This window comes from Pinus tabuliformis, chromosome 5_2, assembly GCF_031772625.1.
Source record: "Pinus tabuliformis cultivar Carrire ecotype Pingquan chromosome 5_2, CPIR1, whole genome shotgun sequence".
Lineage (NCBI taxonomy): Eukaryota > Viridiplantae > Streptophyta > Pinopsida > Pinales > Pinaceae > Pinus > Pinus tabuliformis.
In genome coordinates, this window is record NC_142306.1 from 1,043,864,628 (window position 1) to 1,043,936,716 (window position 72,089).

The 72,089-nt window shown below is 35.8% G+C and overlaps 1 pseudogene across 1 annotated transcript; it reads right to left on the reverse strand.

The window, feature by feature from the left end:
• Positions 1-29,320: 29,320 nt before the first annotated feature.
• LOC149162811 (protein NRT1/ PTR FAMILY 5.2-like) lies at positions 29,321-39,629 on the reverse strand (annotated as a pseudogene). The gene is made up of 5 exons (XR_016261592.1): positions 39,497-39,629; positions 39,031-39,248; positions 37,059-37,604; positions 35,743-36,001; positions 29,321-30,164 (listed from the first exon to the last, which is right to left on the reverse strand). The product of XR_016261592.1 is annotated as a protein NRT1/ PTR FAMILY 5.2-like (transcript).
• Between the last annotated feature and the right edge of the window lie 32,460 nt (positions 39,630-72,089).

Below are 72,089 nucleotides of genomic sequence, written 5' to 3' on the forward strand. Positions count from 1 at the left end.
CAGTAATCATTTTACCCTTTGTTCTGCCTCTCCTGTATTCCTCTTTGATTATCCTGCTAAGCTGCTCCATGATCAGTAGAAACAATAGTGGTGAGAGTGGACAGCCCTACCTCAGCCCTCTTGCCGAGAAGAAGAATGGAGATGCACTTCCATTAACCAAGACACTAAATAGGATATTAGTGATGCATCCCATAATCCATTTAATAAAATTGAAGGGGAACCCAAGATGGGTTAGAAGCATTCTTAAGTACAACCAATTCATTCTGTCAAAAGCTTTAGATAAATCTACCTTCATAATCATACCTTTATTTTTTTTTAATGTGGAGCGAGTATAAACTTCCTGTGCCGTGCCAATCGCCTCATGGATCTACCTATCCTGAAGGAAGGTGAATTTTTCAGGCGAGATGTGCTTCGATAAGATGTGTTTCAATTTGTTTGCTATAATTTTGGCTATAATCTTATACAAACAGTTACAGAGAGAAATAGGTCGGTATTCATCAAAGGAAGACGGATTATCAGATTTCGGGATGAGAGCTATAAAAGTGGAGGTTATGGCAGTCTCTAGACGTCTGATAGCCCTGGATTCTTCAACGAATCGAAGGAGATCAGCTCCTATTAAATCAAAAAAGGCCAGATAGAACTCGATGGTCCAACCATCAAGTCCCAGGATTTTGTCCTTGTTGAACCATTTTAAAGTGGCCTCTAGCTCCTCTACATATACTTCTTGCATCAGTTCATTGCCTTCATCTTGATCCACATATCTGGGGAAAAGTTGGGTGACTCTGATGATTTCTGCCAAGTTTGCTTCCTTGGGGTCACTGTAAGTTTTCTTGAAATGTGAGTTGGCTAATGATGTGAGTTGGGGGAATGTGTTGGCAATCTCTCCCTGTTCATCCTGTAGCTGCCAAATGGTGTTTATTGCTTTCCTACCATTAGCAAACGTTTGATAAAATTTAGTATTTGCATCCCCTTATTGCACCCAAATAGCCCTACTCCTCAACCTTCAAACATCTTCCGTATCCTTAAGGATTTTTCTACGAGCCGTGTGGAGGGAAGTGATATTTTCCTTATGCTCATCTGAGCTATATAGTCCCCCCAACTCATTTTCAAAATCAGCCAACTCAAGCTCAACCTGTCTCAGAGTTTAATCATCCTGTAATCTCTTTTGGTGTGCCCAAAGTTTGGTCATCTTCTTCAGCTCTGTGAGGTTATTAATAACTCCCACTGTAACATTTCCCCTCTCCCCTGGCGGGTTTTCTTTCTAGAATTCAGTCACCAAGCTGATAAACGAGACTTCCTTAAGCCAGGTAGAGCAGAATTTAAATGGAACCTTCAGCCTAGCTCTGCCTCCTCCTATTTCCATGTAGATAGGCAAATGGTCTGAGAGTCCACCTGAGCCAACCCATTGCATTATGTTGAGTCCCAGCTCTAGAACATGTTCTTTGACTAAAAACCGGTCCAGTCGCCTAGCCAATCCATTTTCACCAACTCGGTTGTTTCCCCATGTGGCTTGGATCTTTGCCGAGTGAATGTTTATCAAGTGATGATCATCCAGAGTGGCCGAGAAGTAACCCAAGAGGGTGTCTCTCTGAGCATGATGACCCCAGGACTCTGAATGTCCTACGGAGAATTAAAGTCCCCTCCAAGAATCAAATTATCAGCTGATAATAAATCCGTTCACAGAAGATGTTCCTAGAAATCTGGTCGGTTATGAAAAAGCCCGTAAATGTTGATGATTCTAAAAGGCATTCCCAGATCTGCCGAATGTACATCTGCCCCTATAAAACCAACCCCTCCCCAACAATTTATAGTCTTGATAGAACAAGAATTGATGCCCAAAGCGAGCTCTCCTGATCGGCCATGTCCATCTAGACTCGAGAAATGCCTTCTCGGGAGGGTACACTCAAGAGTGCGAGTGATTTCTACTACAGGGTCTAGGGTTTCCTGTTAGAAGGTAATATCCAGTGAGTCGGAAGTGAATAATCGACGAAGAGCTAGTTTTTTTCAGGCCTAGCTAGCCCTTTACAATTGTAGGATAAAATATTCATGGAGGGGGTTCAGAGGGGGTTTCTCTAGCTCTAAGAACCCTAAGAATAGTGGATTGTTTGCCCAACGCAATATCATCATCCGCTTGTGATTGAGCATGCTTAATTTGAGAGGGACAGCCGTGGAGAGACTTAGGAGGGGGGGCGGGAATGAATGAAGTCAAGGTTGACTTGATCCTGCTCCTGTTTCTTTGAATTTGAACGAGTATTGTATCATGGAACAGAAAGAGCAGTTAAGGAGGCTGAGGTCACCGCGGGGGGGTACATAAAAGGGAAGGGGGTGTTAGGGGAAAAAATGTGCGGGGGGAGCAATATCACATGAAATCTGAGCTGAGGCCACCATAGAATATACAATGCCTAGTCCCAAAGACAACCCAGATAAAGAATTTTCATTAATATCAGTAAAGCAATGAGATGGGATCAAGTGAATGGAGTTCATACCTAAAGTATTGGAGTCACCCGAGGCTGCCATGGCTGGTGCTGGGACTGGAGGTGGAGGATGATGCAGCGGCCTGCCCTACTTCCTCGGAATGTTCTGTGATGGAACAGAGGTCTTAAGTCCTGAGCCAGATAAAGCAATCGTTCCTTCTGAGAACGGTGTGGTGTTCTTAGGCATATCTTTAGAAACCCTAGGCTATTCCTCCCTTACCAGTTCACCCTGTGACTGTGCCTCTTGCTCTTGTGAATCCTGTGGAGCCTGTCTAGCAGCCTTCCTATATTTCCACCCATTCAAAGGGAAATATTTGAATAGATGCCCTACTTTATGACAGCGCCTACACCTGAAGGATACCCATTCATAATCCAAAATCTATCGCCTCGTAGCATTCCTCCTTTGTAAACGGCTAAGGTGAGAGGTTAAGGTAGCCACGGTACGGAACTGTTATGGGGCTTTCATCTATGGCGAACTCCCTCCCAGCAGCCTATGAACGGGTCTGCTTCAAACCCTAACCCCAATCACTAGTTCGAAGCTCCCGATACATCCTTACTTAGCCCCTCCTTGTGTAGATGGCGTATCAAAAAAAAAACCAAAATTATTCTAGGTTATTATTAATGTTTAATAGTTTACCTAGATGAATTTTTACTAATGAATTACCAAATGTTTCCATAGAATGTACAACTAATTTAAATTGCCAAGATGAGAAATATTCAATATTGCATTGATCTTGAAAACTTTGATCTTGTTCACAATATGAAGAAGAGTCATTATTATTCATCATATTTATTAGTTGGTATTCTTCATCAATTTGTGAAATAGTAAATATAGATTGAATATTTTCAAATCCTTCATCATCATCATCCTCAATCCAAACTTCACTTTCTATTTTAATTATTGTTTTTGCGCATGGATATAATGTCAATTTCTCAATGGAACTTTGATCATAAATATACATATGAGCAAATATACAACTTATAAATGCATCAACTATAGCTAGCCAAGGTCTAACAAGGAGCAATGAAGTGGATGGTAATATAAGTGGTTGACTTCAAGTCAATTGATGCTGGAATTGTGGTTGACTAGGTTGTGAAGGTTGTGGAGGAGAATAATATTGAGGCTGGTATTGAGGATATGGTTGTTGAAAAGTTTGGAGATACTAAGGGTTCCTACCATTATAAACCTTGTGACCAATATGGGTCTTTTGGTTGTGGTGCCTAGGTTTTCCATGGCATAGGTGCTTTCCAATTTCTTTGTGGTTATGTGTATGAGCGATATTATATATTGGTATCTTGTTCCATGCCTATTTTAGGACACTGACAAGGCCTTATGGGAGCAACATAGAAAAGTGATTCAACTTGACTTGTTCCAATTTCTTCTTGGAAAATCGTGGTAAGTCCAAGTATTAATGGGTACTCCTTTGTAGCATGATTTTCTACACAAATAGCACATATTTCAACATTGTCAAGAGGAAATTATGGTAAAGCATTCTTTTTCCTACATCTAGGACAAAAAATAGACAATGCAACATTCTCAGCTTTTTTCTTGTTTTATATCCATAAGGTATCTAGTTTTTCACTAATATTTCCAAGGATATGAATTTTAAAATTATCAAGCATGTTTCCTAATTATGCTCTAGTTACTATTCCAAATGTAGATTTACTTACTCTTGACATGACTAGATCTCTTAGATTCTTACAATATTTTTCTTTTCCTCTTGTAATATGTTTGCATAATTCACAAATTTCTTGGAATGAAAATTGAGAGACATGTCCCTTGCCCATTAAATTGAGAAGATCAATCCATTCATCCCTTATGGTTTTCAGTAAGAGAGTTTTCAATGCATCTTCATCTAAATTATGCAATTTAGCTCTTTTGATATTGTAGGAAAATATTTCCACCAGATCTTCAAGATTTTCATCCTCTTTTGTACTATGTTAAATAATTCATCCTTAAGGTCACAATGTACACAATAATCTTTATATTTATCTAGTATTATTATTTTCATATCATCCCACGTTCTAATGGAATGTGTTCCTAGACCCATGAACCACTTAAGAGCTCCATCCTTTAGAGTGGTAGGAAATAATTTCAATTTTTGAGTATCGAGTAAATAATCATATGATTTGCATAATACTTCAAACTCAAAAAGAAATTTTTATGGATCCTCAGTTATTAACCCTGAAAATTAGGAAGGATATATGGTGATATACTTTTCATGGTTGGAGTAGTATCAATATCTAAGTTAGGAAATAAAAAATATTCATCTTCTCCACGAAAACCTCCACCACCCTTTCCTCCTCTACCACCATATTTGTCACCTCCTTGTCCTCCAATTCTTGCCCCTTTCCCATTATCAACCTCTCCTTCATCTTCCATTTTAGACTGCTCAAAACTTATGTATGGTTTTATAATAGGATTATCTTCAACAAATTCCTCCTCTTTGGTTCTTCTACCAATGGTTGATTTAATTTAGTTTCCTCTTCTACTTCTTCTTCCTCACTAGGTACTTCAAACTCCTATCCTAAGAGTTGCTCATTCATTGAAGAAAGAAATATGACTCCTTTAGTTGGGGATATAGGCTCTTCAACTACAACTTTTGTAGATGACGTTGGTGAATCCCTTGGATGAATTTCGTATTTAATAACATGAGGGAGTCTATGTCTATTTTCCATGGATAGAATGTAAGTGTTTTTGTAAGGTGTGGCACTACGTGTTCTAGCGGAGGTGGTTGATGATGTTCATATTTAAATATGTCCTCTTACTATACTTACAAATCTACCCCTAGAATCTCACTCTCTATACATGCATCCTAAATGATTTCAATATTATTTTTAACTATGCATCTAGAAAATGAATGCATCTATTAAGATATGCAAATCTAAATAAAAAGTAAAGTCCTATATACATTTTCTCAACAACGACGCCAAAAATGTTGGGTAATCTAATTGTTGATTAAATTACTTCATCAATTTCTCGACTAGGGCTTATTAACTTGTGAATTATATGTGCACTATATATGCTAGGAGATTTATTTATTTATTAAGAATTAGTTCTAAATATAAAATGTAAACTTAACCTATTCAAGACTAATTCTCATCAAGTGTACGCACATGTTATTTTTGTAAGACCTATTTAAGCTAAGATCAACTTCAAAGAAAAACTATGTTAGAGTGCAAGAAATTAAAGCACACTATTCTAAGAACTAAAATTTAAAGTCACTCAGTGAAATAGAAAGCCTATTCTACTGGAGCAGAATTAAAAGTTTAATCTATTGAACTGAAATTTGAAATCCATTCTACTTGAACAAAAGTAAATATTTAATCTATTAACTTGAAAAATAAATCTAAACTATCTATTCTATTTGACTTGAAATGAGTTTATTCCAAGGAATTTTTGAAATCAATTATATTCTAAAAGCACATAAGGAAATGTAATTATTCAAAGTAGAACTGAAACTTGGAAAGCAATGATTGAAAGTCTTTACAGATTACTAGTGTGTGCATTCTTAATTAGAACCAATCTAAACATTAATAATAAATATGGGACTAGGTAAGAAATTTAAATGAGCAAGCTAATGAAATAAATATTTTTGGTGTTTTTATTTTAATGTCAAGTTCTCAAACCCTTTGTAATCAAAACAAAAATTAGTAGACTGTACTTGGAAACAAAGTATTAAACAAAGAATGAATTTCTAACTAGTTAAAAACTAGATTGAAATGATTGCAAAGGAAAGAATGAAATTAAACAAAATTATGCTATCTCTCGACTCCACCAAGGGGTCCTTGTGAGCATGAGCAAACAGGAACTTAAATCAACAAGTTAAGTCACAAACACATTTTCAATTATTCCAGTTACAGAGTAATTTTATTCATTGAAAACAATGTCTTCAGAGAGTAACAATAATTACAAACTTAAAAACTTGATGTCTTTTCTTTCAGATAGAAGAAATTTATGTTATTTCTAAACTAATAGTTTCTAGAAATGTTGAGAAGCAAGTTCTTCAATGAACAACTAGGTTTTCAAATTGAAATAAGAAATCTACTTCTCATGATTTTCTATGATAACAATAAATCATGAGGATTTTCGATTAACATGTCATCCACATTAAATTCTAAATCTCTCTTGCTTGATTCCACACTCACCTGATGATGAAACTGTCTCTCTTGAAATTATATGTGAAAACAGACTTCTATAACTAGGTTTGACTTTTACTTTAACCAGTCAGATTCTCAAATTCTATGATCTTCAAGGTAAGTAGGATAGGTGGATACACTTACACTTGACATTTGGTACTTATCCATGTATATTATTCATCTTCAAACTATCTGGAACCTATTCAACCTTGGACTTAGCTACAGAGATTCTGATTAGCTATGGATTATGCACATTTCAGTAGCCATAGAAATATTCGAATCAATTTCACAAAGAAATTATAGATTACAAGTTATGAATGAATGATACCTTATGTTATAGTTGAGGATGACTTGGATGACCTTATAACTTGTAAATGTAGCAAAAAAATGTATGAAATAGGTGAAAAGAAAGGGAAAAAGGTGTCAAAATGAGGACAATTTAGGGATTCAACAATGTTCATGGATTGTAATGGTATATGTTTGTCATTTATTATTTTCTCAAATTTCTTCTAGGTTGGTGCCTCATTTATTTGACCTCTTATCAATTAAAAAATATCCATCTAGGGTTTGATCTCTAAAAATCTCTTTCATGCTTGATTAGATCTGGGTGGTTGTGGAAACTATCCTTCCTTCATTATTATAGCCTATTGTGGATTTACCATTAATGGTCGTGATCTTTGTCTTGCAAATTTCCTTTGATTGTCGACACCCATCATGTCCTTGCTACTCTAGTAGCTGTTTTTTCCCATTTAGCTGAAATGGATTTTAATAGACTTGAATCCCTAGACTCGGAGGCATTAATTCAAGGTACCATGAGCATATGAGCTAGAATTTACCAAGACAAATTTCCTCTCTTGTTTCCCAACCGTTTTTTCTTGCCGATGTAGGGTATGCATTTCTCATTCACGATGGTCATAGTAGAATTCAAAAAAACAAAAAAAAAATCACAAAGTTCTCTCTTGATGTCAAGATGCTCAAATTCAGACATGATGTCTTTTAGGACCACACCATTAGCTTGAAGAAGAGGGTGTTTGTTGGTTACTAACAATTTTCAAACATGGATGACCTAAACATGAAGGAGTGGTTACAGAAAATTGGAAGCCCATCCTCAAATACCAGCTCAAAATCAGTGTCCTCATGAATCAATGGTTTGGAATCCAGTTATTGCACGCAGATGATGCTAAAACAGGTCTTAAATATCCATGAGTATGGGGTCGAATGTTTTTACAACTCTATCATTGGTACATTAGATTTCAATCCTCTTTCACAAGTCTCTGAAAGATGCTTCATCAAGGAAAAACTTCCAAGATTTCTGCTTGAAATCTAGACTAAGCCAACCATTATGGCAATCATAAACATGATTGGGAGATTCATCTACATGGATGTCTAAATCTTATGGGCTATGGACAAGTAGGTGATGTGGGTTCTTGTTGAAATCAAATTTCCAGGTGGATTATTGATAGAAATATATCTTATATGGGGTTCCACTCAGTTCCAATAGTGCATAAAATACTAGGGTGTGCCCTTTCAGTGCTTGAAATGTCATCACATGCCACACCTGATGGCTCAGATGGAGATGTTTTACTCTTTATCAAGATACATCAAAGTTAAATAATCAAAGATCTTTTAATTCAATTACCAGCTATGAAAAGGATTTATCAACCTCTCCAGGTAACCCCTTGTCCTCCCATATTACATCTCCTTATATTTTCAGGGCATCCCTTGCCTCTATTCATGCCTCTCCCTCTATAAAATATTTTGCGGGCCGAAATGATCCCATTTCTGACCTCCTCGCTTACCCCTTTCACCCATCTTCGATATGTTCTTGTCCATCATCTCCCTTGATCTGTGAACCATCTCCCTCTATCTTGGTTGGGCCCCTATCTTCCTCGGTGGAGGTCCCAGATCCTGTGTTACCATCTATGGGAAAGCATATCACATTCAATCTTCATGATGATGTAGGAACTTTCATCCATGCGAATCATCCCATTGATCCCTCTCAATTCCATCCTTCTATTCCCTCCCCTATCAATTCGATATGGAGAAATATCGAATTTCTCATGCATAATTCGATGAATGGCCTCACATCTCTCACCATTCATAAACTCTCTTCCCCTCCTACCCACCCTAGGTTAGTCCTTCCTCTGTTATGAATGTCACCACAAGGAGACCTAGGAGGGGACAACATAGGGATTGAAGCGAGATGGTTGTTCTATTGTGAAGACGATGTCTTTCATTAATAAGAAGAATCTCCATGAAGTTTTCATTTTAGAATCTAATTCTATTCAAACCCTTAGAGCTACCTTGCTCGAGTTCTTTGGTCATCCATGAAAATCGTATCTCTTAATATACAATGCCTAGGGGATGCCTCCAAGAGATTATACCTCCTTAGATCTGTTAGGCCACTGTTTATTCTTATCCAGGAAATAATTATTGTTGCAGAAAGGGATTGATCATTCTTATTATCCATTTTCCCTAGTTGGAGGATTGTCACTATTGACTCAAATGGTTTATCCAACGAACTTGTTGCCATCTGGGACTCGCAATGGGTTGATTTTTTAGCCTTTAAGTTCTTTTCTTGCATTCTTCTCTCTGGACACATTCAAGGATCCCCTCACTCACCTTATCAATACATATGCTCCATACCAAACCCATATAGACTTTTGTAATCATTTGGACCTCTATGGAATTTTATAAATTGGATATGTCATCACTACAGGTGATATGAATCTCACCTTTTCTGGTGAGGAATGATTGGGGTAGCGTAGCGAATTGGATTTGATGCGCTCCTATTTCAAAAATTTCTTTGAGGAGAAATCCATGGTGTATATTCATCCTTTGCCCCTTGCCCCAACTTGGAGGAATGGATGAAACAATGTAAACTTTGAAACGAGAGCTGATACGGTTACCCGTTTCATTGAGGTAGCAAAAAAGTCAACCAATTTTGAAAAGTGGTGATGCATAATACACTCCTTTTTTTTCGAAGCATAATTTTAGCACTTCAAATTTTCTTATGTATCAAATCTAAATATCTGTTTTTAAATGTTAATGATTTTCATGATGATTTTGTAACGTGTTGATGCAGCATCAACCCCTTTTTTTAGAGGGCTCATTTTTGACACTTCATATTTTTTAATGTATTAAGTGTGGATATTTTTTTTTAAATGTTACATTTTTTAACACTTCAAATTTTTTATGTCAAATTGTTTTTTAAATCATGATTACTTAACAAATTTGCTAGTTGTTTTATTTTGTTTTTTAAATGTTGATTACTTAAAAAAATGAATATAAACATATATAAAAAAAGACAAAAAAATAAAAAAATGGAAAAAAATAAACAATAAAATAAAATAAAATAAAATATCTAGTAAACACTAAAAAATTTGGAAAAAAAAACAAAAAGAAAAACAAAAAAACAAAATTTAAAAAAACTATAAAATTAAGTAAATAAAAATACAAAAAATTTAAAAACCATTAACAAAAAACTAAAAAATAAATAAAATAAATAAATTAATTAAAAAAACAATATATATATATATATATATATATATATATATATATATATATATATATATATATATATATATATATAATTAACAAAGCCGATGAATTTTTGGTGGAGTTCGGGAAACGAAGGAGAGATGGAGGCGTTTCTTGGACTTAGGGTTTCAGAAGACATTCTCAGCGCCGCCGCGGACCCAAAAGATCTGATCTGCCCCGGATCGGCTAGAGGTCTGGCCGATGGATACTCTGAGCTCGGAGCCCCCTTTGGGTCCTGGATCGAATCTGCGGATGGAAAGGATTTTCACGCATCGAACCATAGCAAACTGCGCTTCCCCTCCTTCAGGGTGCAGATAGACTACTCCACGGCGGCATCAGAAACTTTTTGTCCGATGTTTTATACCCCAAAACAAATGGTCTTCATCCTGTCACGTCTTGATACGCCATCGTACGAGAATTTTTGGCACAGGAATGGAAGATCTGTTTGCGACTATGAAGGGAAGAGGCATCTGCTAGCTTTCATGGCCCATTTAGGCACCCTGTGGTTTCGATCTGCCGATCGAGGAAGATTCTTAAAAGGTAAAGCCGTAGATCAAGTTGGGGGTGGGAGTAGGGCCCTGGTTCCACGGCGTTTTGAGATTTCTATGCCCTCTGCAGCGCAGATCTGGGCTTATACCACTTCGACGCAGCTGTTCATGCTCTGGTATGGAAAATTTGTTTGTGACTATGGAGAAAAGAGGAGCAGGCCAGCTCCTAAGCCTCGTCTTGGTACGCCGCGATCTCGATCTGCAGATCTAGGGCGGATTTTAAAATGGCAAAGCCGTAGATTAAGTATGGGGAGGAGTAGGGACCTGTCTTCGCGATGCTCTGAGACCCCTATGATCTCTACAGTGCAGATCCAGGCCTTTATCACCTCGACGCAGCTTTTCAACAGAGGTTCTGAAGACTTTGTCATGCAAATGAGCGGAAGCCCAAATAGTAGTCCCGATTTGGGAAGCGGCACACTAGATCGGGCCAGACCTTGCAGAACTGGGGTGGATCTATTAGTTTCTGCCAGATCCAGGCAGAAGCAAAATGGGTTTCCACCAGATTCAGAAAACAATTTCGAAAACCGGGTTTTGATCAAGGCAGACACAGCGGATCTGAAGCAAATTTTCATCAGATCAATAGAGGGAAGACATGTTTGTATGCAGATCTAGGAGCAGATGAGTATTCTGGAACTGAAAAAAGAGATCCAGGACAAACTCGGAATCCCAGCTGTATTACAAAACCTTTTATTTTCAGGGTTTTGCATGCAGGATCAATACACCCTTCAACACTATAGGGTTACGAAGGACTCAACAATCATACTTAATCACCGATTGCGAGGTGGATCTAAGGGATCTACCTCAAAACCTACAAGCTCATACCGCGATGCAGCCAAAGGGAAAAAGCTTCCAAAGGGGAAAGAATCAACAGCTGTAAATGCACCTCCAGGACAGTATATCGTGGACCAAATGCCAGAAAGCCCCTCTATCTCTTTGGATCTACCAGAGGTAAAGTACATTTTCTCTGATTTACAGAAAAATGCTGTTATATGTAGATTTAACGGTTTCTGGCCTAGAACCGATGCATTGCACCAGTGGATTCACACTGCCTGGACAAAAAATTGCCAAATTCAGCTATGCTCAAAGGGTTTCTTCATAGTAACTTTCCTCGAAGCAGAAGAAAAGGAAAAAGTTCTCAATGAAGGGCCATGGTTTTGGGGCAATGCGGGGCTGTTTGTTACTCCATGGTTCCTGGAGTTCGATGCAAACACTATGGTGGTATCAAGGATGCCTGTATGGGTAAGGTTGCATAATCTTCCGATACATTTCTGGCACTCCAAGGCCTTACTAGTTATAGGGAATACCCTTGGAAGAACGTTAAAGATTGACACAGAGAGACACATAAAAGGAATCTTTACTTTTGCTAGAATATGTGTCGAGGTAGATCTTAGCCAAGGTTTACCTGAAAGCATCATTCTGAACTTTAACAACTCACAGTGGAAACAACCGTTGGACTATGAGAATACAGCCTTCAGATGCAGGGGATGTCAACAAACAGGTCATCTGTTCAATGCATGCAAAAGCCTCAACAAGAGCAAGCCACAACAAAGGAAGCCAAAAGGTTGGCAAAACATAGATGAGGTTGTAAAGAAGAGAGCTGCGGAAAGAAAAGCCTCTTCGACACCAGAAGCTGAAGAATCAGAAATAGATGAGGATGACACCACTATAGCGGAAGCGGAAACAGGGAATCAAAAGGAAAACATATCAGAAACCAAGGCTCCACAACAGGTAGAGATCCACCAAAGTCAGGCAGAGACGAATAGCATGGATCAAAGCATGGGAGGCAACAAATGGCAACACCACTCAGATACTTCAGACTCAGACAAAGAAACAGGCACACAGAATGCAGGAACACAGCTAGTCATTGCATCGACCGAGCCCACTCTGGGAGAGTGTCGTAAGGTCGAAAAGAAAAAGGGGCGAAAAACCTGATTTTTCAGTTTTTCCCCCTTTTTTCTTGCTCTTTCCTCTTCTCTTTTCCTTTTTTGTGCACATTAGTCTTCTAACGCTGTGTAACCAAGGAGCCCAAGTGGCAGATTGTGAAATGCTCCACTGCAGCTACTAGTGTAACTTTTCATTAATTTCTTTAATAAAAGGTTACCGTTTTTTCCTTTGGAAAAAATATATATAATTAACAGAAAAAAATTAAATGTCTTAAATAATTATATATATATATATATATATATATAGATATATATAGATATAATTAACAAAAAAAAAATTAAATGTCTTAAATAATTTTTAAACAAAATTTACAAAATACTAAAATTAAATGAAAAACATTTAAAAAACACAAAAATTATAATAAACCTAAAAAAAAAAAAAAAAAACTCAAATTAACAAAAAAAAAAACAATTAAAATTAAAAAAAAAAATTACGCCCCCACGGATATTAAGAATATAATTTAAAAATTGAATAGTATTTAATTTTTCTGTAGAAATTTCAAGTGAAGGAACAAGCAACCATATTTTGAAAATACCTCATACTCCTAGTTCATTTGAGAGAGTGAGTGAATATCGGTGGCAATGGTATCAATAGAATAAAGATGCAATGAATGCACGAAGAAGAGCTACATATCAGCAAATTGAAAATAACTTCAATAAATCGTTAGAACGATGAACTCATTAACCGTAAGTATCGAAACTTGGGTGATATCATGGGAAGAACATTTCCTTCAAATGTTCATTTCTCTGGATGTTGTGCATCTTCAAATTTTTCCATTATTCCAAATTTTCCTAACAATAGTCTTGTTTGGAACGTTGTGCTTACAAAGAGAACCTACATAGAAGCAAGAACCATGAGTCCTCTACAAATGATGGAAGAGATGCAACAATGGAATATTTTCACAATGATGGCATTCAACAATTAGTAACATATGATCTTTTTGTTGATAGTAATATGCTTGATGCGATGTTTGACAATTTGCAACATTATATTGCCAATGTGGGATCTAGCATTCCTCAGTGTAACTCTATAGACAATATCACCAATCCTACAAGATCTATGCATGCTTTCTCTTTTGGAACAACACAAGTACTTCAAGTATATTTCTTTTCATAGGCTCTATACATTTGAGTGTATTATATTTTATTATTTTATGCATCTTTTATTTTGTCCTTTTTTGCACAACAATATTCCAATGAATATTTCTCAAGAACTAAATTCACAACAAAGACAACCTTTATCCCTTCCTTAAGTTGAACTTGGACCATCTAAGTGGCAAGAAAATGTATATGTTTTCTCTCTTTAATTTACTATTCACTTCAACAATTTAACTTGTCATTTTTTGCATGCGTCATTTTAACATTATCATTTATATTTTCCTATAAGCAGAACATAGTCAGGTGAAAGCAATATACAAGAATGCATTCCCATCATTTTATGGAAACAAATGTTCAAATTAATGCTCCCATTAGATGATTTGCTTCACATCATGCTCAACCTAGAGTGCTGATTGATAGAGAAAATGAAAGTACTTCCATTGATTTTATCAGAAAGATGATTGAACTTCATAAAAAAAATTGGTCCAAGATTGATAACTTGCATATTGTGCAAATGCGCCAAGTATGTAATGAATGTTATCCTAGTATAAAAGTTTTTATATGGAAGGAAAGACCTATTTGTAAAAGATGTAAGAGTAGGAGAGGCTTCCATTGTTTCTCTTGTTTCATCAACATGGATCTTCATGAAAAACCTGATGTTCTAAGAGTCCTAACCCAAGTTGAAGAGGTGCTAATAGCACGAGTTAATCTAATATTGCAAGTGGAACATGGTCTTGGTGGGAAATATAAATATAGTGGGCACACAATTAGTGTCCACAAGATATATATTTGATTACAAAGAAGATTACACAACATGTTCAACAACTTGATTTCATAATTGTGAGGAGACATGATGTCCACTCCAAATATTATGATTTTTATGTCAAAAGACAGTAGGTGATGGATTCATTTATTTACAAAATTTAAATGGATATATATTACAGGGATTTTGAAATTGAATATGCTAATTGTGATCTTGATGAAACAGGGAGAATTGATGAAGAGATTTAAAGCATCGGCCCTAATTTTTTTCACTCGCATCCATCATCTTCTATTGCTTGGTTACCCAATTAATGGAGGGAAGTGGATCAAATAAGAAGATTAATTGAAAACACAGATTCTACACCTAATGAACCATTCGATTGGCCAAATATTGGTTTGTCTCCCATCAATGAATATAATATTAAAGGGTTGTTAGACATGGAATTACCCACTCTATTACCCATTGGTGATGTTTATTGGTTGCATCCATGTATTTGTAATGTTCAAATGCATGAATATGGTTTACATCTACTCAGATATTTTAACAAAAGATATGGAAGCCATCCTCTATTTCAATATTTCTTGTTGAACATGATTATGTTTCATCATAGCTAAATAAAAACTTCCCTCGTTTCGAAAAATAATATTCATGAAAATGAACCTAATTCAAGAGTTGCATCAACAATTCAACTATTTACATAACAATCAATTAGTTGAGAAATTAATGCATTTTGGTTCTTCTCTTAAGGGTACAAGGGCCTATTGGAAAAAGTGTTGTATTGAACTCACTAACATGATTACCTAGTTGGGTTTCCTAACTCTTTTTTTTTTTTTTTTTACTTTAATTTTTTCTGACATAAAGTGGCCTAAGTTACATAGTCTTGTGCCTTCAAACACACATTGTAATCCACAAAATCAATAGGAAAAAAAATTTGAAAATGTTATTCAATATCCACATATAGTCATCATTTATATGAACAATAGATTCAATGCATTCCGCGAATTAGTTCTTCATAAATATCTCGGAGCTACAAACTTTTGGTATATGTTCATCTTCGTTCCTTTTCTCCCATTCTTTATGATTTTGGAATTTTTTCTGTTGTTTTGATTGATTTATTTATGTTACCTATATCTTCATTTTTGTTAGGCATGAATGGAAACATAGAGGTTTAGCGCACATCCACAGTTTCTTGTGGTTTCTAGGTGCTCCAAATATGGAAACATCGGATTGGTTAAACCCTTCAAATGTCCATATAAAAAAGAGCTCCTTTGACAAATATGTAACAACCTAGAATCCATGTGACATCCATCATAGAAACGTGATTATTCCTCAAATATTGAATGATGATCCATGCCTTTTGACTAATTCATAGAATTTTTTCTTGCAATCCTCATGAAGATCATGAGAATTTGGTGAATTGAGTCCAAAAACATACAAAATGTAGTGTTGATTCTTGTTTTAAAAAAAATGGGTATACCATTTCATGTTGCTAAAATTCTCCATGGAAGGTTTGTGATGAGTCTATATTGTTCATAAATGAAAAAGGGAAAATTAAATATGAACCAACATGTAACGATTATTGATCGAATTTTCACAATGTTGATCTCCTGACAATGTGGCGAGGAAATGTTGATTATGAACCTATTGTTTCTTGACATGCAGTTTTGAAATATATTGCAAAATATGCTTCAAAATGAGAAAAAAGATTTGAGAGTTATCATGAAATGTTGATAAGGGTTTCTAATGCATGTGGATGTAAAGCTCCTTCATTGATTGCATACAGAAGGTTCCTTCTAGAAACGCTTGTTGATTGTGACATTGGAGCACAAGAAACCTGACATATGTTACTAAAGCTAACTCTTGTTGTATGTACAATTTTTTTCCATTGAATGTTGGGAACAAATTATTGCAAAAACTATCAATGCATTCTAATGAAATTTCCTACCAAAATAGTTTTGTTCCTATTTATCAAACCCAACCCCATTTTCTAGAACATTTTTGTTTCATAGAAATAGCAAGATTTTGGACATTTGATGCCAATCCTAAGGAAGAGCCATGGAGACCAAAATATTTTATTGCCATTATTCGAGTGTGGACATGGTTTTATGTTATTCCTAATGAGGATTCAGAAGATTTTGAGACATTTGACTAGACCGACTTGACTTTGTACAACCGTTTTGTGACATTCCTTTAGATATAGGACTTTGAAGTGAAATTATTATTAAGAATTGGAGGAATTTAAGATGTCGCACATGACATGTTGATTGAGCTCCTTTTTCATATGAAACTAATGAGGAAGATGTTGAATCCCTCATACATGAAGATAATGTTGAACACAATTTTGAAGAGTTGTAGCTTTTGTTGTGAATAGTTCCTCTAAATAATGTTAACATTTCTGACCTTGAAAATCTTGGTCGAAGGGACTTTTATATTCATTGTAATTAGCAGCGAACAATGATGTCAAATGATATTGCAAAAGAGACTATTCATTTTATAAATTATGCCTAGCCTATGGGTGTTGTTAATGACAACTCAATTAGGGATACAATTGTGTCACCATATTCTTTATCAGAGAAACAACGAGTTGCTTATGATATCATTTTATGTCACTATGTTGATAATGGAAACTATGATCCTCTGAAAATGATTATTCAAGGAATAGCTGGAACCGACAAGTATTTCCGTATTCATTGTATTTTTCATTCTCTCTATGTTTCAACAACAAATGGTGTAAGTCCATTACTATTTTTAGCTCCAACTAGTATTGTTTATTTTATAATACATGGAAAAACACTATAATCTACTTTGAAACTTTCTATCGAAGATATGAAACCATTGTGCTATAAAAAAAAAATCTGGATTCATCCCATTCATTATATCTAATATCGACGTTTCGAACCAACAAATATGGTTCATCTTCAGGATGAAAAAGATATGAAAGACTGAGCTACCCAGGTTATTAATAAATAGATGAAGGATGTGAGAATAACAACTGACACTAACCCTAAATTTATAAAAATCATTATTAATTAGAATTTAGGATTTTTTAGGATCCTAAAAAACCTAAATTTTAATTAATAATGAATTTTGTAAATTCAGGGTTATTGTCGACTGTTATTCTCACATCCTTCATCTATTTATTAATAACCTAGGTAGTTCATTCTTTCATATCTTTTTCATCCTGAAGATAAACCATATTTGTTGGTTCAAAACGTTGATATTAAAGATAATGAATGCAATGAATCCAAAAATTTGTTTACAGCATAATGAAAATGGTCGTAGAAATTTGAAATATGAGATATAAAACCACTCAATGGCCAAGATATAGCAATGTTTCAATAATAAATGTGGCACATTCAATATATCTTGATTGATTAAATGAGCTTTATAGGTTCAAGGTTATTCATACATATATATTCTCATTTGTGACAAGCCTTCCCTAATAACAAGTCTTCTCCTTTTGGTGGTAGATCCATCATTCTTGTGGGTGACCTTTGGAAACTACATCCTGTCAAGGATAAACCTTTGTATGCAGGTAAAATAGCAAGGAAAGTGTTGTGGAAAAGATTCAACATCGTTGTGTCTTTAGATACAAAAAATTGGCAATAAGGAAATAATCTGAGACAATTGTATTTCTCTAATATTTTAACTAATATCAGAAATGGAGAACCTTTGTTGCATGATTGGGATCTTCTCATGTCACATGTTGATGATTTCTTGTCCCCATTAGAAAATAGTTTATTCAGTTTTTTGGTTCACTTGTTTTCAACAAATAATTTGGTCAATCTACACGACTTACAAATGTTAAAATCATTGAATTCTCCAATTGCAAGATGTGTTGCAGAACACACCAGAAGCAAAAATAGTTGATAATGATGATGATGTGTTGGAACGTGAAGTCTTATTATGTTGTGGATAGCATGTGATGCTCACATGTAATTTGCTGGTTGAATCTGAGTTTGTCAATGGTGCACTTGGATATATTGAAGTTATATTATATATAGTTGGTTCGAATCTCCCTCAACTTCCACTATTCACTACAATTATTTTTGAAAAGTACATAAGTGTTACATTTGATAGAAGTTGTCCAAAAATTGTGCCTATGACACTTGTTATTAAATGAAATCTTAAACTAATACCTCTGAAAATGGCATGGTATCTCCCTATACACAAATGACAAGGGATGACTTTACAACGAGCTACTGCTGATATTGGAGATAAAGAGATGCAGGGCTTAACAGTTACAACTATATACAGAGTGATATATATATATATATATCTATATATATATATATATAGATATATATGGTTTACAGATTTCACCACCTTTCTATTTTTAACGTTATGAAAAAATGAAAAGAAACACATATGTTACTATTGTGGGTGAAACCTCCCTAGGGCTTTGGGTTGAGAACCCCAACAGACTAGAGGGCAAACCACAAGAAGAAATGCTCAAGAAATCAACAAAAATGTTTATATATATATATATATATATATATATATATATATATATATATATGGTTTACGAGTTTCACCACCTTTCTATTTTTAACGTTATGCAAAAATGAAAAGAAACAAATATGTTACTATTGCGGGTGAAACCACCCTAGGGCTTTGGGTTGAGAACCCCAACAGAGCAGAGGGCAAACCACAAGAAGAAATACTCAAGCAATCAATAAAAATGCTTATTCTACTAAATCGTGTAGGAGTGTCCTCACCTGAATTTCCTTCATTTGGGTAGATCCAGCAGGCTGCAAACCCTCAGCTTCTCCTGATGTTCTTGAAACCTGAAAATTATTCAACTGGGACATACACAACAGTAGAAACATAAATCATGTTCATGATATTAACTTTAAATCATATAAATGAATGACTAATTATACATCAATGTAAGATTCATAAATGAATTACAACCTAATTTGAAGCATAAACACATTTAATATTAGAAATAGAATGACATTCCTTTTATTGAAGTAAGCTACAAGTAAAGTGGAATGACATTCCTTTTATTGTGCTCATCCCCAAATCAGATAACCCAACCCCATATGATGAATATAGGCCTATTTCGTTTTGTAACTGCATATACAAGATCATAGCGAAGATTGTTGCAAATCGAATGAGGCCCACACTTTCCAAGCATATTTCACCTAAACAATTTTCCTTCCTACAAGACCGTCAAATTCATTAGGCAGTGGGAACTGCACATGAGGTATTACACACTCTGCATATTAAGAAATGCAAAGGTATGATCCTTAAAGTTGACCTCTCAAAGGCTTTTGACAGAGTAAACTGGTTATATATTAGAATGTTGTTAACTCATCTGGGATTCCCATTCATATTTATTAAATGGATCATGAGCTGCATTACTAACATACCCTTCAGTTTCCTGGTTAATGGAAGCACATCTCCCTTTTTTAATTCAAAAAGAGGTCTTTGACAGGGCTACCCTCTGTCACCATTACTCTTTCTCCTAGCCATGGAAGGACTCAGTAGACTTATCAAAGAAGAAAACAAAAGGGATAGACTACATGGAATTAAAATCACTGAGGACTATATTCTCACACATCTACTTTTTGTGGATGATGTCTTGATTTTTCTAAATGAACGCATTGGGGACTTGTCAATCATGAAAGCTACTTTCTTATTATTTCAAGTGGCTACTGGGATGCCTATCAATGATTCAAAATCTACTATGACAGTGGCAGTATGCACACAACATGAGACCCATTTTGCATTGCAAAGATTTCGTTTTACCCCCCTGAGACTGGAGAAGAGTCTAAAATACCTGGGATACAAGCTAAAACCTTTGGGTTATAGAATCACTGACTGGACTTGGCTCATTGTTAAAATGGAGAAGAGACTTAACACTTGGTACTTCAAATATCTTTCCATGGCTAGTAGACTTACACTCATCAAAAGCATTCTGGAGGCCACTCCGGCCTACTGGATGTCACCAGCTTGGATCCCGAGAGGCATCCTAGCTAGGATAGAAACTCTTTGCTGAAGATTCCTTTGGAAGGGCAGTCATTCAAGAAAGATTTTCACCTAGGTAAAATGGGATGCTCTAAATCTACCAAAAAAATGGGGGGGTTGGGGCACTAAGAAGCTAGAGGACTTCTCCTCTGCTCTAGCTGCAAAACTCAAATGGCAGCTCATTACTTCATCTAGTCTCTGGACTAAGGTGACTGTCTCTAAATACATTGCCCCGTTATAGATTATGGACTGGATCAGAAGGCCCCAAAGACTCACTACAGGGATATCAATCATATGGAAGGTTGTGATTAAAGCACTGGATCCCATTAGAGCTGGTCTTACCTAGAAAATTCAATCAGGTTCGGTAGTAAGGGTGGGCATTGACCCTTGGATTGGCTGTGAGAATATGCATAGGCTACCAAATGATCTCATAAATCATCTTCATGCAGCAAACATATCCCATCTGAACCATATTGCGGATGCCGACCATACTACCTTCATCCAACAGGCTTGGAAATCGGACCACAGGCTAAACATTCCACATCAATGGATTCAGTATTGGAACGAATATATTTGGGCTCTTACTGAAGCTCACATCCATATACCTGAGGGAGAAGATGAGATTATCTGGGCTTTCTCCAAATCTGGAAGATATACTCCTAAGGAAGGATATCTTGTTTTGATTGAAGACTGCAGACCGCATGCACCCAAACCTTCGTGGAAAAGTCTCTGGAAGCTCAGAGCCCCACCAAGAAGTAGGCTACTCATGTGGACCATTCTAAGAAACAAAACACCCATGGGAGACAACCTCCTCAAGCGATCACAAGATGACCCATTTTGGTGTTGTCTCTGCAAATGCTGCAATGAATCTGTCTCACATTTATTTTTGGAATGTTCTGCGGCAAAGAATCTCTGGAATACTATTTTACCTTCGGCTACTCCTCACAATACTTGGGAGGGTGCATCTATCCTTGAGGCAAAGACGAACTGGTGCACCTCTGCCTCCCCTACCAGGCTACATAATATCCCTCTTCTTGTCTGTTGGGCCCTTTGGATCGCCTGGAATAGACTCACCTTCTGGAATGACTCACCTCACTGGCCCTCTGTTGTTGCTCGCGTGTTGGCTGATTACTCCCTCATCCCCGAAGATGCAACTCCCCCTCGACCACGCAGCATTATACTTGAGACGCTTGATTATCAGAGGCTGTGGGCTTACTTTGACGGTGCTACACAAGAGAATGGGTGTGGCAGGGGGCCATCCTTCATATTAATGCACATCACTCATACAGTATTATTATGGGATTCGACAGAGGCACTAATAACTATGTCGAATTATCCGCAACAAAATTCCTCATTCAATTTGCATTAGAGAAAAAATGTAGAGATCTACAAATATTTGGCGATTCAAAAGTTGTTTGTGATTGGCTAAATAAATCTTCTAGATGAAATGCTTATACTTTGAGTCATATTCTGGACGAGGCACTGAAATTGATTACATCATTTGACTCTTTTACATGCCATCATATTTACAGGGAGTGGAATAGAGCTGCTGGCAGGCTATCCAAAGAGGCTGTGAACAGGGATCTAGACAACTGGTTGATCGGGGAACAACGTGATGGTGCACATTACCAATTTTACCATCGGCCATTTATGGATATCGTTGTATAAATTTAATTTCTACTGATCTCACAGGAAGAACATAATTCATATATATGTCATCTGTAAATATTCATAGTTTCTTTTTTGACATTTTATCTATACTCACAAAGTGCCAGATTAATATATAGAACTCCTATTCAGTATATTTACAGCCATTAATACCTCCCTGCATGGACACAAGGTATCAATGTTTTGATCACATATGTCCCTGAACATAATTTTGTTAAAGATAGGTAGTGCCTCTCTATTTGAATATGCTTAAATGCATTTACAATATGTAATTTCCTTTTAATAGAAATTACGATTTTTCCTATGGGGAAAAAATATGAATATAAAAACTACATAATATTATATTTGTGTACTTAGTTAAAGTAACTTTTAATCAATTGTTTAAATTTTATTTTATTTTTTCTTAAAGGAATGGATAACATTTTCATTATATAGTTTGGAAATGGGCCAGGTCCCTTACATAAAACAAACTTGATCTATTGTATGTCTCCTTTCATTACAATGAGTATGGACCTTCTTGCTACCCCTATTATTTAGATGTGTTCTATTTATAAAGCTATAAGTATAGATTCTCCAAAAAGTGTCGTTATAGACTATACAATGGTATTGCATATATATAAAATAAAAGTACTTTTAGTTGATTTTTGTCTCAGTGTCCTCACCTGCAAGCTCACCCACAGATGTTTTCAAGTTCTCTCGTTCGTTCTCTTGTCCTCCCTGAATCGTCATAGTAGCAACATCGGCTTCATCATCATCACCAACTAGAACCTTCACAACAACATAGATACCTCAACATGCTCTTTGCTGCTACCCAGTGACTTTCAAGCGGTTTCAACATGAATTGGCTTAACACACTAACAGAGTATGCCAAATCAGGTCTGGTTGTTGTAAGATATATCAAGCTACCAACCAGCTGTCTGTACATTGTGGCATCAACCTCTTTAGTGCCATAGTCACTGCTCAATTTCAAATTCTGCTGTAAAGGTGTCGCTGCTGATCTACACTTATCCATACCAAACTTTTCCAACATATTTCTGGCATACTTCCCTTGGGTAAGAAAAGTTTGCCCAGTATCTCTGCATACTTCTAATCCGAGACAGTAGTGAAGGCTTCCAAGATTTTTCATCTCAAAAACTTGTGCCATAAGCCTTTTGATTCCTCTGATTAAATCATCTACATTTCCTGTTATAATCATGTCATCCACTTACAAAGAAATCAAAATAATCTGCTCCTGATTATTGTACTTGGTATACAAATTTGGGTCACTTAAACTTCTATGGAAACCATGCTCTACAAAGAAAGAATGAACCTTTTCGTACCAAGACATGGGTGCTTGCTTTAAACCATATAAAGCCTTTTTCAATCTGCAAACAAGATGTTCCTACCCCTGCTTTACAAATCCTTTTGGCTGTACTAAGTAAATTTCATCTTTTAAATCACCATTTAAAAATGCAGATTTAACATCAAGCTGGTGTAATTCCCAATTAAATTTAGTAGCTAAAGCAATAAGCATTCTGATTGTATTTAACTTTGCTACAGGTGCAAAAGTATCATCAAAATATATACCTTCCTGCTGTGAATATCCTTTTGCAACTAGCCTAGCTTTTAACTTTTCTATACTTCCGTCTGCATTCATTTTTGTTTTAAACAGCCATTTACATCCTATGGGTGTTTTATTCTTAGGCAGCTCAACTAAATCCCAAGTATCATTTCTAAGAATTGATTCCATCTCTTCATTCATTGCAGCTCTCCATTCCTTAAATTGACTAGCTTCTTTGTAATTAGAGGGTTCTACAATGTTCAAAACCTTTGACATTAAAGCATAGTTTCTCAATTTTAATGGTAATTGAATCTTCCTACCTGATCTCCTTGGTAGGGGACTTACCTCAAATTTGTTTTCTTCTGTTGGGCTTGCATTATCACCTTCTTGCTGTTCTTCTTTTCTCTCTTCTTTCTGCTCCTACTCTCTTTCATCCTCGCTACTTTCCTCCAACAACAATGGAATGTGCCAATCATCACCAACGTCATCTTTCCCTTCCTATACCTATTCATGAAACACTACATCCCTACTTGCAAATGTCTTACGAGACTCAGGATTGAATAATTTATATGTTTTAAATTATGTGCCATAACCAACAAAGATGCATTTAACTGCTTTAGGGTCTAATTTCTTCCTATCAGCTTTGGGTATATGGGCAAATGCTTTTGACCCAAATACTCTTAGATGGTTTACTGCTGGTTTAAATCCATATAGAGCTTCAAAAGGGGTTTTGAAGCCAAGATACCTGGTAGGACTTCTGTTCTTCAAATATACAGCAGTGTTGATAGCCTCTGCCCAAAAACTATTAGACAGACCCTTACCTTGTAGCATACTCCTTGCGCACTCCACCAAGGTTCTGTTTTTGCGCTTTGCAACTCCATTCTGCTGTGGTGTGTGTGGCACTGTATACTGCTGAAAAATACCGTGAGATTTGCAGAATTTCATGAATTCCTTTAGCTTGTATTCTCCCCCTTGATCAGATCGGAGAACTTTTATACTCTTACCAAACTATTTTTCCACCAAGGTTTTAAATTCTATAAAGCACTGGAAAGTCTGACTTTTCTTGTTCAAAAAATAAACCCATGAATATCTAGTGCAGTCATCAGTAAATAACAGAAAATAATATGCTCCCCCTAGCGACCTTGTCTGCATAGGTCCGCATACATTAGTGTGAACTAGTTCTAAAATGTCTGTTTCCTTCCTCCTATCATGCACAGGAAACTGTTCTCTATGCATTTTTCCTAAGGCACAACCATCACAATTTAACTGAATATTACGAAAGATAGGGAATCCCTCGACCATACCTTTCTTCTGCAATTACATGAGGTCCTGCAAATTCAAATGACCGAACCTATGATGCCAGAGTTGTTCGACTGTCGATCCTCCTGCAACCATGGCTTGCTTTGGTATACTTTTTGCATCCAGTCCATATAGGCTTCCAACTCGCATGCCTGTTGCAACTATTTCATTCCTGCAATCCTTTATCACACAATGAGTCTTGAAGAACTCAACTTGCATATCTTGATCAGCCATCATGGATACAGATATTAGATTTTTCTTAATTCCAGGTACACATAAGACATTTGAAGGTGACTAATTTTTCCATTTGGTAACTTAACTGAAATCACCCCATGACCTTTAATCTCGTATCCACTATCATCTCCTAGATATATTTTTGATCACTTTCGTCAAGACTACCAAAAAATTCCTTTTTACCTGTCATATGAGAGGATGCTCCGGAATTGACATACCAAATATCCTCCTCATTAGATGTTGAAAGGGCACAGTCGACTGTGAACAGTTGAAATTCATGACTGAAGTCTTCTTCTTCAACAAAGTATCCTCTATGCTTTGCACTTGCCTGCCTCCTCTTTGCATCATCAGCCTGCTTCTTATAACATTCACTTTGTATATGACCCTTCTTTCCACAATAATAACATTTCTTTTCAGAATGATTTGCAAGCATACCTTTATGAGAATGAGAATTCTTATGTGATGTTCCTCATTTCTGCTTTGATTGTTACTGATTGCTTTCCTTTGAATGATCGTCGTTTTGCCATCAGCGCAAGATCATCACTCTGGGGGTTGAAGTTCTACCGCCGCTCCTCCTCTTGCTGCAAGATCCCAGTGAGATCATCAAATGTGGGCGCTTTCTCCCTTGCCGACACTCCAATGATGAACGTTTGAAAATCATCTCGCATCCCGTTCATTGTGATTGCGACAAGATCTTCATCAGACACCGCCACTCTGATGGCCCCCAACCCGTCTTTCACATCTTTAATTCGCGCAACAAATGCAGTAGCAGTCTCCCTTTCGTCCATCCTCATTGAAAATAACTTGCTTTTAAGTGCCAAAACTCGGTTTGTATTTTGGATCTCATACAGACTTTTGATTTTCATCCAGATGTCCGTGGACGTTTTACAGTCTCTGATGTGCGCAATAACATTGTCCTTCACAGACATCTTCAACAAGACTTTGGCCTTGTTCTCTCGTTTTTCCCAATCTTGCTCCTGTGGCCCTCCGTTCAGCTTCTGTTCATTGCCTGTAACTATGGACCAAGCATTCGCACCCTCGAGTAATGTTTGGATCTTAAACTTCCAATTCGTGAAATTAGATCCATTAAGTTTACCAGACTCGTTAAGGTAAGATTCCATCGTATTACTCATTCTGATCAGATCTACAAAATGGATCTACCCAACAACAAAAAACAATACCTATCAGATCGATCTGTCACCTCTACCACCGATCTACAGTGTCTGGCAATCCCACTCCAATGAGCAAATTCGGCATTTCCAATACAACCGAAGAATTGTTCTGATCAAAATTGATCTGATCTGCCTCTCTCGGATAGATCTGCAACTTCGCCGATCTGCACCCCTTTCAAACCGCCAAACGAAGTTGAGGCTTCCTGCAGATCCCCTTGAAGGAAGATTGATGCGTCCCCCTTTGTATCGGCGCTTTCCCGAGTGAAAAATCCGCGCCAATCAAAAATCGCTTAGAGTAATTTTGCTGGCACGATTAATCCGTAAAATTCCGCGCCAATCAGATGTTCTAGCACTCTGGCACGATTAATCCCAAAAAAATCCATGCCAATTCCCCTCCTAGCGCTTCTGTGAGCGCAGAAAGCGCGCCAATATCCTTTCTCCTCAGAAAAAAATATCCGAATTCGAGCCAGGTGTTCTGCAGTCCACCTGCTCAATTGAGCACATAGCTCTTGTGTACACACGGCCACAAAGGCACTTCAAGCCACACAGGCAATTCTACCACACAGGTAAGCTAACTACAAAGGCACTTCAGCCACAAAGGTGACAAAAGTCAGTCTCACCAAATCTGAGCTTTGATACCAAGATAAAATGTGAACAGAATTGAAAAGAAAAAGATGTAGCTCTCAGGTGTGGCCTGCACCTGGAGACTACACTCACAAAACAGAGAGATCACTCTCGTACACTCTATCATTCATCAATGAAAGATTACATCATTAAATACAATACTAGGAATTAGGAAGTTGCACCCAAACCCCTAAACTTTAGGAACTAATCCTAAACTAGGGAGAATGTTACAACAATGTAACCATTTTCTCAATTAATACAAAATAATATTAATTATTTTTAACTTTATTATATCTTTATCATTCCACCATCCGGAGGACGGAACATATTTCAAAGCTATTACCAACAGAGACGTGAAAGTTGTGGAAGGCCAAGTAAAACAAGGAGCGACATAGGTATCATGGGCCCAGCACCGCCATATACGTCGATTCTGCAATAATTTTTGTTAAATGTGGATGTCGGCCAAAAGTGGGATCACTCCATTGGATTTAGGTGTGCAGAAGTCTAACTATGTTGACAAAAATGTCATAAACTGCCAAAAGTACAAAAGTGAAATGAATTTCATGGATTCCTTGGTGCGCCTAATCAGGGTATCAGGGTATTTTTTTTAAGATTATTTGGGAATTTGATGGATATGGGTGTTGTTAATTATTTGACCGCATTTATGTTTGTTTTATTTTCGAATACTTTGAGAATCAACAATCAACATAAGTTTAGGGGAGTTAAATCTTAACCTTCATCTGTATATACTATTATGAATATTTAGGCATATTTCATTGACAAATTATAACAATGTATTTAATCATTCAAGAATGTAATTTAAATAATAGCAAATCACAAGCTTGCTTGAACTTGTATAATTGTTTAGTCAGATTTTTTAAAAATGTATTTTAAATAATAACAACTCACAAATTTGCTTGAAATTATATAATTAAATTTCAAAAAAATAAAAAAATTAAAAAATTAAGAAATTAAAAAAAAATCATTTTATCTATAAATCAGACTATATTATATTAATTTTATCATTTTCATATTTAATTTAAATAATTTATTTCAATTATTTTATAAAATATGAAAATAAAATATAATTTATGAATTTAATTATGATGAAAATCTAATCACTAATATATAATGAATATATAACTGAAACTTCAAAATTTCCATTTAATTAATGATCAACCCTCCAACTTCCCATAGATGCCCATAAGTGTTATGATAAGTAACTTACCATAGATGCCCATTATGATAAGTAAAGTGAAGAGACTTTTGCTGATGATGATTATGCGTTGAATCTTAGAAGTGATAACAAGCTCTAAGGCCAAGAGAAATACAGAGTTTAATGAATTAATGACTTGTTTTTAGTGTGAATTTTTGGAAATTCTTATGGTGGTTATTTTGGTCGGGTAATACTGTGCATTCGAAGTGCCTTAGGTGTCTTTCAGGTGCTGAATCTATATGTATAGTTAAAAAACTAGTTTAAATAACACAAATCAAAATTTCACCTCAAATTTTTCCACCCAATTACAGCACCAAAAAGTCCAAAATATCACACCAAAAACAACTCTAAATTTTAATACGGATAACAAGCTCCAAAACCAAGAAACATACCGTGCTAAATGATATACAGTCTTTTCAAATTTTGCATAAGTACAACGTTTTAAGGATTAATTAGCATGTTTACTAGCTGAACAGTACGAAGTGCACGACATTGCAAAGGTATTGTCCGATATGCTAATGGAGGATAAGACTTGAGGGCTAGTTAACCAATATAAATATTGTTTTCAACATTATTCAATGACCTACTTTGCCCTTCTTGTTTTCAACATTATTCACTGACCTACTTTGCCCTTCTTTCTGGCATACGAGGCAAGGCCCACCTATAACCATAGGAGGACATCATTTTGAGCATAACATAAGCTTCATATTTACTTTAAGCGGCAAACCATATTCCATTTCAAAAGAAGCCATTCCTTCTTCCTGTCGGGCAACCTTGTTCTGCATTACTTACCAGAAAGTGTCCAACAATTTATTAACTCCAATTTCATATCTTCATAGGAAATAAAATAAAGACTAGCCAGACAGGGTATTTCAATCACATTGACATTTGAAAAACTTGCATGTCCAATAGCATGTATTTTACAAATATTAATGATGCCATGAAACTGACATAATATTATTGTTATATATATATATATATATATAGATATATCATAGATTCCTGCATCATCCAGCCAGTGGCTTTTATACTTCCCTCGATGGATCAACGTTGTTTATTACCTTCCTCAAGACTAGCCAGACAGGGTATTTCAATCACATTGACATTTGGAAAACTTGCATGTCCAATAGCATGTATTTTACAAATATTAATGATTGCCATGAAACCGACATAATATTATTGTTCTATATATATATATATATATCATAGATTCCCGCAGCATCCAGCCAGTGGCTTTTATACTTCCCTCGATGGATCAACGTTGTTTATTACCTTCCTCATCTCCATTTCCTCTGTGCCACCTTTGATATCCACAGGCATCTCATGACCTTCCGTTGTTACTGTACCTGGATATACAATATGGCTGTCGTTGCTAAATGCCTCGTTGGTTTCTCTCTTGTAAACGTACAGCCGAGAGACAACTAGGAAGAATATAAAATTTACAAAGCTAAGAATAGCCATGAATGCATAATAGTAATAAATACGAGATGCATTCAGATTGTTCAAGACCCAGCTGGTGTGGTCCTTTCTTCCACTGATCTTAGCTGTAGCTTTCAGAAAAAGAGTATTTAAAAAACCCCCCATCCCTAATGTACTACAATATAATGCAGTTCCTATGCTCTGCATGCTCTCGGGCACCTGATCATAGAAGAATTCTAACTTTGCTATCTCAAGAAAGGCTTCTGCTATGCCTCCCAACAAAAACTGAGGAAGTAAAATGAAAACAGTGAGTGGGGATACTGCTTTCCTGTCACGTTCAAAACCGTGAGCTTTCACAACACTGATCCATTTCACATCGGTTATGGAAGCCACTGCCATGCATACCATGTGGACGAAGATGCCAATACCCATCCTTTGTAAGATCGTGATGCCTCGGGGGTTTCCCGTGAATCTTCAGAAAATCCTGACTAACACTTTGTCGTAGACTATAATGTGTTGAGATTTTCTGTTTGGAATAAGATAGGAAAAATCTCAGCTGATGACAACAATAGAAATTCAGTTTCTAGATTAGCTCCAGGTTATTGGGAGATGATTAATGCCTCCTATATTTGATGTGAGTGAGTTAATGAGGTTGTTAGATTCTCTATGCTATATAACAGGCAACCATTCGGATGTTTGCTATGAGGGTGAGAGTTTTGTGAGGATTTCTTGATGTAATCTCATGTTTTGATTAATAAATTGCCGATGCCTATGTTGTGTGGACGTAGCCCAGATTGGCTGGGTGAACCACGTTAAAAGCTGTGTCTTTATGTGTTTGATTTATCTACTATATATTTTATTTGATTAAGCTGTGGATCTGCTTACCAACAATTGGTATCAGAGCATGTTGGAGGCCTGGCGCAGCGGAGGAGGTTCTGCATAACGTGGTCCTGCTGGAGCGTTGAAATGAACATCGCTGGAGCTGTATTGCGTGGAGCTGTATCGCTGGAGCGTTTGGTGCCTGCTGTATATTGCTGGAGCTGTTTTGCATGGAGGTATTCAGAACTGCACACCAGAGAGCGAACGTTTGCGTGGAGGTATTCAGAACTGGAGTTTTTTTTTAACGTGGTTCTGTAGTGGGCGGATTTTAAAATATTAATTACGCTTTAAATTTCAATTTTGGTATCTAATGAGACATGGAGAAAATCGAATCGTTGGCCGATTGATCTACTATATTGTAATTACTCTACCGTCATCTGAGAATTAAGTCTTCTGAGTTTTGTTGGGAATTCGACTTGGAAGCCTGAATTCGATTCAATTTGAAGGCATAAATAACAGACCAAGTAGCTACTCGGGCATCTCCACTGAAGCGTATTCTGGTACAGTGTTCTCCTCAGGTTAAGTAATTATGTGAAGTTTCGTCATACGTTAACATTCCTGCCACATATATATATATATATATATATTTTGGTTAAAAAAAAAAAAAAACAAAATTATTTACAAATGGGTCGCCATGGAGCAGTTGATTTGAAAGTTTTTTGTGGAAAGGCATATAAGGCATAGGCAGTTTGTTTTGTTCATTGCTGGTATTTAATCACAAACTTCATTAAAAGTTGGTTTTTTGGAGATTATTGTTTTTTGATTGATACAAATGGCGAAAACTCAAAGTGCCCGGTTCGAAATCGAGAAGTTTAATGGCACAAATAGTTTCGAGATCTGGAAGGTAAAAATGCATGATCTGCTGGTACAGCAGGGCATGGCAAAGGCATTGTTGGGCAGGTCCAAACTGCCTTCCCCCGTGACAGATGATGAGTGGAATGACTTGGATGGCAGAGCCTTGAGCGGAATTCGGTTGTGTTTGGCTGATGATGTTTTATTTAACATCGTGTCAGAGAAGACTGCAGCTGGTTTGTGGACGAAGTTGGAAAAGTTGTATATGACAAAATCCTTGACAAATCGGATTCTCCTGAAACGACAGCTTTACGGTTTGCGGATGAAAGAAGGTACCTCGATCACTGATCACCTGAATGTTTTTAATACCTTATTGGTTCAATTAGACAGTCTAGATGTGAAATTTGATTCAGAGGATAAGGCAATAACTCTATTGTGTTCATTGCCCGAATCCTGGGATCACTTTGTTACTTCCATAAGTTTTAGTACAACAGACATTCTTGAGTTTGACGATGTTGTTGTAGCCTTGTTGTCTGAGGAGATGAGGAAGAGGTCGAATGCAAACACCTCTACGTTAGAGGTAATGATGGCCAGAGGTCGCTCAAGAGAGAGACACTCCGGGGGAAAGCATAGCGACTCTCGTTCAAAGTCCAAAGGAAAGAAGACAAAGGTGAAGTGCTGGCATTGTGGCAAGGCTGGACATCTGAAAAAGGATTGCTGGAAGTGAAAGCAGGCTGCTAAAGAAGGCTCTTCGACAAAAAAGAAGGAATCCAACACCACAGATACAGGTTCAGTATCTGGTTCAGGTATGAGTGATGAAGTATTATCAGTTAATGTGTCAAATCATGGTCAACATTGGTTGTTAGATTCCGGTGCATCAAACCACATGTGTATCCATAAAGAATGGTTTAAGGAATATAAATCAATTAATGATGGAGTTGTGTACATGGGTAATGATGTAACATGTAATATTGTTGGGATTGGGAGCATACAACTACAAATGTTTGATGGGACAACAAGAATATTAACTGATGTGAGGCATGTACCAGATTTAAGGAAAAACTTGATTTCATTAGGATCACTTGATTCAAATGGATATAAAACTGTAATTCAAGGCGGAGTTATGAAAATCTATAAAGGTATTTTACTAGTGATGAAGGCTAAGAAGGTAGGAAATCTTTTTCAATTAGAAGGTAGAACTGGGTCAGATCATGTGTTTGTGTCTGAACATGACAGTAGTTCCATTCACTTATGGCATCAAAGATTGGGCATATGAGTGAAAGAGGATTGAAAATTTTGGCTGACCGAAAGTTACTTCCTAATCTAAGATCTGGAAAATTGGATTTCTGTAAACATTGTCTATTTGGTAAACAAAGTAAACAAAAGTTTAAAACAGGCAAACATACTAGTAAAGGCATACTTGATTATATCCATTCAGATGTTTGGGGTCTAGCCCCTACAGCGTCATATGGTGGCTCGTCATATTTTGTATCGTTTATTGATGACTTTTCTAGGAAAGTGTGGGTCTACATGCTGAAAAGGAAGTCTGATGTGTTTACAGTTTTCAAGCAGTTTAGAGCATTGGTAGAAAACAACACTGGTAGAACTATAAAATGTTTAAGAACTGACAATGGTGGTGAGTTTTCCTCCAAGGAGTTTGACAGCTATTGCAAGGATGCAGGGATCAAGAGACATAAGACCACGGTTTATACTCCTCAGCAGAATGGAGTTGCTGAACGCATGAACAGGACTCTTCTAGAGAGAGGAAGGTGTATGCTGAGTAACGCCGGGCTGCAAAAGGAGTTGTAGACAGAAGCAGTGGCAACAGCTTGTTATGTGATAAACCGATCTCCATCAACGGCGATAGGCTGCAAGGTTTCGCAAGAGGTATGGAAAGGACACCCTTGTGACTATTCTAAACTCAGAGTGTTTGGTTGTGATGCATATGCTCTAGTGCCTAAACATCAGCGAGCTAAATTAGATCCAAAGTCTAAAAGGTATATCTTTGTTGGGTATGGTGATGGAACAAAGGGATATAGATTGTGGGATCCTATTACCCGCAAAATCATCATCAACAGAGATGTAAAGTTTAATGAATCCTCTCTTGTACAGTTAGATGTAGATAGTAGATTGAAACAGGATGATGTATTTGATTTCCAGCACATTCAGTTTGACAACATTTCTAATGATAGTCATAATGACCATAGTTCAGATTGTAGTCATGAACAGGTTTCAGAATCAGATTATGAACAGGGTTCAGATGGAGGTCATGAACAGGTCTCAGATGGTGATCATGAAGAAGTTCCTACAGATGATAGACAACCAATTGTGGAAGCACCAGAAACATTCTTAAGAAGGTCTACAAGGATCAAACGCCCTCCAAGAAGGTATGATGATTCATGTTACTTCAGTTGTTTTGACCGCTAATGATGATGAACCTTTGTGTTATCAGGAAGCTGTAGAAGGTTCAAATAGTGACAAGTGGAAAGCAGCCATGAAGGACGAAATGATGGCCTTAAGTAAGAATGGTACATGGGATCTGGTTGAGCTTCCGAAAGTCAGGAAAACTGTGGGGTGTAAATGGGTTTTCAAGCTGAAACAGGGTGTGAATGATACGGAAGACAGGTACAAAGCGCGACTGGTTGCAAAAGGGTTTTCTCAGAAAGCCGGTATTGACTTTCATGAGATTTTTTCACCAGTGGTTAAAATTGTTTCAATTAGAATTGTGTTAGCATTAGTGGCTTTGCTTGATTTAGAGTTGCAGTAGTTAGATGTTAAGACTGCATTTCTACATGGTGACTTAGATGAGGAAATATATATGGAACAACCGGAAGGGTTTGTTCAGCATCGCAATGAGAAATTTGTCTGCAGGCTCAAGAAGTCATTATATGGCCTGAAGCAGTCGCCTCGGTAGTGGTATAAGAATTTTGATTCTTTCATGTCGAGTCAGAAATATGTTAGAAGTGAATATGATCATTGTGTTTATTTTAAACAATTGAATAATGGCATATTCATTATCTTGGTATTGTATGTTGACGATATGCTTTTAGCAAGCAAAAGCATAAAATAAATCAACAGGTTGAAGGCTCAGATGGCAAGGACATTTGATATGAAAGATCTAGGAGCAGCAAGACAGATTTTGGGCATGGAGATTTTCAGAGACAGGAGTAATGGTAAGCTGTGGCTATCAAAAAAAAAGTATATTGAGAAAATACTTTTGAGGTTTGGTATGAATAATGTGAAGCCTGTTTCAGTCCCTTTAGCTTCCCATTTTAAGCTTTCTTCGAGTTTATGTCCTAATACAGATGAAGAAAAGGATTATATGTCTAGAATTCCATATGCCAATGTAGTAGGGTGTTTAATGTATGCGATGGTTTGTACTCGACCAGATATTTCACATGCAGTTGGGGTTGTCAGCAGGTACATGGCAAATCCGGGTAAAGAACACTGGTCAGCAGTGAAATGGGTGCTTCGGTATTTGAGAGGCACAAGTAGTTATTGTATCACTTACAATAAGGGTAGTGAATCTGTTTGCGGGTATGTTGATTCTGATTTTGCAGGTGATTTGGATAAGAGAAGGTCAACTTCAGGGTATGTCTTTACTCTTGCAGGTGGAGCTATTAGCTGGATGTCAAAGCTACAAAACATTGTTGCTTTATCCACTACTGAAGCAGAATGCATTGCTGCTTCGCATGCTTGCAAAGAGGCAGTATGGTTGAAAGGTTTGCTTGGTGAGTTTGGTAGGTTACAGGACAACATCAGATTACTTTGTGATAGTCAAAGTGCAATACATTTGGCTAAGAATCCGGCCTATCATAGTAAATCAAAGCATATTCCAATTAAGTACCATTTTGTAAGACAGGTTATCACTGAAAGGGGAGTCTCTCTTGAAAAGGTGCATACAAAGGAAAACTGTGCAGACATGTTCACGAAACCAGTTTTGTTAGAGAAGCTACGTTGGTGTTTTGCTTCTCTTGGCTTGCAGAAAAGATAAAATAATAATAACAGGGCATCAGGCGAATTGTTGTCAAGGTGGAGATTGTTGAGATTTTCTGTTTGGAATAAGATAGGAAAAATCTCAGCTGATGACAACAATAGAAATTCAGTTTCTAGATTAGCTCCAGGTTGTTGGGAGATGATTAATGCCTCCTATATTTGATGTGAGTGAGTTAATGAGGTTGTTAGATTCTCTATGCTATATAACAGGCAACCATTCGGATGTTTGCTATGAGGGTGAGAGTTTTGTGAGGATTTCTTGATGTAATCTCCTGTTTTGATTAATAAATTGCCGATGCCTATGTTGTGTGGACGTAGCGCAGATTGGTTGGGTGAACCACGTTAAAAGTTGTGTCTTTATGTGTTTGATTTATCTACTGTATATTTTATTTGATTAAGCTGTGGATCTGCTTACCAACATAATGGATACCAACATTGACAAAGCGAAAAATGATGTGAGCGAGCCTGCAGGGATTTGAAAATGAGAACCCATATGTTTGTTTAGTGTCGTTCCCTGCTTTACGAATAGTGTGGTTAGATGGGAACTCAAGGTGCTTGGTATGAACAAAAGGACCCAAATTGGAAGCATTTTGAGCATCAGCTTGGTTTCTTCTACTTGGGTTACCGGACACAGCTTCCATCGACTGGTTGAACCACCCTTGGTAGCTGCTTTGTCTAAGAATCTATGACGCAGGAAAAGGAAATTCAGAATCAATAATCAATAATAGTGCAGTGAAGTTAGGGGAAAATTAATTTGTAAACCTGGATAGAAAAATAAGTTATTTCTTTTGAGTGAATAGATAAACCTAAGAAGAAAACAAATTAAGTTACAAGTAGGACAATTATATACCTTCATATATATATATATACACATAATTGATATGTTCATATATATATATATATATATATATATATATATATATATATATATATAAATTACATTAGTAAATGTCTTTTGAAAAACAATAGATAAATACTAATAGTATAGATTTGATATTAATATTTATATTGATAAATATATAGCAATAATAATATTACAAAAATAGTTATTATAATAAAAATATTATTATTATTAATTATTGTAATTATTGTTAATCTATTGTTATAATTATTTTTTAAAAAATCAAATATTGTTTTTTATAATTTATTTAGGTTAAACTTAAAGATTTATAATATAAAATGTGGTTTACCATCATTGATTTTTATATGGTAATAATTTTTGTCACAATGTGATATTGGACCATGATTGACCACAATTGATAATGGTTGACCATAGTTAATTTTCATATTGAGATAATCTTTAGAATAAGGTTCCATTGGATCATCATTAACCATGATTATAAACTCAAGACTTTTATATTAAATTCAAAAATTAATATTATAAACCCTATAAATAATATTATACACCAGATATATGAATACTAAAACTAAATACTTCTCATGAAAACAAAAATTAATTATGTTATAATAATAATAATAACCTATTAAACTAATTATATTATTATTATAAAAATAATCCTACAGAGAAAACAACCTGAGAAATGATGCTAACACTTCTAACATAAAAATGACTTTAAAACAATAAAGATGGTTGTGACTGTAATATTATCGAAGTTTCAAAAAACCAAAGGAGACCCAAAAAAATAAATTAAAGATGATTGATTTCAATAATTTCAACCAGGGTTTGTCTGCTAAAAAATAATCAAACTGAAAATTAAATTTAGTCCTTGTTGAACTCACCTCAAAACCGGAGTACGAGAAATGGGGAATCTGCCTTTAGCAACATACTCTTTGGGGTCAATCTCATAAAGTTTGGTGGGATCTGATGGCACATTAGCTTTCCATTTACGAACCGCTGCAATAATTACCTGAGCCATCCGATTGAATGGATTTCCATTCTGTACTTTGTGTCCGTAAAATGGAGTACCAATTAAGAATAGTACGAGAGATATAATCAATCCCGCCGTGGGAATCGCCCATAACCTACGGTGAATCCCACGCGATCCTATCTGCAAACAGCATTCCCAAAAACACACTAAATATCCACCAATTGAAGAAGGAGGATTTCTGAAGCTTCTCTTTGGGATCAAATTCATCGAACTGATCTGCACCTATGGTGGAGATGTTGGGCTTTGTACCGCCAGTGCCCACAGCGAGAACGTACAAAGCAGAGTAGAAAATCCCAACCTGAAGGCTGGAAGCTTTCTTACATAAGTCGGAGCTCGGTTGGCATTCTTGTGGTTTCAGAGATGGCAACGCAACCGCCAATGTTAAAATCACCATCCCCTGTCAAATACAACAACAGGTAACTACGTAAATGAACTTAGACGCTACTTGTTTTGCTTGAATATTTTTGAATCCATCACACTGAAGAATTTACTTTTTGAGCCAGGCTCATCATCAAGATTAAGAGATGAGAAATTCCTCGCATCACACTGAAGAATTTACTTTTCGAGCCAGGCTCACCATCAAGATTACAAGATGAGAATTTCCTGGCTATCTACTTATATGGTTATTTCTCGCTTTCAATCTTGATGATGAGCCCTGCTGCGCAAAAAGTTGATTCTAAAATTTTAGTGTAATAGATTTATAAATATTTGATCAAAATATTTTACATTATATAAATTTTTTGTTATTGGATTGTTTTTAGTGTGATTTTTAGATTTTCCCGGGAAAATTTGAGGTGAAATATTGATTTGTGTTATTTAAACTGGTTTTTGACTGTATATATGGATTCAACACATTGAAAAACTTTAAGGGCACTTAGATTATGCAAGGGTTACCTATCAAGTTTGTGATTTCAATAAATTCAAGCTTGTAATTTCAATAAATTCCTGTGAAATTTTAAAGAAATTAGACCAATAAAACCTGCCTGTAAAACTTCTAAAAAATCTCACCAAAAACAACTAATTTGTTATTATCTCAAATAAATAACTGTTTAACATTACTAAATATAAAAAAATACAAATAAATGAAAGATATCTTTTAAATAAATAACTGTTTCCATAAAATTTAAGTAAAAATATAAAACTTATCTGTTTATGAATATTTTACCATATATTTCATAAAACGGTATTTTTTTAAAAAAATATTAATTTTAATGTAAAAATAAAATGGCATTTTGTGGATTTCAAATTCTGTGTGTCTTCAATCTTTATGAAATATGTATATTCTCTTCTCACCTTCCACCGATTTTGACAATCCAATTTGACTTCGTTTGCACTCTATAGTTTCTGAGCCGCCTCCATCTATCTCTATCCCTATACTATTTGAAATATGCATGTTATCTTCCTCACCTACACTCATCATCCCATTTTGACTCTCAAATGTACACCTTTTCTCCTCCACCCACTTGTGAGGTAAGCAACGTTCATTACCCATGGATTTTGAAACAACAAAATTAAAATAGGGTAAAATTGTAAGGGATTAATATTTGTAATTGGGTTAATTTTTCATGTTTAAAAAAATATTTAATTTCCATTTTTTCTAAAAATTATTTGTCCATAATTTATACTATTGTTTTAGTGTAGAAATCGCCTAAATTATATATAAAGATTACATAAAATTAAAATAATTTTTCATTCTTAAAATTTCTCGAACTAAAATACTGTTGTAAAAAAACTTATATATTCCAAATATGATGACCAGAAGAAAAGAAAATGTGTTTAGATAGTCAAGACTATGGATGGAATAAGAGAGACAAGTTGCAGACCAGTATATAAACAAATGAAAACACTGTGAATGTCCAATAGCGTCCCCGGTGAGTGTCTGCAATATATGCGCCGATGACAGGGGTGATCCAAACTGTACCAGACCAGTTAGAGACATTCGATGAAGAGGTCACAGTTCCTTCATGCAGCTTAGTCGTTAGGTAAATCACTAAATTGGAGGCAATCCCATAGTAAGCCATCCTTTCAAAGACCTCATACGCTGTCATGTTTAAACAGTGTTAATCCGTCAATATTTACAAATTAAGCCGCCAACAAGAAATTAAACACCAATTTCTGATTCCCAACCAGAAATGTGACTCGTCACAAATTGTGAACAAGAAATCAATCACAGAAGACTCATAGCATATTAAAGTTGTATTCAATAAGAAGAAAAACATATTGGCAGTTATTTATTGATGAAGAAAGCATGTAAGTGAAACAGACCACTGCATTGCATATAAATCTTACCAACTATGAAGGAACAAGCCTTCCATCTTCCAGTTTTGGACCTGAGAACGGGCCTGCCTTTGAGATCGACAGAGCCATCCATGGCAATTAATCCTTGAGACTCCATGATAGAGCTCTCTTGGAGTTCTTATCCAGCCACTGCTATATGCAGCTTGCACTAATCAGCCTACGAGCTTTGATGAGTGATGGTCACCACAAACTTCATAGTGTTGGCTCCTGCTTATAAAGTTTCTCTCTTTCAGTCTAGTGCTTACAGACCTTACCGATATAGCTTGCAATAACATCAATAATTGTTGAAACTCGGCCATGGTTGAAACTTCCTCCAATTATGCTTTCAAGTGATCGGATCAGATTCCTAGATTGCTTTCTTTTGACTCAAAAATTGTGGCCGAATTGTTGCCACGGTACGGATATCGTCTAGCCCGATTTGCTGAGAAGTCAGTATGATTTTAACTTTATTGTCATCACTTTCATTGTTATTATTGCAACCGCTAGTTTAGTAGGATTTTCTTCAAATACATGGTTCATTAAACTTCTTGGTGAATTCCCCCTAAATATAAAACTTCACCTAATAGAGTATACAACTAATATGGTCCACTCAACTGTATCTAGCCAACACATGGCCCATTCTTCAGAGTGTTAAGTAACTCCCTAATAGAAGTTATTGAACTAAAGTAGAGAAATTCATTATAATGGGCACATGATAAAGGGGTATGCATGCCTATCCAACTATTACAATGATATGTCCTTTTCATGTTATATAGAGGTAGATACAACACATCTCATGGAAATAGCATGTACAAAAATTTTCAAGGACTAATACATCAACTTAAACATGATATTATAGACTTGCTACAACATGTGGATCACATTACGACATGGTCAAAACTCTATTTTATTTCAAACATTCACACAATTTACCTTTGTTGTACATCATCATTCAACCTTTCTTGTTGCCACAAACAATACTCTCTATTTCCATAATGTTTCAATAAGAACCGTGACATGCTTTCCTAGGTCCAAACTCTAAATAACTTTTTTTGTATTGAGGACCCTTTTATCCTCTCTAACGAAACCTCATCATTCCACTCCAAAAATTCAACTTGCAACCAACACTTGGATTTATCAAGCAAGAAAAATGAAAATCACTTCCACCTTAGAAAGTGTCTGTGTTGCTCTCTTCACCTAAGGAATTGTAATCACAAGATAGCTTGAAAACAAACATAGTCTTGATACCTCAGATAAACTGAGAAGTTGTTGCACTCCAGGATCTAAGATCAATTTAGTCATGAAGATTGAGTAACTGGCCATCTTATGGATCCACTTCCATCTATCGAGATACATAAGTGCCATCTATTGTACTCACTAGATGTCTAGGTAACTAGTCTAGATACAAGATTTATCCATCTCAGTCTGTTGTAGCTACTGCAACACCCTCCAAAATTTTGGCTTACACTCAATTTTTGAGCCTTCCTTGGCCTTGAAGGCCATTGTTTTCACAAACATTAGAACTTATTTCGTGAGATTTCTTGTAGCTTTTTGTTCGCCTTTTCATGTTGGATTAACTATTGTCTTTTGGCATGTTTGGTCGTCGCGCAGCATTTACAAGCTTATTTTTATGGTTTCAAAAGTCACTCTTCATCTATATGAGTTTTTCTAACTATGTAAACATTTGTCACACTCATGCACAAAGTTTTGAGCACTATCACACAAGTGTTGTCACGGTCATCCCAAAGTCCATCTTCAGTGTTGCACTTGTCGTACCTTGCCGTAAAGTTGTCACACTGAGGGAAATTATTTGTTCATATGTTCAGATGATATATGGTGCCATGTCGTCAAAGTATTTTAAGTGTGTGATCACAATCAAAATTCATCACCCATCTCATCGATCCTACATTTAGCCATTTTTGGAAAAACTTCCCAATTGATCAATCTAGTCTCTATGGACCTCTCCTGAACTATGCACTACACAGTATTAGCCCTCTAGCTATGATCTTGCTACTTGGTATTGTGCAATGCACAGTTCCTATCTCCCAAGATTGTTGCATTGTGTAGTTTCTTTGCCCAAGCCCCAACCTTGACCTCTAGAATTGCACAATCATGCCCTCCAGCCCAGCTTAAACTACACACTCCACATCCTTAAGCCTTAATATCATCCCCTGAGTCCTTGAACTATGCACCTGCACAGTAGCCCAACCTCCCTTGACTCCCAAAATTGCGTAGTTAGCTCTCCTAGTGTTCATTCCCTCAACCTGTCTCCACTAGCTTTGGAAACTACGTAGTCTTATTCTTCAAGCCTACCTAAGTTGTGCACTGTATAGTCTCAGAGCTCAAGATTTTCCCCTGGCTATTGAAACTATGCACTGTGCAGTCATTGAGTCGCTCTTCCCATCTTGTCACTTGTTCCATGTTCAATTGGTGTATCAAAATGCATCATCTTAGACTAGGGAGTTTTCAAATTGATGTCGTCTCGTCATGAGTGAATTGCAGGAAAAGGTACCCTATCATGTCATGGCAAGATGTTCAAGAAGGAGAAGGAGGAGGTAAGAATGCCTAAAGACTCTCTTATAACTGAGCTTACAAGTTGATCAATCAAGAGAAAGCAAAGGGACAATAGTTTGTGACCACTATCCAAGATTGGAGATCATTGAATATTTCGCATCACCAAGCCATCGAGAGGTGAAGAGAAATCATCTTCAAGAAGACATCCAACACTTAGCAGCAACGGTAACTTGACATTGTGACATCATTAAGTAGTCCATGTCGGCAATGTCATGTCATGTCATTACATGAGTGGTCATATCCCACATCAGTATTGTGGATCATGTATATTGTATTCAAAATATATTGTAAAGTGGAAGTACAAAGTACACACATGGAATGTAAAGAGTCGTGTAAGTTGAAAAGTCATAGGAAGTCAAACAAGAAATGATAAAAATAGAATGTAGAATATTCCAATTTTAATTTGTCCTGAAATTAAAATTGTGAATTAAATTCGACTTTTGTCTCACCAACTGCTTGGAAATAATTAATTAATTCATTATGGATTAATTAGTTAGAGAAATTCAAGTTAGAAGTCTTTGTGCAGTCATGCAACAGTTAGCCCTTAAATTAAGGAGATTATCCCTTAATTAAGGAGATAATATTGAGTTATATTTGAGTTGAAATTAATTAGCTCAATTTACTGAGTTAAGTCCAGTTAAATTAGTTCCAAAATATTTGAGGAACTAATTGTGAGTTATCAGTGAGTTGATGCATGCATGCACTCAACCAGTGTACTCCAGATAACTGAAGATTCTCTCATCAAAAACTCGTGCATGTCTATTCTGAGAAAGACCCAGTTGAGCTAAATGTCAAGGACAAGTTACTATTAGTTGCATGTGTTTTCCTATAAAGGAAACTCATTCATGCAGTCAAGGTAAGGTTCCTTGAGGATTACGCAGTTCTGACAATGTGTTAGAGCAGTGTGTGAGAGCAGTGTTACACTAGGTGAAGAAGATCATTCCAGAGGTAACTACGCAAGGAAATACGAGCTTGGAGGGCAGAGGAGAAGTCTTGTGAGAAGCTTTGATTGCCTGTGAGCATCCAGGAGGATTATACTGAGAGCTGGCTAGTTGTGAGAGCTACGACTTTGTATAATTCTGATGTATTTCCACCTTGTATGATAATACAGATAGTGGGGTTTTTAGTTGAGGCTTTCCCCTGAGTATTTTATGTGTTTCATGTGAATTGATTCTTCTTCTTCTGGTTATATGTGTTCAGCTCTGATTCAGCTCGATCTTTAAGCTTTTGCAAGTTTGATAGTAGAAGTAGATTATAGTATTTTTGCTTTGGTATATTGCATTATCGAGTTAATCTACAGTCAGATTTTCTACATAGATATTAGAGGTAGATTTGTAGAGAATTTACATAATTTATACATGGTTTCATAGCTGAGTTTATCAGAGCTGTGAACAGTATACAAAGAAGAGAATTGGAAGTTTGAAGTTCAGGGTTGCAAGTGAAAATCGAATTCTTATCATACTTCAAGGTTGGCCAATGGCGTTCTATGGATTGAGACTCGAGTATGCCTTGGAAGGCAGCTTGAATTACATAGCATGGAAAGATCGCATGGAGGCTGTATTAGAAGACAACGACTTGAAGGGTTTCATTGATCAAGAAATCCCAAAGCCAGGTTCAACTAATGCACAAGAGTTGGCTGAGTTGAAGAAGTGTGCGGCGAGGGCGAGACAGATCATCCTTGATGGAGTTCAAGACCATATTGTCTCGACTCTCCATGGGAAGGATACTCCATATTCAATGTGGGAGACATTGAAGGACATCTACTAGAACAATAGCAACCAGAGGAAATTGGCACTCAAGGATAAGCTTCAAAGAATCAAGATGGAGAATGACAATACTATTTCCACATATCTGAAAAAACTCACCACTTGTAGAGATGAGCTTGGAAGTGTGGGAATAAATACTGTCGATGATGATATGGTGAGCCTCACTCTCCTTGGCCTTCCAAAGAGCTGGAATAGTTACCAGGACTCTATGAATGGAAGGGAGAAACTGCCGGATTGGGAACAACTGTGGTCGGATCTCATGTAGGAGGAGATCAGGAGTTGCACAAGAGATGGTTCTTCATCCAAGGATGATGATGAAGAAAATCTGGCCTTAGCAAGTAAGGCAAGGAAAGGGAAGGGGAAGGCATCCCATTCCAAATCGAATTCTTCTCATGGAGGGAAGAAGGTTGACAAGTCTAAAGTGAGATGCTTTAATTGCCACGAGATGGGTCATTATGCGACTAATTTTCCATCGAAGAAGTCCAAGAAGGGATCCTCGGAAGGACCATAAGGTGAGGCATTAACCTCTCAGTTCGAAATGGACGTCATCCTCATCGCATGCATGGTGTTATCGATGGTGGGTTGTGGTTGGTATCTTGACAGTGGAGCCTCATTCCACATGACCGGCAATAAAATTTTATTTAGTACCTTGGAGGAGAAAGACCTCAATATGCGCATAGAGCTGGGTGATGACAAAAGGTATAGTGCTTTAGGAGTGGGCACGGTATCTTTTTAGAGGGAGCATGGAGCTGTTATCACCTTGACAGATGTGAAGTGTGTGCCTGGACTGAAGAAGAACTTGGTATCAGTCGCGATGTTGGAGGATAAAGGCTACAAGGTTGTCTTCAGTAAGGGAAAGGTTTTTCTTAGACACATCACCACAAGACAGGTGAAATAGATAGGTTCACGAGTCAAGAACTTGTATGCTCTTGAGGTTGAAGATGCATGCAAAGCCTTGAGGAGCAAGGCAAATGTTAGAGACTGGGTGGTTAAGAGGGAGAGTAAATTACCTCTCAACATGCAGTCCCAGAAGAAGTCCTAGAGAATTGTGGAGGAGGCACAATTGCAGAAGTGGGCAGAGGGATCACATGTAGCCATACCTTGAGGCGTGGGGTGGGGCAATGTGAAGTAATAGTCTCAAGAAGGCTGAAATTGGGAAGGGTCCATTGAGAGGTTTTATCTCATGGATCGTACCTTGCTATGGGATCCAAAAGTACAGAGTAGCGGGAGGAATCAGTGGGATTGATGCAGTCAAAGATCAAAGTGACAGAGGCTAGAGCAGTCAGATACTGAAGAGCACAGGGAAGGATTGACAATAGTGCAGAAAGGTTGAGTCAGTAGAAGCACATAGTTTTCAGTCGACAAAGGCAATAGTAGTTAGAGACTTTGATGATAGAGGCATCATTCTGATTCAGGTTGGATGTTTTTTTTGTTTCTAGAGTTGTTGGAGCAACAAAAATAGAGAGAAGTGTTGCATGCATAACATTCCAAAGGTTCAGGATCGGGATTGAGTTTGATTCCTTTGTTGTTGAGAGGGAGTGTTGAAAATAGCAACAAGAAATGATAAAAATAGAATCCAGAATATTCCAAATTTACTTTGTCCTTGAATTAAAAATGTGAATTAAATTCGAATTTAGTCTCACCAGCTGCTTGGAAATAATTAATTAATTCATTATGGATTAATTAGTTGCAAAAATTCAAGTTAGAAGTCTTTCTGCTGTCATGCAACAGTTATCCCTTAAATTAAGGAGATTATCCCTTAATTAAGGAGATAAGATTGAGCTATATTTGAGTTGAAATCAGTTAGCTTAGTTTACTAAGTTAAGTCCAGTTAAATTAGTTCCAAACTGTTTGAGGAACTAATTGTGGGTTATCAATCAGATGATGCATGCATGCACTCAACCAGTGTACTCCAAATAACTGAAGATTCTCTTATCAGTAACTCATGCATGTCTATTCTAAGAAAGATCCAGTTGAGCTAAATGTCAAGGAAATGTTACTATCAGTTACATGTGTTTTCCTATAAAGGAAACTCATCCATGCAGTCAAGGTAAAGTTCCTTGAGGATTGCACAGTTCTGACAATGTGTTAGAGCAGTGTGTGGGAGTAGTGTTACACTGGGTGAAGGAGATCATCCCAGAGGTAATTGCGCAAGGAAATAGGGGCTTGGAGGGCAGAGGAGAAGTCTTGTGAGAATCTTTGATTGCCTGTCAGCATCCAAGAGGATTGTATTGAGAGCTGGCTGGCTATGAGAGCTAAGGCTTTGTATAATTCTGATGTATTTCCACCTTGTATGAGAATAGATATAGTGGGGTTTTTAGTTGAGGCTTTCCCCTGAGTATTTTTGTGTTTCATGTGCATTGATTCTTCTTCTTCTGGCTATATGTGTTCAACTCTGATTCAAATCGATCTTTAAGCTTCAAAAAATTTGATAGTAGAAGTAGATTATAGTATTTTGCTTTGGTATATTGCATTATCGAGTTAATCTACAGTCAGATTTTCTACATAGATCTCAGAGGTAGATTTGTAGTGAATTTGCAGAATTTCTACAAAATGTAACTGCTTCTGATTCCAAAGAATTTATGAGTACCATCAATAACTTATTCTTCTTTGGAGTTTTCAAGTAAAAAATTGTTGTAATCAATTCTAGCAAATTGTATAATTCCCATATCGATTTGCAGGTTCGTCTTCCCAAACTCCAAATAAATCTAAAGAAATTGTTAGCTAGGGATGAATGCAATGTCACTAAGAGTTGAACTCAATGTTTGAGGACTCCTTTAACTCAAATTTTTCTTAGTTTCACCTAACGCAACTTCATTGAATAAGGGATTGCCTTCACACCATGCATAAATAAAACTTTTGCCTTATCCGGACTTCCAAATCCGCAAGCCTCCTGCAACAACAAATATACCTATGACAACAAGCACCTACTTCCACGACTAGTGCAGTTCAATCCTTTCCCATCGCACCATATGCTAGATTTTATCTGTAAAAGTACAATTCGGGAATATGTACATCAATATATCTAAACATCTTCACTCACCATGTAGAGTTCTCATCAAGTTTCCAATGGTGTAGACCCGCACAAGCATCCTATTCGTAAACTACAACAAAGAATATGATTGAGTCATGGATATACTCACCATTATTCCTAGGAACCTCTTTCATCCAAGGATCCTTCTCATAATCCTTCAATTGTTCTCATCGTAAGAAATTATATTCATCGATCCATAATGCCACACAACTCAGGTCTTTGGCATCGACTGCTAGTGGTATATTGTTTGAATATTTTGAATCTGGTATAGTGGTATATTTCTTGAATCCTAAGTTCTCACATTGAACAAACTAAATAGTCATTTGGTAATTCAAGCGATTGCTGCCCCAATTCTTTGACTTCATTAATTTAGCCCTCACAAGAAAGTATTTGGTAAAAGGGTGTTGCGGCTACCAAGAATTCTCAATAGAATTTAAGTGATTCAATATATGGTTTTCTACCCAATCCTCATGTGAATTAAAGGTCACACTCTTCTCAAAATGATTTAATTGTTCACGAACTTCACATTGTTGGAAATGGATATTTGTCTTTCCAACTTTCCTTGGATTTGGGAGGCAATGTTGTGGTAATGGAAACCTTCCCAAACTTGGCACCATGGAAGAGTGGCATAAATGTCATGAGTCCTCCATCCAATGAGAAACAACCATATTTAGGACATCCCATGAATTTTACAAGACAAAAAATAAACACCTTCACTTCTTTTTTGATCTGCTAAACACAATGAAAAGAAAAGCTTCTCTTCAAAATATAGACAGAGAGAGCACCTTTCTTTACGAGCGATGACATGCTCATATACACCAAAGGATGGAAAAATGGACAAGTTATATACCACTTAACCTCTTACTCTAGTGCGACCTACAATTGCATCAAATCGTTTACCCTACTAATTTCTAACCAATGGTACACATCAAACAAAATCTTTCTCGACATATGGGTCATTCGCGTAGGGTGACTAGGCCTCCCAACATCCATTCCTTGATGCTCCAACTACTTCCTTATGATTGTCACCATTCAGAATAAACATTAACCTTAACACATAGCTCAGTGATAACCACTTCACATATCAACTTTGTTTCACGTAAACTCATAGCAACGGCCCATTGCTTAACAGTTTGATGAAGAAACAATATATTGCTTTGGACAAACCAATCATACACAAAATCATAACACTCTATTCTCCATTTCTCCATTTCTATGGGATTTCTCCAACCCATAGAGGGAATCAATCTAGTATTCCTCTGATACCATTATAAAATTAGAGAGTAGACATTATTGAACATACACAAAATGATCTAAGTTCTTTATTCCACAATTTATTGGTACAAATATAAATACATAAAACGTTGCTTCAAGATGAGGAAACTATCTTGGACATAATAACACAATTAATAAAATAAACCATAAGGAAGCTAACTAGTTAGAGAGAATATATCATCCAACCAAATCTCAACAACTTCCTAAATAATAGGAACAACATCCTAACTCATAAGAGAAAACTCCTCTTAGAAGCTAGAAATCTACCAACAATGACTAGTAATTCAATCAATTGTTTTTTTCCAAAATTTACTAATCCTCGGATATATAAATATTAAATAAATTATAGCTCGAGTATTTAATTTATTTAAATACGTTGACTAGTCATTTCATTGTATGGAAATTGGACATATGCTTTATGTGAATGTATATTTTCTCTCACCATATGTCTCCCTATTAGAGTTTTTATGGCAAATCCTGGTTGGGATTGTAACATGCAGTTGAGAATGGTAATGCATGTAAGATATTTAAGAGGAAAAATGGGCACCTCCCAACGAATGAGTAGAAAATGCGTATAAGTTAGGTTGAAAATATGCAGGGAAATGGTGCTACTTCTTGGCAAAGACATTGCGTGCACGTGGGGAAATAGAAGGTAGATGGTTTTAACCCATCTCGATTCCCACAGCGTTAAAAGAAATTAAAAACAAAGTGATTTCAAGATATGGCATTAATGTATTTGTTACAGTATATGGGCTTTGAGAAGTTTACAAATAAATAAATGAGACATTCAACACTCACTATTAGGTATGTATTTGTAATGAAACAATGAAATGGGCGAACATGGAATTAAACATGGATGGGATAGTGGTGTGTGTTATAATATTTATAATTATATTTTAGAATGAGATACATCTATCAAGTAGAATCCATATTGAAATTGAAAAATTATTTCTAAACACTTATATTATGTATAAGATGAAGAATATTTAAACAAACCTTAGCTATTTATTTAATTAAAAATCAAACTTCTCCCACTCTAATTCTAATATAGATCAAGTCTATTAGAGTAATTGAGAATGACTTCACTTGAATCTGAAATATAAAATATGAAAATAGAATAATAAAAAACTTGTGGTTAAATTTTTTATATCATTTTTTCCAAAGGAAAAAGCAGTAACTTTTATTAAAAAAATAATGAAAGTTACACTAGCATATGCCACTCAGGCTCGAGTGCTTTCGCACCCCCCGCAACGTTAGGAGGCTAACGTGCATAAGAAAAAAGAGAAAATGAGAAGAGAGGAAAGAGAGAGAAAAAAGAAACAGAAACAAAAATTCCGGCTGCAGGTGAGATTCGCGCTTCAAGTTTTTCTCCCTTTTTTCTTTTCGACCTTACGCCACTCTCCTTGAGAGGGTTCGATCGAAGCTATGACTATCTGTGTTTCTGCATTCTGTGGGATGGTTTCTTTTTCTGAGTCTGAAGTATCAAAGTGGTGATGACGTTTGATGCCTCCCATGCTTGGATCCACCCTTGTCATCTCTGTCTTGTCATGTGGACTGGTTCCCTTCTGATTCTCCATTTCTTGTGATATCTCAGTCTTCTCTGCAGGGGTCACTTCCTCCTCTGCTTCTGACTCTTCTTCCTCAGAATCTGGAGGTGAGAATTGCCATCCTTTCTTCTGCTTCCCTTTCTGCTTCTTGTTGGTTTTCTTTGCTTCTGGGCATGTGCTTTGCAGGTGTCCTGTCTGCCTACATAGCCTGCATCTGAAGGCGGTGTTTTCATAATCTAGTACTTGCTGCCAGTTTTGTTGTTTGTAGATCAGCCTTATACTGTCCGGCAGCCCTTTACTTAAATCTACTTCCACACAAATACGTGCGAAAGTATAGATCCTATCATCAATCCTTTCCAGATCTGTTTTAATGTATTTCCCTATACTGTTTCCAATGCCTTCCAAGACTCGATCGTTCCAGAAGTGCAAAGGAAGATTGTATAGTCTGACCCAGACTGGCATTTTGGTTACAGTCATTTTGTTTGGATCAAAATCTGGGAACCATGGGGTCATAAACAGCCCCGAAGTACCCCAGAACCATGGCCCTGTACTGATGACTGTATCTCTGACTTCCTGGGATGTAAATTTTACGATAAAAAACCCCTTAGAACATAGGTGAATCTCACATTCCATGGTCCATCTGGTAAAAATCCAATGGAATAGATCCAAGGGTTTGGGCCAATAGCTGTTAAATCGGCAGATTAGAGCTTGTGTTTCATAGGATTTGACGAAATCGTCAAGCCCTGTAGAATCTAGATTTAAAGCTGGGGTTTGTTCTGCCTGATCTACAATGTATGGCCTGGGTACGTTTCTGCTTGGATCTGAAGATGGCCCTGCGTCTCTGCTGCCCTGAAGAATGTTTTTGTAGGATGCAGTTTTTTTCCCCTTGTCTCCGTTTTGCTGTCCTTGAGGTGGAGCCCCTCCTCTCAATCTGAAGTTTAAAGTAATAATGGATCCTGGCCCAATCTCATAGCTTTCCATCGATCTACAGTCCTGGAGTGACCGCCTACCACTGACCAGGTGTTGGATCTGCACGGGATATCCCATTTCTGCCCAGATTTGTTGTTTCAACTGCAGAGAAGTGCTTCCTGCATGGACCCATACTAAACGAGTTTTCCCCTGTGGGGGTTTAATCAGAATCTGAAAACAAAAAGTTTTTACCTGCTCTGGTTGTAGGCAAACTTCCAGATCTGGCCCTGATTTTGCTCGTTTTTCCTTTTGCATGTCAAGATCTGCAGGAGTTCGACCCGATCTATGATTGAAGCCTTCGGGCTGCTGCCTAGGGTCGACCTGTGCTTGGATATAGGCTAGATCGTAAAGATCTAGGCCAAAACTGCAGGGTTTGGTCCCGCGTGGTGTAGGAAAGGGGTTATCTGCAACATGCATACTTCCCCTGCCGATTCCTTGTGCGCTCAGGGGTTGACTATGCCTGGCATCTAAACACCATACTTCATGCACACCTTTTTGTTCAGGGACGCATTTGATAACCTCAATCTTCTGCGCATGGAAAACCTCCTCATTTGTCCACGCCGAAGAGGGATCTGCCGTTGTTGTATTCGCCCCGCAGTCGTTCTGTGGGCTTGTATTACGATGCCCATCCATACTCACGCAAATCCTTGAGACAGGAGACCCCATACCCGCGTAGCCGCACATTTCTGGGTGTGTTTGAACCGTTAATCTTCGACTTGCCGGCCATTTCTCTGAGATTGATTGCAGAAAGGCCGCCCTCTCAACAGCGGGCACCGTTTCCCCAAACTCTGAAGCGCCTTCGGCCCCTACGGCGAATTTGGGAACCGACGCGGCGACATTCAGTAAAACGTTTGCGCAAACCCTAATCATTGCCATCTCAGAACCTCGTTGTGGTTCTATCTTACAATGAACCAAAGTAGTATTTTGAATTAAAATTTTTTATATCATATATAATTAAAGAAATTAAAATTAACTTTCATATATATATATATATAATTTTTTATTTTTTATATTTTATATTTTTTAAATATAATAAAAGTATAAATTTTATTATTTTAGATAATTATATAATTATATAAATTATTTATAAAATGTATATTTATTTACTATATGTCAATTATATATATATATATATATATATATATATATATATATATATATATATTATTTTCAATTAAACCTTACAAGTTAATGAAAAATATAAAAAGGTCTAAAAAATGTTAATGAAAAATGGATACCTATAATATCTTGTATTGCTAGGGGTTATATGATATGATTTTTAGAGATATTTTCCAATATGTAATTAAATTAAGGGTATTGTTTAATATTTCATGAATGCATGTGATATGTCAAAGGTTCATTGAATGAAACCACCGTGGGATCCTTGAGTGGGAATGGTGCAACAATAGTTGGCTTGGAAGAGAGATGTTGAGGTGAAGAAAGAGATCTAGGTTCCTGCTCCAGCACTACTAAGGCAGTCTGACGAGGATAATGTAGAAGTTAATCATGAACCTGGTTCGACCAATTCATGCTTGTTTTCTTCTTGTTTTAAACCATCTATTGCAAATATGCATTAGATTTATGAGTCTTTTGGAATGTTTATATGCAATATTATCTTAGATTTGTCGTATGCAGACACTGTAGTAAGAAATCAAGTCATTTTTAGACATTTTATTTCAATTGATGAAGATCCAGTTGCATATGTAAAAGGCTTTGTCCTTGAAACAACTTGAAATTAATGTAAAAACCTAACCATTTCATATATATATGTCTTAGTAAACTTTAGGAGTCAAATCCATGTATATAGATAGATATGTTGTCTTTCATGATAAAATACCAGAATAGACACTATTGATCACATAAAAAATGCCTAGAGCACTCTATTCCACAATGTAATTATACAAATACAAATATATGAAATGCTACCTTAAGGTAGGGAAACTATCTTGGAGACAATCACATATTTTAGACAATATCTCAACCATAGTCAATATAGGAAGCTAACTGGTTGGAGAGCATCTCTCATCCTACTAGGCTTCAATGACCTCCGAACTAATAGGAAGAGACTCTTAGTAGAGACTAGAACTTTACCAACAATCACCAATAGTTCAATAATTAAATATATGATCGCGGATTCATGACAAGAAATAGTTACATGTTCTAACACTCCCCCTTAACAACTACCTACCGTAACCTTCATTGGCTAAGGTCTTGAACATCTTCCTCCATGCAAGAAACACATAACTACAAACTAAAATCCTTATAACCAACAAAGTCATCCTCTCATCTAACCTAGCATTTTCACCTTGTACCTCGATCATGCGAACATTGTAATATTCCCTTTTCTTAATATGGTCAATATGGATGAAATCTACCCATGATATTTACCATGGTATTTTCCCATGCTATCTGCCTTTGTTTTTTGAGGGAAACAATAAAATAAGGTTTCTATAAAGTCCATCAAGCATATAAAAGGGGATAGGAGCTAGGAATTTGGGGCATCCTAAGTTTGTATATCTTATCGTGCTTTCTTGAGAAATTGGCTTGGTCAGTTCCAGTTTGATCACAGGACAAAAACCCCATAGTGATCTATGTTGGGTGGATCCATATAGGATTCAAAAGAGTGCTTCAATATTTTAGCTTAGTTATTTGATGAGCAGTCATGCATGCCATTCACAGGGGCTTCAATTTTACTTGTATGGGCATGTAACATTTTTAGAGTTAAACTATAAATAAGTGGTTGAATTTTTCTTTCTCACATCTCTTTTTGTTCCTTATTCTATGTTGAATCATTTTTAGGACACTATAATGTGCAAAATATATTGAAAAGTTAATTGTTTAGGATCTTACAAACATCACCAAACTATTGACATTCATATAAAGGAACAATCCTCCATCGAAATTCATGGATACCTCACTATTGCAACCACTAGTTTAGTAGGATGTTCTTCACATACATGGTTCATTAAAATTCTTGGTGAACTCCCCCTGACTATAAAACTTCACCTCATAGAGTATACAACTAATATGGTCCACTCAAGTGTATCTAGCCAACACATGCCCCATTCTTCAGAGTGTTAAATAAATCCCTAATAGAAGCTAATGAACTAAAGTAGATAAATTCATTATAATGGGCACATGATAAATGTGTATGCATGCCTATCCAACTATTACAATGATATGTCCTTTTCATGTTATATAGAGGCAGATACAACACATCTCATGAAGATAACACGCACAAAAATTTTCAAGGACTAATACATCAATTTAAACATGATATTATAGACTTGCTACAACATGTGGAACACATTACATCATGGTCATAAGTCTATTTTATTTCAAACATTCACACAATTTACTTTTGTTGTACATCTTCATTCAACCTTTTTTGTTGCCACAAACAATACTCTCTATTTCCATAATGTTTCAATAGGAACCATGACATGCTTTCCTAGGGCCAAAATCTAAATATATTTTGTTGTATCTAGGACCCTTTTATCCTCTCTAATGAAACCTCATCATTCCACTACAAAAATTCAACTTGCAACCAACACTTGGATTTCTCAAGCAAGAAAAATGAAAATCACTTCCACCTTAGAAAGTGTCCATGTTGCTCTCTTCACCTAAGCAATTGTAATCACAAGAAAGATTGAAAACAAACATAGTCTTGATACCCCAGATACACCGGGAAGTTGTTGCACTCCAGGATCTAATATCAATTTAATCATGAAGACTGAGAAACTATTCATCCTATGAATCCACTTCCATATATCAAGATACATAGGTGCCATCTATTGTACTCACTAGATATCTACGTAAGTAGTCTATAGTCTAGATACAAGATTTATCCATCTCAGTCTGTTGTAGCTACTACAACACCCTCCAAAATTTTGTCTTACACTCAATTTCTGAGCCTTCCTTGACCTTGTACATTTTTTTCACAAACATTAGAGCTTATTTCGTGAGCTTTCTTGTAGTGTTTTGTTCGCCTTTTCATGTGGGATTAGCTATCATGTTTTGTCATGTTTGGCTATCGCGCAACGTTTAAAAGCTTATTCTGATAGTTTCAAAAGTTTTTCTTTGTGTATATGAGTTTTTATAACTATGTAAACATTTGTCACACTCATGCACAAAGTTCTGAGCACTGTCGCGCAAGTGTCGTCAGGGTCGTCCCAAAGTCCATCTTAAGTTTCACACTTGTCGTACCTTACCATAAAGCTGTCACACGGAGGGAAATTATTTGTTCATATGTTCAGATGATCTATGGTGTCATGTCGTTAAAGTATTTTAAGTGTATGATTACAATCAAAATTCATCACCTATCTCAAGATCCCACACTTAGCCATTTTTGGAAAAACTTCCCGATTGATCAACCTAGTCTCTGTGGGCCTCTCTTGAGCTATGCACTACATATTATTAGACCCCTAGCTATGAACTTGCTACTTGGCACTGTGAAATGCACAATTCCTATCTCCCAAGATTGTTTCACTGCGTATTTCTTTACCCAAGCCTTAGCCTTGACCTCTAGAATTGCACAATCATGTCCTCCAACCTGGCTTAAACTACACACTTCACATCCTTAAGCCTGAAGTTCATCCCCTGAGTCCTTGATCTATGCACCTGTGCAGTAGTCCAACCTCCCTTGACTCCAAAAACTACATAGTTAGCTCTCCGAGTGTCCATTCCCTTAGCCTGTCCCCACTAGCTTAGGAAATTGTGTAGTCTTGTCCTCAAGCCTTCCTGAGCTACGCACTACATAGTCTCAGAGCTCAAGATTTTCCCCTAGTTTCTGGAACTGTGCACTGTGCAGTCATTGAGTCCCTCTTCCAAGTTTGTCACTTGTTCCATGCTCAATTGGTGGATCAGAATGCATCATCCTAGACTAGGGAGTTTTCAGATTGATGTCATCTCATCATGAGTGAACTGCAAGAACATGTACCCTATCATGTCATGGAAAGATGATGGAGAAGGAGAAGAAGGAGGTAAGAATTCCTAAATCCTCTCTTGTAGTTGAGCTTACAAGTTGATCGATCAAGAGAAAGCAAAGGGACAATAGTTTGCGACCACCATCCAAGGTTGGAGATCATTGAATATTTCGCATCACCAAGCCATCCAGAGGTGAAGAAAAATCATCTTCAATAAGACATCCAACACTTAGCAGCAACAGTGACTTGACATTGCCACATCATCAAGTAGTCCATGTCAGCAATTTCATGTCATGTCATGTCATGAGTGGTCATATGCCACATCACTATTGTGGATCATGTATATTGTATTCAAAATATATTGTAAAGTGGAAGTATAAAGTACACATGGAATGTAAAGAGTCATGTAAGTTGAAAAGTAATAGGAAGTCAAACAATAATGAGGGTAGTCAAAGATTCACCCTTGGTTATATATACTCCTTCATTATATGAAGAAAGGGCTTTTCACCTTGGCTCCTCCCACAAGGCATTAGAGAGATAAGATATTTCTTTGAGGAGCAAGGAGTGGCTCCAATGCTCCACTGCTCGAGCTAGTGATGTACATTGTAAACATGTGTCTTGGAGCTTTTACTTAATAAGAAAAGCCTTCAAGACCACTACGTTATTCATGCATGGACTATGAATGTTTGTAAGACTATTCTGCGGATGTTTGTATTTCAAGTTTTCTTCAACATGTGCTAAGATAGTTGAACTCTTTCTGTAATTTTAGTACTTTTCTTATTGAGAATGTGTTGTAATGGTTTTTATTATTGTCCTGTCCTTGTGGACTATTTCATAGGATATTAGAAGGATCTTTCTTCATTTGTTGGTTGTAACCATCGGCAGATCCAAAGTGGACTATTTCCCTGCATGTTAGATGGATCCTTATGGTTCATGTGTGTCTCTTCTTAGTTAGTATTATAACCTCTCACTTATAGGCTCACTTTTCTCCCCTTTTTGCAATAGAAGAACCTTGACACAGTTGCAACTAAAGACTCACCACGAACACCTTCTTGCTTTTTGAAGACACCATTGCATCCCTCTCTCTCTTACTGACAGTTAGAGCCAAGGAAAATCTTTAAGAATTCAGCAACTGGGCCTTTATACCTGATCAGACTCCTAGACCAAATCATGTGAGGTTTAATTAGGACTTCACATTGGGGAGATCCCCTAATTGTTGGCAGGTCCAACACCATCAACACAGTCTTACATTTTCTATGCATATTCCAGTTAGGACTTACAATTCACCACTCAATAAACAATTCATGGAGACAAAGATTGTATTTAGAACCCATTTCTTTGGACCACCCTTCTCACTTAGTCTACTCTGAATGATATTTTGATCACCAAAAAAACTATTGCCGCATTAAATATATTAGCAAAAGATAATAACGCATGACATGTATATCTTTCTTTTTATGAACCAATTAAATAAAAAATCCTCTTCACTTACCTGCACTTCAACATTACCATCCACTCTAGAGTCTCTTTAGTCTTCATTCGCTTTTCAAAATTCAATTGTTGTCTTGGATTCAAAGTAGCTAATTCTAATCAAACCGCTTGAGTTAGCTGCATTAAGTTTAACTGCTTCTGATTCCAAAGCATTTATGAGTATCATCAATAACTTGTTCTTCTTTGGAGTTTTATCGATTTATAGGTTTGTCTTCCAAACTCCAAATAAATCTAAAGAAATTGTTAGCTAGGGATGGATGTAATGTCACTAAGAGTTGAACTCAATGTCTGAGGACTCCTTCAACTCAAGTTTTTCTTACTTTCACCCAATGCAACTTCATTGAACAACAGATCGCCTTCACACCATGCAAAAATAAAAATTTGGCCTTATCCAAACTACCAAATCTACAAGCCTCTTGCAAAAACAAATATACCTATGACAACAAGAACCTACTTCCACAACTAGTGTAGTTCAACCCTTTCCCATCACGCCATATGGTAGATTTTCTCTATAAAAGTATAGTTCAGGAATATGTACATCAATATATCCCAAAATATTCACTCACCAAGTATAGTTCTCATCAGGTTTCCAATGGTGTAAACCTGCATAAGCATCCTAAGTGTAAACTACAACAAAGAATATGATTGAGTCATGGATCTACTCGCCATTATTCCTAGGAACCTCTTTCATCCAAGGATCCTTCTCATAATTCTTCAATTGTTCTCATCGCAAGAAATTTTATTCATCAATCGATAATGCCACCCAACTCACATGTTTGGCATCGCCTGCTAGTGTTATATTGTTTGAATATTTTGAATATGGTATAGTGGTATATTGCTTGAATCCTAAGTTCTCCCATTGAACAAACTAAACAGTAATTTGGTAATTCAAGCATCTGCTCCCCTAATTCTTTGACTTCAACAATGAAGCCCTCACAAGAAAGGATTTGGTAAAAAAGTGTTGTAACTACCAATAATTCTCAATAGAATTTAAGTGAATCAATATATGGTTTTCTACCCAACCCTAAAGTGAATTAAAGGTCACACTCTTCTCAAAATGATTCAATTGTTCATGAACTTCACATTGTTGGAAATGGATATTTGTCTTTCCAACTTTCCTTGGATTTGGGAGGCAATGTTGTGGTCATGGAAACCTTCCCAAACTTGGCACCATGGAAGAGTGGCATAGGTGTCAGGAGTTCTCCATCCAATGAGAAACAACCATATTTAGGACATCCCATGCATTTTACAAGACAAAAAACAAACACCATCTCATCTCTTTTGATCTATTAAACATAATGATAGTAAAATCTTCTCTTCAAAATATAGACAGAGAGAGCACCTTTCTTTACTAGCGATGACATGCTCATGTACACCAAAGGATGGAAAAATGGACGATTTATATACCAATTAACATCACACTCTAGTGCGACCTACAATTGCATCATATTGTTGACCCCACTGATTTCTCACTAATGGTACACATCAAACTAAATCGTTCTCGACATATGGGTCATCTGCGTAGGGTGACTGGGCCTCCCAACATCCATTCCTTGATGCTCCAACTACTTCCTTATGATTGTCACCATTCAAAATAAACTTTAACCTTAACACATAGCTTAGTCATAACTGCTTCACATATCAACTTCATTTCACATAAACTCATAGGAATGGCCCATTGCTTAACAGTTTGATGAAGAAAGAATATATTTCTTTCGACAAACCAATCATACACAAAATCATAACACTCTATTCTCCATTTCTATGGGATTTCTCCAACCCATAGAGGGAATCAATCTAGTATTTCTCTGATACCATTATAAAATTAGAGAGTAGACATTATTGAACATACACAAAAATGATCTAAGTTCTTTATTCCACAATATATTTGTACAAATATAAATACATAAAATGTTGCTTGAAGATAAGGAAACTATCTTGGACACAATAACACAATTCATAAAATAAACCTCAAGGAAACTAACTAGTTGGAGAGAATATATCATCCAATCAAGTCTCAAAAACCTCCTAAATAATAGGAACAAACTCCACTTAGAAGCTAGAAATCTACCAACAATGACCAATAATTCAATCAATTATTTTTTTCCAAGATTTAGTAATCCTCCAATATATAAATATTAAATAAATTATAGCTCGATCTTTTAACTTATTGATTTGGATTTAAATAGGAACACAACAAATTATAGATATAACCATAAAAATAGAGATACAACAGAAATAATACTTCATTTCATTAATGTAAAATACTGAAATATGCTTACAAACAGAAATGGAAATAAACTAGCTCGGGCGATGGTAGCTTATCTCTAAGGAGAGATGTGGTGGCTACATGCCTCTGAACTTCCTTACAATGAGGCTTGAAGGCCTATTTATTGTTGAGAACCAATGGAAAACCCTAAACATCCAAAACCCTAACCCTAGGAGATGAAGCACCAAACTATGGGCCCCGTTTTGGGTAAATTGGTACATCAACTTCCCAAGGTTGTAAATTTGGCACACGATCTCTGTTTGGTGTGCACAATACCTCGTTAGAAATAGCTATTTGAGGACTACAACTTTTGAATGAGAAAGAATATAACACAGACCCATGTTGCTCCCAGTTTTCCCAAAAAACGTCGTTTAGGGCCTCAAAATGGCTTTGGAAGTTCAAGACCCAAAAAGCTGCCAAAAATAGTAAATTGTGCTACAAATAAGGAAACTGAAAAACTGAAAGAAACAATGGTGGGGGTCCAAGTGTAATTGTCGGGTGGCCACCAATATCCACCTGGATCATTCCTCCTCCCTTAGGAAGCAATTGTTCGAATTGCGTTGAGTTCCTCCATGAGATGAGAAAACTTCTACTGAACTTGGTCCCTGGTGAGCCACTTGCCCTGGTGAAGTAGTTGGCTTGCTTTGACAACTCGATACAGTTGGATCTTCTGCTGGCGATTGTGCTTGATCTATGTGTCTATGATCTAATCAGTTGCAGCTTGTTCCATGAAATCGCGATTTAACTCTCTTGGTGTGAGTTGTTTTGCAATATCAGATGTGTCTAGTAATGGTGGAAAGTATGGTCGAAGGCAGTCCACATTGAACACTGGGCGTAGGCCAAGGAATGGTGGAATGTTAAGCTAAAATGGATTGTCTCCCACAGCCTTGGTAATGGTGTAAGGACCATATCGGAGTGGTCTAAGTTCCTGATAGGCTCCGATAAGGCATTCCTTTTGCAAATGCAACCAGACTTTGTTGCCCACTTGAAACTTGTGTGGCACCCGATGTTGATCATGTTGCTACTTGTACTTGGCATTTGATTTCTCCATAATGTTATGGACCTACTGGTGGATATGTTGGATGTGCTCAATGAAGTTGTTTTCCTTATCTGTTTTATTTTATTTTATTTTATTTTCTTTCTAGATTTTTTTATGTATGGCACTTGGAGATTGAAGTATCATATGACCACAGAAGTTTTGCAACTTATTTTCTAGTTTTGGTTTCACTGTTAAGACTGGCTATAGTTTTATAACTTACTTTGCTGTAAGTATTGGCTTTGGTTGTGTAGGAATCTAATATGAATGTCAAGATCACTGATGTCTCATAAAAAAACATAAGGGGAACCTCAATAACATCGAAGGCCATTAATTTAAGTTGCAGTAAAAGTTTTCACTATGAAGCTATCAAATTGGAGAATGTTAATTTGAGAAATGGAAATAAACAAGCTCAGTCTCTTTGCAAAAATTCCAAGGGACTTAAAGTTAATTCTGTTAAGCCACCTTTGGTTTGTTGAAGGGTGAATGCCTACGCTAAATGCCAACATTAATATAATGGTTGATTTATTAGTTATCTTGTAATTTTATTTCAATGTCAATTTGAGATATGGAAATAATGAAGCTCAATCTTGGTGTAAAAATTCCAAAGGGCTCAAAGTTATTTTTGTCAAGCCCCCTTTGGGTTGGTTAAAAAATTAAATCTTCTCTGAATGTCAACTTGAGTATGTTGAACTTTACATTAGATATCATTTAACATGAAATATGTTCAACTTATTATAGTCTAATGTACTCTTCTCTACAATATATTATCATTGGTTTACTTAAGAATATTTTCATTGTAACAATTGTGTTTCACTTGGTGTATTGATATTTCTAATTTTTGCCACTAAACATAAAATTAATAGTAACAACACACATCGTAATATAGACTAACACATGACATGTGCACGAGGGTTGCAAAACCATTCTTTGAATCTCAAGGGAATGGCAGTTCAATGACCTTCCACATTGTCAAGCTCTTTACAATAATGTAAATAGTAAATACTTAACCAAGGTTTGGTATCATTTCCTTAAATAAAAATTATATCCTTTCAGCAGGACCCTGATATAAACAGTGCACGCCAGAAACTCGCAAATCAATGAGGCAATGCATTTCCTGTGTGACAGATGGAAGATTTTACAGGTCTGATTAGTGAGGGTACAAAAGGATCGTGGATTTGGAGCGAGGTGAAAATGGAGGCCATTGGGAACCTAGATACCTTTCTCAATATACATAATAGACGAATATATCTTTTAATTTAATGATTATATTTTCCAACAACAACACTCAAAATGACATAGTAAATAAATATACATAATAGAGGAATATATGATTTTCTTATGAGTATTATGCATTTTGAGTATTTATTGGTCTATATTGGTCAATTTTAATGCACTACTCTTCCTAGAACTCACCATATACAAAATGCTCACAATTAACTCATGGGATATAGATGAAAGTGTCCAATCTATGTATAAAGCATTATTTATAAAGTTGTAATGAAATTTTAAATGTGGAAATACAACCATCATATTTTTCATGATGTTATTTTTATTTATTTACCTCATCCGTTATAATCTACTATTTGTAATTTTATATTGAAACTTAAAAAACATCTTAGAAGATCAAGAGCCAATCTTTGTTACAAACACTATATTATCTATAAAGGTCAGATAATGTAAATCATTTAGATTTATCTTCCACCTTTGCATGCAATTTTCTTTATTAATTCTTATTTTCAATGACCATTTACATTTATGCCTTACAACGTTTCCTTTGCAACATTTGGTGCAAATTCTAGTAATAATAATGTTCATGGGGTCTTGGATAGACAATGATCGGGTGCTCTATTAAGGAACTCATTGATGTGAAGTCATTGGTTCAATTCCCCACCCCAATCGAGGTGATACATTGGACATGATGAAGATGTAGTCCCACCAAACTTACTATAATAATAATGATGATGATAATAATAATAATAATAATAATAATAAGGTTATAATTTAGCTAGTTTTGTGATTTTTTAAATTTTAACATGTATTATGGAGTAAGTGTTGTGATTCCTATTATGGATTGCTATTTACGACACCAATCATTTAATTTATAAGCTACATTAGTTTAACTCTAAAAAAGCTAGAGGAAGTTACTAGAGACAAGAAATTTTTTAAAGATTATTCATTTCAACAATTTCCACTAGGCTTTACTTAAATTATTGATCACATATATTAATCAAATATTGTTACATATAAATACATTAGTGTTGTCTCAATATAGACAAATTATATTGGAGACGCAATCACCTGGTTGAGGGAATATCTCAACCACATACCAATCTAGGAAACATCTAGTTATAAACAACTCCTAAGAAATAGGAATAAACTTCTCTACTTAGAAAGCATCACACTTATGACAAGTAGGAATATATTTTTGAAGTGCTTTTCCACCACTACAATCATACCAAAATGATCAAACTGAAAAACTAAATTACTCATGGTTAAACTCACTTGAAAATTAGAGTATTGGAAATGGGAATATTCCTTTAGCAATATATTTTGTGGGGTCCACCTCCTGAAGTTTTATGGGATATGATCATACGATAATTGTCCATTTACGAAGTGTTGCAACAATTCCCTACATCATGTGATTATATGGATTCTCATTTTAAGCTTTGTGTCTATAAAATGGAGTACCTATTAACAATAGTATGATATATATAATCAATTCCTCCATGGAAATCACATAATATGTAGTGAATCCCATGTGGTCTTGGATGTAGGTGAAGAAGAATACAAAATCATTGCAACTTATCTAACAAGTAGTGGACAAAGCAGTATTCTAGTAAATTATGACCACATATTTGGCAAAGACAGTGTGGGAGATTTTGGCAATGAACTATTAAGGTATGACCAAAGTCAGAATTGTTTACTGGTAGAACATTAGGAGAGAATTTGAAAGTCTGTAAATGAAAGAAATATAGTATTGATTCATTCATGAATCGGGTTCTAACCATTGTAAATTAGTTAGAAAATTATAGTGATGACATTAAATATCAAATAGTGGTTGAAAATGTCCTCAAATCTTTGTCTATTGAATTTGATGTTCTAGTAGCAACTATTGAAGAAGCCATCGGTTTGGCAACATTGTCAATTGATGAATTGATGGGATCACTTTTATCCCATGAGGTGCTAGTATAGATAGAAATAACGAGTCCTCCATAAAATACATTTTAAAATCCATGTTTCTACCTCAAGATACAAAGGTTGAGGCATATGTAGATCGAGAGGCAAAGGTTGAGGCAGATGTAGATCAAGAGGCAGAGGTCAAGGCAGAAGAAATGGTGGTTAGTGAGATGGAAAAGAAGAGAAAGAACACGATAATGGAAGAAACAATAGGAGCTCAAACAATAATCGAAGAGTCAACAAATCAAAGGTGAGATGTTTTTATTAGAGTAAATTTGGTCACTATGCACGTGATTATAGGAAGAGGATAGTTGATCAAGGAAAGTAGAGAGAAAATGTAACTATAGAAAGTAGTGGCTCCATGTTCTTAGTTTGTCATACCATGTATGAACTCTCTGATAATGTGTGGTTATTAGATAGTGGTTGAAATAACCACATGACTAGAAACAAGAATGTGGTTGCACACCTAGATGAATCATTTAAGATAGAGGTAAAATTGGGGACTGATAAGATCATGGATGTAGATGGAAAAGGAGTGGTCAAAATTTTGACCAAGTGAGGGGAGTTGAAGAAAATTTCAGAGATATACTATCTTCCTCGTCTAAAACATAATATGATAAGTGTTGGACAATTAATGCAAAAAGGATATAAAGTTATTTTTTAGGGACAATACTGTATTGTATATGATAAGCCTCCAAGCAAGGAACTGATAGCCAAGGTGTAGATGATGAAGAATATATTGTTCCCTCTAGTCATGAATTGCAGAAATCAAGTCAATTATTTTAAGGTTGCATGTGTTAATTATTATTGGTTATGGCGCTATTGGTTTGGACATTTTCATTTTTATGGTTTAGGATTGTTGCAGTGAAAAGGGATGGTCAGAGGATTACCTCCCATCCAAGAACCCTCTAGTACCTGTGAGTCTTATATCTTGGGAAAACAACACCATGAAATTTTTTCGAAATGAGTTGCATACAGAGAAAAGAAACCACTAGAGTTGGTTCATACATACATATGTGGAACCATGAAGATACAATCGATTGCTCAAAGTCATTACTTCCTCACATTTATTGATGATTTCAACAGAAAGATGTGGATTTATTTTTGAAGTAAAAGTTTGAGACTTCTGAAAAATTCAAAGAATTCAAATCCCTAGTAGAGAAGAAGAGTGATCACCACATCAAAGTATTGAGATCAGATCATGGTGGAGAATATGATTCAAAGGCTTTCCATGCTTACTACAAACACCATGGAATTAGGAGACAATTTACAACCAGATATACATTGTAGGAAAATGGTGTAGCAGAGATAAAGAACTTAATGATTATGAGTACGGTAAGGAGCATGCTGAAATGAAAAAAAAATAAATTTAAATGAGTACTAGGAAGAAGCAATTATGTGTGTTGTATATGTGATAAACAAATCTCCTACAAAAAATAATGATGAATAAAGTTGTCAAGAAGCATGGTTGGGTGTACCTTGTAGTGTATCTCGTTTTAGAGTGTTTGGATGCAAAGCATATGTGCATGTACCTAAAGAGCTAAGATGCAATTTAGATGATAAAAGTGAAAATTGTATATTTAATGGGTACAGTGAGCATTCAAAATCATATAAATTATATAACCCTGTCACCAAAAGGACTATAATCAACAAAGATGTAGAGTTAAAGGAACAAGAGTCATGGAATGGGAGTGTATACAAAGATACTGGTGGAAGAGTACTTCTCATACAAGTAGAATATGTAGTTGAAAATGAGAAGAAAGGATCATAGGAGAAGACACCAAATAGAGTCATGCCAGTAAGGACTCTATGATATTTTGAACAACATGGATCTTCAAGTAGATGACCATGTCAAAATACTACTAGGTAATGAAACAAGTAATGGTAAGAGGAAAATGAGAAGTTTGAAATATATTTATGATGATTTATATGCCAATTCCAATTTTTCATTATTGTCATTTCAACCTTCATCATTTGAATAAGCTATCAAAGACGAGAATTGGGCGAAATCTATGGATGAAGAAATATAATCTATAGAAAAAAAAATGATACTTGGGATTTAGTTGAGTTACCTAAAGATAAAAATCTCATTAGTGTGAAATGGGTTTGCAAGACAAATTTGAATTAAAAATAAGATATTAACATATTTAAAGAAAGGCATATAGCAACAGGGTTCTTGCAACAACCAAGAATATAATTTGGAGAAACTTCTACTCTGATAGCCAGGTTGGATACGGTAAGAGAAATGTCGGCAATAACAACTTAGAATAAGTGGAAAATGTATCATATGGATGTGAAATTAGCCTTGTTTAAGAGGAAATCTATGTGCAGAAACCTCCAAGTTATGAAGTTAAAGGTCATGAAGATAAAGTTTGCAAATTTAAGAAAGTGCTTTATGGACTCAAACAAGCTCCAAGAGCTTGGCATAGTGGAATTGATGGTTAGATGATTAAGAATTTATTTAGAAGAAGCAACATTGAACCAACCTTGTACACAAAGATAAATGATTATGGTTAAATTTTGACTGTATGTTTGTATGTAGATGAGATGATTTATATTGGTGTTCTTGCACAAGATCAGTTTATCGTAGCAACGAAGAAATAATTTTAAATGGTAGATCTTGGTCTTATGAAATATTGTTTTGGCATAGAAGTTGGGCAATCATAGAAGTGGATTTATATTTTCCAAAATATATATGCAAACAAATTAATGAAAATATTTAGAATGGAAAGTTGTAACATGTAGCTACCCCAAAAGTGACAAGTACAAAGTTAAGAAAGGACGAAGAAGGCTCATTTGTAAATCCAAGATTGATTGGAAGCCTTATGTATCTCACCGCTACAAGAAGGGATAGTATGCATGGAATTAGTTCGATTTCTATATTTATGGACTCACCAAAATAATGACATTAGAAAGTTGGCAAAAGGATTTTGAGATACATAGCAGGAATTACAAATTGTGGCATATTATGTCAAAGTAAAAAAAATAAGGATTTTGTTGGATATACTGAAAATGACTTTGCATGAAGTTTGGATGATAGGAAAATCAATTCTAGTTATGTGTTTCATCTTGGTTCAAGTGTGATATTATGGGCATCTAAGAAGCATCCTATTATGAAACATTCATCAGTAGAAGCAAAATAGGTAGTAGCGACATCAATAACATGTTAAGCAATATTGTTATGTAGAGTTTTGGATGGACTTCAGTAGAAACAAGAAGGATCAACAGTAATATATTATGACAACACGTCAACCATTTCACTATTAAATCATAATGTGCTTCATCAATAGAGAAAACATATAGATAAAATATAGCATTTTATAAGAGAACATGTGGGCAATGGAGAAGTTTATTTAGAGCCTTGTAATTTGGGTGATCAATTGGTTGATTTATTCACTAAGCCATTAGCACAGGATATATTTGAGTTTCATAGAGGAAACTTAGGAGTTGTAAGCCTAGTTACGACTTGACCAATATGCATGTTAATTTATAATGATTCATGTTTTAGTTTAGTGATCATCATTAAGAGGGATTGATAGCAATAGGTAATTACTCCAACATGTAGAGTAATCTAGAGAAATATTCTAAGTTAGTTTGAGTTTAGTCTACATTTAGAAATGTGAAGTTAGTGTCATTTTGCATAAAGAAGTTATTCTGAGTGAGCTTCAGTTAAGTCACTAGTTAGAAAGGATAAATACATCACATTGGGATAAATTGTAATCAATCAAGTCTTTTGTGATTAATAGAGAAGAGCAGTAGCTCATGTGTATGTGTGAAATTTTTGTTTTCCTTCTATTCCTTTCCAACAATAATTCCTTCCATAAAATTTAATTAAAATATAGAAATTATTTTCTTATAAATATTTTACCATTTATTGAACTATAAAATTATTAATTTTAATGTCAAAAATAAAATCACGTTCTATGTATTTCAAATTCTCTTACTATCCTCAATTTATATAAAATATGTATATTCTCTTCTCACCTTCACCCCATTTTGACTTCATTTGAAATGTGTAGTCTCTTCCCCACATCCATCCTTGTCCCCCCATACTACTTGAAATATGCATGTTATCACCTTGACTCTCCAATGTCATATAGTAATAACTTTTCATGTAATAAACAAACATTCACTACTAATCAAATCTTCATACACCAAGACGAAATATTCTTTGTAAGAAAAATTATATATTTCAAATATCATTACCATGAGAAAAGAGAATGTGTTTAGTTAGCCAAAACCATGGATGGAAGAAGGGAGACAAGATGCATACTAGTATATCAATAAATGAAAACATTGTGAATGTCCATTAACATCCCCACTGAGTATATGCAATATATGTGCTCATAACAGGAGTCATCCATATTGCACTAGACTAGTTAGAGACACTGGTTGAAGAAGTCACAATTTCCTCATGCAACTTAGTTATAAGGTAAATCAACAAATTCAAGGAAATTCCATAGTAAGTCATCCTTTCAAAGAACTCGTAAACTATCATGTTTAAACAATATCATCCATCAATCCTTACAGATTAATCCCAACAAGAAATTAATCACCAATTTCTGATTCCCACTCATTATAAATTGTGAATAAAAAATCAATCATTGAAGACTCATATCATATTTATTAAATTTGTATTTGATAAAAAGAAAATCATATTTCTTTTTATTTATTTATTTATGAGGATAAAGAAAAGTGAAACAAACCATTATGTTCAATAATATTACTAACAATGAGGGAACAAGCCTTCCATCTTCCCATTTTGGACCTAAGAACAGGCTTCTCTTTGAGATTGATAGAGCCATCCATGGCAAATAATCCTTGAGACTCCATGTTAAGGCTCTCAGCTCTCTTTGTGTTCATATCCAACCATTGCTGAATGATTTCCCTAATTAGCCTATGAGTTTTATTGAGTGATGGTCACCAGAATCCTCAGAGTGTTCGCTCCTACTTTAATTTTTCTAAGTGTGACTCATGTGCTAGTCGTTATGTTCACCGCCACTCCGGGCTCTAACCCACATGCGTATTCCAAAATTCTCACTAAGGTTTGGGATCTCTGCCACCACTTACGAGCCTTCTGATATATCCTACGATAACTTCATTAATGGTTGGAACTTGGACATTGTTATACTTATTTTGTTGAGTGGCATAGTCCTCAAATTATTGTTTCAAATGATCATAACATATTTATACCCTTCTAGATTGATGAGTTTTTACGCAAAAATCATGGTCGAATCGTTTCCATGCTACGCATATCGTCCAACCCGATTTAATGAGAAGTCTGTATGATTTTTAAGTTTATTATAAATTTATGTAGTGGTTAAATAATTATCATTTTCATTATTATTAATTTTGATTCTCAACTACTTTTTTAAAGATCGGTTATCTAACATTTATTTTATAAACTAATAGAGAGATAATTTGAGAAAAAAAATGGAATAATTTTAACAAACATATGTAAAATCAGTAAAAAAAATACAAATTTATAAAATATAATGACAAGTTTAATAAAAAATTATCGTTGAAGAAATACTAGTAGTAACAAAATTAAGAATTAAATGGTTAGTAGCATGTGTTTCCTTATAAAAGTTTATAGCTTCAAACCCATTCAATGTAGAGTATATATGTCTTAATAGACTTTAATAGTTAAATCTCTACACCTAGACAGGTCCCTTGTCCCACATGATAAACTCCCATAGTATACATTATTGAACTAAAAAGAAATACCTAGAGTGATCTATTTCACAATGTAATGGTATAGATATAAATATATAAAATTCTATTTCAAAATAAGGAAACTATCTTGGAGACAATCACATAGTTGACTCCAATATAGGAAGCTAACTGGTTGGTGAGAATCTCTCATCCAACTAGGTTTCAACAATCTTCTAATTAATAGGAAGAGATTCCTTCTAGTAGATACTATAACTCTACCAATAATTAACAAAAATTTAATAATTAAATATATGATCACACACTCATGACAAGTAGTAGTTACATATTCTAACACTCCATGTTAATGACTACTAGCCATAACATTCATTGGATGATGTCTTCAAAATCTTCCTCTATGTAGTAAATGTGTCACTACAAACTAAAAACTCTTGATCAACAAATTCTACCTCAGGTCCAAATTGGAATTTTCACCTTGTACCTCAAATATCACCAATTTTTTTATGTTCACATAAAGGAACAACCATCCATCAAAATGCATGGTTACTTAATTGTTGCAACCACTAGTCTAGTAGGATGTCCTTCACATACATATTTCATTCAACTCCTTGATGAATTCTGCCTTAATATAAAACTTCACTTCACATAGTTTACAACTAATATGGTCCACTCAAGTGCATCCAAGCAACACATGGCCTATTATTCAAAGTGTTAAAGAGATTTCTAATATAGGTTACTAAACTAGAGTAGACAAATTCATTATCAAGGGAACATGATAAAGGGGCATGCATGCCCACTAATCTAGGTGTCTCTCGAGAGGCTCAAAAATCAAAGTATTTCAAGGATTTCATCAAGACCAAGACTAGATCGAAGAGCTCAAAATCCTGATTCCAACGATGTAGATGCCACTAAAATCCGACTTTTTATGTGCAAGTTATTAGCAGTCAAAGTTCAAGACAAAAGGAGCAAGATTTTTATTACCAACTAAATTTGGAGCACAACTAAATTTGGAAGCCCGACTAAATATGGTGGAACCTCTAAATTTTGCAACCACTAACCAGAGACAATTTAGCACTTATCGAAAACTAGAATGGCTAATTTGTCGCTCGCTTAACTTTTCCAGTGAGCGCTAAAAATCCAACCGACAGTTTTGATTTGTTATTCTCAAAATAAAAAATAAAAATAATTAAAAAATGGGGTGGCGATCCATCTGCTGCCAGCACCCCCCCCCGCCCCCCCACCATCATGTATTAAAAAGTATGTTAATGGGTCACGAGTTCCTTGTCTTTATGGTTTCCTTTTATTTTCGTCTTATTTAAAGTGTATGCACACACGGGTTTCATGCTCTTTTTACATGAAATTTTGAATACAAAAATGAATTAAAAGATCCTGGATCATTTATCTAGTTATTATGACTATATCCCATTTTCATGTGATATAGATGTAAACACAACACACTCCATCTCATGAAGATACCATGTATAAAATTTTCAAGGACCAATACATCAACTTAAACATGATACTATGGACTTGCTACAACATGTGGATCATATTACAACATGGTTGTGAGTCTAGTTTATTTCAAACACTCACACAATTTTACATTTTTGTCCATCATCTTTCAACCTTTGTTGTTTCCACAACCATTACTCTCTATTTCCAAAATGTTTCAATAGGATTTGTGACTTCTTTCCTTTAGCCAAACTCGAAATATCGTTTTGTTATATCTAGGACCTTTCTAGCCTCCTTAATGCAAACTCATCATTCCACTCCAAAAAATCATCCTGTAACTAATACTTGGATTTGTCAAGCAAGAACTATGAAACTCACTTCCACCTTAGAAAGTGTCCATTTTACTCTCTTCACCTAACGAACTATTATCATATAGTAGTTTGAAAACAAACATACCACTAATACCTCAAATAAATTGGTAACCTGTTGTACTCCACAGTCTAACATCAATTTGGCAATGAAGACTAAGTAATTGGTCATGAAGACTAATCGTATGGACCTACTTCCATCTATTGAGATACATGGGTGCCATTTATTGTTGTCTTTAGCTATCTAGGTAGGTAGTCTAGAAACAAGATGTATCCATCTCAATCTTAGATTTTGAATGCACATGCCAATTAGGACTTACAATGCACCACTCAACAAATCGTTCATGGAGAAAAATATTTTATCTAGAACCCATTTCTTTCTAATTCACTTCTCACTTAGTGGACTCATGAATGATTTTTTCATAAAAAAAACAATTAAAAAAAAAAATCCAACATTAAATATAGTAGCAAGAGATAATAACATGGGACATGCATACCGTTTTTTTTTCTCTACATTCCTGCAAAAACTCCTCATTGGTCCATGATCCACTTATGCAACACATCCTCTACATTAACATGAAATTTAACATTGTCATCCACTACAAATTGTCTTTGGTCATCTTTCTCTTTTCCAAGTTCAATTGTTGTCTTGGATTAAGTTAGAGTAACTAATTTTAGCAAAACCACTACATTGAGCTAGCTAAATCGTCTGCAAATTCTTCTAATTCCAAAGCATTTATGAGTATCATCATTAACTTATTCTTCTTTGGAGTTTTCAAGAAAGAAATTATTGTAATCCATTCTAACAAATTGCATAATTCCCATATTGAGTTGCATGTGTCTCTTTACAAACTCCAATAAAATTTAAAGCCGTGACTCACCAAGGATGAATGCAATGTGGCTGAGAGTTGACCTCAATTTCTGAGGACTTCTTAAACTCAATTTTTTTTTTCTTTCACCCAAAGAAACCTCATTGAATATGGGATTGCCTACAAATTGTGAAAAATGACAACTTTGGCCTTATCTGGAATGGCCAAGCCATAAGC